Genomic DNA, 72,089 nt, shown 5'->3' with positions numbered 1-72,089 from the left:
AGCCGGATGAAAGCCGCGGCCCGGCTCCTGCAAGAACGGCAAGAATTATTGGAGATCCATATAGATTAGGGGAGTGGAATTTAATTTAAATAAATTGGAAATATTGAATAGGTACGGGGGCGCCGGGCTTTCCGCTTCGAAAGCTGAACTACACTTCACTTTGAACGGGTGCTTTTCACCCGTTTTATATGTTACCAATGTAAACCGAGAAAGAAGGTCAGAAAGTGTAACTCTGGGCAATCTGGGTCGGCGTGAATAATACCTTCCCCCGAATAATTTTTAAAATTATGGAGAAAAAGCCCGCGAGGAATCTATTATTTTCGTAATTAGACCTCGGATAATAGCCCCACCCCCGGGGCGAAATTGGAGATTTTCAATTCCAGCTGAGTGCGAGTAAACACAATTAACTTTTTCCGACCGAAATTCTTGGTTCCCCGATAAGGAGGAGATGTCGCGAATTATTAAGAGGGGCGGAGGAGCGAACGCGTCCGTCTGATCGATAGATATTCGCCGGGGAAACCAGCGGGAACTAACGCGAACGAAACGGTACGGTCATCGATGTCATTGTCGGACATTTGTGCGTCCTCAAACAAACCCGTGTGCCAACTATGTTATAATGTTCCGAAATTAATTACGACCTATTGATTTGTTGTAATTAGTGCGTTTGTATACTCGACATTTTTAATTAAAACTTCTTACAGCAAAATACTGTTTGAGAATGTAAATGTTGAAACAGCCGAAGCATGTCGATTAATTTAGCGGTACAACTTGAAAGGGATTTATTAATTCCAGGAGTCCTGATTTTTGTTCCGCGAATTAATAAAGCTTCGTATATATCGTGTAATGAGATTGAAGTTTATTTCTGAGACGAAATTACGGAAACTATTGTATTATATTCAGATGGTTAACGTTCCTAAAGGAGACGGTAAAATGTTCATTAGTTCTTACTGTGGCGTAAGATGGTTGTTATCTCTCCAGAAAACTCATTATCTAGTTACAGTTATTAGCAATAATTCTAATAAGAATAATTTAGCGATTCAGTCATTTCCCAGTGATTTTTCAAAGGCATACGAAATTGGCAGAAAATTTTCATCCGACAAGATATATTAGCTCAACGAAGTGACACGAAAAGACAGCCACCGTGATGACTTAAAAACAGAACAATTTTCCTCCCGGCTCAAGACGAGTCGAGTTCAATGCAACGCTTGCTCTCACTACCGAACAAAAAGCAAAAAAACAATGCTCGCTGCGTGCAAAAAAAAAATAGCCGAAAAGCCCGTGTGAAATCTAATCGAAATGATTGAGCAAAACCGGCGCGTGCAAACAAACGAACGCGTGTAACATTCAAATCGAAATGTTCCCGATGGAATGGATCCGCAAATTCGTAGCTATCGACGTGTGCTCCGACCGCGGGAGTCAATTTTTTTCAGGTATGTAGCATGAGTGTCGGTCGAGTTGACAGACTATGCCGACACTGTAACTAGCAACAGTCATCAGACCAAGGACCAAAATCTGACGCGATATACATCGCGGCGCGTACGTGTATCGCGGCGCGGTGATACGCAACGAAAAATAAAAAAACACGCGACACCGCGCCGGAGGCTTTCATCACAATAACACCGAGGCTTTGGACCAATCAGCGGAATTATACCGATAGCGGATGCGAGTCGAACGTGGAAGCGGAGCAAAAGGCAAACAGGATCGCGCCAATTCGAGGAGCCTCAAGAAAATTGGCCGCCTCTGCTGATCCATCTCTTTTTACTACCGCCATCGACCTCCGTCTCTCTCTCTCTCTCTCTCTCTGTCTCTCCGTCTCTCTCCTGATCTCGACGACGACGTGTCCCTCCGCGGCACTTGGTCGTGTCCGCTGTATCATGTTTTGAGAAGATAGTAGAAACGTCTCGATTATGGTCAGACGTGCGCCGCATACAATTCCCGCGTCTTTCAGCGGTTAAAGTGATCGGTATCGTTTCTTCCTTACCTTTATCATGATCCTGACACGTTTGACCCTGTCGGCGTCGATATAGGGAAGCGATATATATCTCTGAAAAGTGCCACGGGATTTTCCCGGAAGCTACGGGACTCGGTTGAATTTGTAATACAAGGCAATCGATAGCCGAGGGGGTCTCTTGACGAGTCAACCGGAGATCGCGTATCGAGTGACACTGCCGTTTCTACCTGATTTTCAAACGAACGCGTTTTTCGCTTAACAGAAGGGCTCTACGCCACCTCTTACGCACGCACACCCGTACGCCCGCGTACGTACGCGCACACATGTGCACGTACATAAAGCGAAACACAACCTAGCAGGTGGAACGCTCGCCTACGATTTCGCACATGTTCACGCACACGCGAACAGACGGCACACGTGTTTTCCCAATTTTTTTTCCCTGTCGCTTGCCCGGCAAAATACGTTCCATAAATCACGGCGCACTTATAAAAGGAGTATGCGATCGAGGCTAACGCTTCTTGAGAGCCATCTAACACGATATATGAAGAGTAATCGGTGTAATAACGAATTTTATTACGCTCGACGGTCAGTAAACTATTGCATGTTTTAGGAGCAGTTGGTCAAAGCTAGTTTCGATCATCGCTCTCGCGATTTTTAACTATTTTCAACGCTTTCTGTATGGATGTGTTTAGATAATATTGTAAATATTTTTCAGATACTAGGTGGACGAATTTGCATATTGTTTAACACGTTGACGCCGGCGTCGATATTCACGATTTTCTCTGTGAGTCGGCACCCGAAATTTATAAAAATTAAATAATCATGTTAAGTTTATAACATTGCATTTCTATGTTTTTACTATTGAATATCTGTTTATAATCTTCAGATAAAATAGCATAAAACCATTTTGTAGTATCTATTTTGTCAAACCGGCGTCAACGTGTTAATGTGCAAAAGTATCTGGTAATACCAGCTGTCATCGATCTTTATGAACATGATATGGGAAGAAATAATGAATATTTTAATATTTATAATATTTAGGAGTTTTATTATAAAATTAGTTAATTTTTGTTGAAAATTAAACCTTCAAAACTATTCTATTCGACACCATTATCTACGAATCGGTCCACAAATTCCTGCACGCGCTCGTGCTCCTTTTATTCTTCGGATTCGTAGCACTCGTTCTGGAACGGAGTTCCACTCATTGACGAGCTCTCTTGTTAATACTGAAAATAACAAGGTCCCACTTCACGTCTAAGTACATTATCTGTATGTACATATATCCATTATCGATCGCAGCTTACCACAATGTGCCAAATAATCTCTAGCAAGGCCTTCGGTTTCCGGAATCGTTCCTCTCCTCCCCCCCTCCGCGCGAGCTTTTCTTCAAAATCACGTCGGGCCGTTCTATATAAATCGCGAAAAGATTGAGGCTCTTATCTCCGGCATCGAATGACCGGTATCAAATGACTATCAAAATCTGGGATCGTGATCATCGAGAGAAGACTGGGTCACTCGAGGATTCGAGGCACGGTTACAATCGTTCCCCCCGGTTCCGCTAATCGAATCAAATTGAATTTCCATCCTCTCCCTTCGATCGTGTGAACCCCGATAGATAGACCTCCGCCGGCGCTCGGTCCCCCGGGGGGGTCAATAAAAATTAACAATTGATCTCGGAGAGTAGTGTTCGACCATCAAACGCGCGTAATTAATAACGATACGGCAAATATTTACGTGTTGGCGATTTATTCTTCGGGGACGTTGAATTATAAATTGCGTACAATTCCGCGCGGATCGATTTTACGCAACCCTATGCGGGGGTTAAAATATTTATGTTATTATTTTATTTTTTTTTATATAAATGTAGACATCGAGATTCTAAATTTTAGTGCTTGAGAGAAACTATTGTCTTTGTATTAGGTTGCTGCATATGAAATGTCGGATTTTTAAGCGAGTATATAAAACTGCATATCTTTTTTCAAAAGCTATTAATTTAATCAAAATGTGCGCCATTTGTTTCAATACACTTTTCCCAACGCGACTTTAATTCGTAAATGTCTGTCTTCGAGAAATTCTGATTTTTCGGATCAAAAAACTGTAGTATGGAATTTTTCAGACTGTCTCCATTTACATACTGTAACACAAAAACTACGCATACTTACCTACCACAAAAACTACGCATACGTCTTGCAAAACAATTGCGAAATTAAATGAAGTAAAATATAAAATTTTATAAAATATAGATCTTTCGCCAAGCGACTTTCGCTATTTTAAACATTTAGGACAGTTTTTACGGGCTAAATAGTATATAGTGTTCATGCAGGATAAATAGTATATAGTATTCATATGCATCAACCTAATAAAATGCACTTTATCGCATAAGATAGAAATACTATAAGCCAGAAGATTTATTTCAGATTTTCAGTGGAAGTGGCTTCGGACGGCGGCGCTCGACGGGCGAGCGTCGCTGTGGACAACGGGTATTGGAGCGCGCAGTATTTTGGGCGGATATATCCGCCAGCCGTCCGCTAAGGGTCTCCATCGTCCGAGAGGTAGAGGGGAAGTTACGAAAATGCGGTAAAATGCGAGCGCAGAGCTGGTCAACATGCTTCGCGCGGTTTGTAATGGAACAGCCACGCGTCGAGGGCGAACCTACTGGCAACGTAGGAGAGCTGACGTCAGAGAAGAAAAACTCAAGTGTTTACGTTTTTCAAGCTAGGGTTCGTTCTATTTCTCTTAATCCCGACATTATTTATGACAGGTCGCTGTCACATTCTTCAGCCGACCAACGTATAATGACAACACTGTCCTAAAACTGCTCAAAATCTGCCCGAGCTTTTACGGGCTAAATAGTATATAAATGAAGACACTATGAAATATTCCATATCAGAGTTTATTAAGTCGAAAGATCAGAATTTGTTTAAGACAGGCATTTCTGTATTGATATCTTGTTGAAAAGGGTGTAGTAAAGCAAACGGGGCATATTATGATTAAATCAACAGCTTTTGAAAAAAGATATACAGTTTTATATATTTACGTAAACATCCGACGTTTCATATGCACCAACCTAATATTTTTAGTCCGGCCGATGCATCGCCATAAAAATTGATCTTCAATTCTGGAATCGTGTTGAAGTGTTTACACAGTGACAGGCGTATAGTCGGGGCGTTTTATAATCATGGTCGAGTAGGAAGATGCGACTAACGACCCGATGTACTAACGCACGTACGGATGGCTTCGATCCGGCGAAACACAGTCGACGAAACAGACGAATGCTTTCCGGCGGTAAACAATGATGGAACTACAAAGGAGGTCAGAGATGCATTTGGCGAACGTCAGCTTTATTGTTCCGGCCGCGGCGAAGATCTGAAGCAGCAAAAGCTGATTGATCGCAATCAGAATTTCCGTGTTCGGCCCGGGGAGTAATCGTATACGGGGGAGCCGGGGATTGTAAGCCTGAATCCGCGGCCTCGGATGCAAATAAAAAATGCATAAACATGCGCCGGGATATGATATCGGGATGGGCGAAATTCCTGTGGAGGGGGGTGGGCGCGGGGACGGCGACCGCGGCGCGAGGGGGACGGGCGACGCGGGGGAGACGACGCCCGCGACGGATTTGAAATTCCGGGCGATATTGAAAATTAAAATTCTAGCGCAATATTTGTTACGCTCGACTTGATACGCTTTAATATTTACACGACGCTTACGAGCTACCGAGGACCCCGCGAGTCTTAACGGCGACGCCGCCGCAACTTTCCAAACCCGTTGCAACAGGCCGACGCGACTGCCACCGGTGCTCTGGCACACGATATTCGTAAGTCACCGTGCATTTACTCGGTCTTTGGGCGAACGCGTACTTTGCCGCTTGCAAATATTAGATTGCTGCGCGAGCGTTGTCCGCGGATTACTCACTGCATGCTAAGCAAGCGCGCCCCTCCCTGTCTTTAAGAAATTACATTGCAAATGCTTATGGAGCACTTGAACCGGAACAAACAAGAGCTACGCGGAACAAATTAGCAGGCCAGAAATGCTTTCTCAAGAATTTCAACATTTTTGTAAATATCGACTCCATGGGAAATGCTCGATGAAGTTTTTCGAAAAGGTATCGATCGATCGCGTGTCGACAATCTGAATACAGAATGCATTTATTGTGCAAACGATTTCTGTTCCTTCTTAGTATTAATCACATAAATATTTATTGCAACTTGACTAATTACATTTAATTATTTCTTAATTATAATAATATTATGGTGTATTAATTATAATAATTATTTTCATAATTAAATTTGTCGTTATTTCTAAGGATAGAATCATCTGGGGGTTGGAGTATGATGACTGAATAAAAATTGTTTCTACTAATTACATTTCATAGTAGTTATATAGATATTCGCTCCCTCGAAAAATAGTCTTATTGAATCATAAATATTAATATATAATTCTTAACTATTAATTTTAGCAAGTTTGAGATACAACAGTGTTTTTAAATTATTCGAATGGTTTTACTGTCGACATATTTACACGCATTTAAATAGGAAAAATTAATCAAAAACCGTTAAGCCAAGGGCATAATATAAGTACGTCCCTGGCCACGATGGAGGGATAAAAATTTTCACGAAACGGTTGCTATTTGTGATCTATCGAATGGCACGTCAGCCGTTTAAATCGGCTCAAGGACACTTCTAACCCTTAACCCTCTATACCCTTTTCACGTCTTTTCCGTTAATATTTTAGCCGCACGCGAATAAACTGCATATATTATACATTTACGTTTCTGCACCGAATTCTCACAAATGGAAATATTTCGATTTTCACTCGAGGTATTGATTCTGCGCAACTTCATTTCTGTAAACTCCCATTTATATCCTAATAAATAAGGCACATACCCTCCACGCTATGCTGAAAAGACACTTATCCGTATTAATTAAATTTTGATTTCAGATATTTCTGGTCCATCTAATCCAACGCAGTCAAAGTTCGCATACCATATTAAATATAACGTGAGCAATTTCAGAGAATGCGCCCTTTAAACTATATAATTCTGTAAATGAAACCTAATAATAGAGAATACTATTTTCAAGTTAAAATTATATTAAAACCTTGTTACAATATTTGTCAAAATTCTTAATTTCCTTCTAATTAAAACGCTTTTTCAACCAATCGTCGAATAAACCTGAAAATTCCCGTGGATTAATATACGAATTACAATGCACCGCCATTCTAACAAGAAAAATCTAAATAATAAAAATTCTGTGTTCAAGAATTTGAAATTCCGAGAGCAGGGTGAAAATGGGGGGGGGGGGGGGGGCGAATTAAAGGCAGTGGCATCTTGAAAAAGTAACATGAAAGCCCCGCGAGCGTATCCTAAATTTCCTGTTACCATGGCAACGGCATAAGCACACTCGAAACTAATTGAGAAGATACACAAAATCCTCGGGAACACAGGACCGCGCGCGATCGATGAAATCCGATTAAAATCCGCGCGCGTTGCGCGGAGGCGGAACACGCGTCACAAACAAAATCCTTCAGCTCGGGGCGCGGGGCGAACGAGTGTATCGGCCAGATATTAATTTTAATTCCTCGGCCGGGCTATTGCCTAAAAGATGAAGCGACGGCGGCGGCTCGCGGCTGAGGTACCACGCGCGGTGGCCATCCCCGCGCGGCACAGGGGCCAATTAAAATCGCTTCCTGCAAAGAACGTTTGATACAAACCCCCAACCCCCCCTCCCCTCCCCCCACCTCGTTTAAAGTTTCCGCGCGTTGCCCTTCAGCGGCGTTCAATTTGATCAAATTAGTGCTTACTTTGAGCGTAAAGACGTGTGTCAGCGCCGGTTTCTGTTTAACTTCTATTTAAGCTCAGCCGCGTTCGTCCATCTAGCCCATTACCGGTCCGCAGAGTATCCTTTTAATAATCCACCGTGTGTGCCCTACCACGTGTCTCTGCGTATTTGCGTGTGCGCGAGCGCGCGCTTGTGTGTGTGGGGGGCTTGGCTGAATGATACACCTCGACGTAGTTAAGGTAAATATCAGATTGGCCCGGAATACGGTCGCTAACTATTTCGCGAACGCTTATTTGCCGGAAACAAATGGTTTCCGGCTGAATAATTGGCGTGACCCACTTCAAAAGGTTTACTAATTATGGCGAAGATGTTATCTCATTTGCATAGGACCGAGTAAATATGACCGGCGAGTTGCTCTCCTTCGGCCGTGCAGAGGCTAATCTTCGGCAGGGGGAAATTTTCACGAGCACGCCGCAGTCGCCGTGTGATGGCACGCCGCTGCCACTTCTTCGAGGGCTGGGCCAAATTTCAATTCCGTGTAGGTTGCAGCTTTTCGCTGCTGCGGCAGATTTATACCGTTTACAAAGAGAAAGAGGGAAAGAAATGTTATATACATATTGGTTGCTCGACGATTTATTGAAAAGCGACGTATAAATAAAAATGAGAGATTCGATCAGCGATATTTGCTTGCTGTTCCATGCGAGCTGTGTCTGCTGTGATCGTTAAATTAATACTAAATGGTGATACTAGTGGTTGTAATATTATATTCGAAAATGCAATTTAATGTACTGTTAATTAAAAATTAACAGAACTAGTAATCTATTTACTGGAACTAACCAAATGCAAGTGACATTCAATTTTTTAACACTGTGGATATTGTACTATAAACAGTGGTCGTTTTGAATAATGTAGAAACATTTAAAATTAGACCGTGAATTTTATACAATTATAAATAAAAAATGAGATAAATTAAAATATTATAAAAATAAGTGCAATTTGAAGCAGTAAACCAAGTAGAAGAATTTAAACATCTATGTATTAAATAAATTCAAATAATTGTTATTTTGCGTAATGATCGCCTATCTACTTGTAATATACAACATCCTTTCAACGTTTCTATGGAAACGTAAGGTTTCTTTCGGAAATCTTGGAAAATCGAAATATTAATGCGATTACTTTCAAGAATATTTTGTTATTACCGTTGTAATCAATTTTCACGAAAATTATCTTAGAAATTGCATTTACACCGGCAATATTAGCAACCCTGTTTCGTGTTTTGCATTTTTAATGAAATTGCGGAGTTCAGCGAGCACGGGAACATAAGGGCGCCAATTTTTATGAAAATCGTGTGAAATTCTGAATTTCGGCCGGCTTTTCAAGGACTGGCGCGCCACCGTGGGTCGCGACGCGCGTTACACGTATCTACGTATTTTGTTTAATAACGTTTTCATAAGCTTTTCGAGGGTGATGCGCGGCCCGGACAGTGTCTGTCCCAATTTCCGTGCCTCGTCGCGTCCGTATAAATAGACCGCGCTTGAACCCCCGGAGTGCGTGGAACTGGCAAGATCAGTTTCGTTTAATTAATTATTCAATTATAACAGAATTGCGTTCCGCTGTGTTTCTGTGAAGAACAAGGAACGCGGTGAATTTCTCCGACACTCGTGCAGTTTTATCTTCGCTTCTCTACACTGTTAACGTCCCCGTATATGCATGCATCAACAGTTAGGTTCCACGAGACGCGCTTCAATTTCAGTTTACCTCCGCGTTCGCAACTTTGTCAGTTTGTTGCGCGGCATCAATGTTCAATCGCGTATTTCGAGATGCGGGATAATTAAACAGGCAGTATATTGGCAATAAAAGTTAACAAACGAGAGGAATTATAATTAATCCGGATAAGTAGATTTTCGAATTTCGAGTTATTCAAACAGCTGAATCTTCTTTTTAGTAACAAATTTTTCATCGGCAGAAAGCATTATTAATTTTCCTTACTTCTTTCTTCTATTGTATAAAGGTCTGTGTATTGTGAAAATATTAGTAAATTCTTCATCTTCTTTCCAACCTCCAAGTATGCTTTAATGATCAACCAAAACAGAATTCCGACTCTTGCACCAATACGAATTGTTGTTGATGTTAATTTGCAAATACTACACTACATACATTGCAACATGTATCATGATAGCTATTTGTCCATGCAGGCACCGCAACATATTTCGTCGTGTCTACAGTATACGGGACTACGGGGCAATGAATCTCCCTGATTCACGCATTATTGATTACTTCAGAATAGATCGTGTTTGCTTGCCGAAAAATCGTTAACGATCCGTAGCTATTTTTTCTACCTTATTCATGGTAAATAATTTGTCTCCTCACTCGCCTGCTCTTTATATTGATCAAACTGCTACGAATACAGTATAAATATCACAGAACAATTTTTCAAAAATATCTGAACTACTGTTAAAGTATTAACACGTTTGGTAAAGTTAAAATTGGAAAATTAAACGCATCCTGAAATTCAGACTAAAATCTGTTTAAATATATTACTACTAACACGAGAGCCAAATATTTCCTTTTTAATAGTGCAATTATGATATATTTTGTTAATAATATAAATACGATAAATTTTGTTAATAGTATAATTATCGCACATTTTTTAAAAGAACCACACTGAACCGATGTTTATAATAACAATTTCCACGAAGGTATGTGTACGGGACTCCACCTGTGTCAACGCAACTGTACGTACTGCTTACTACGATCAGTGTAAAAGAGAAGTTTGTCCGCCATATTGTTTCATTTTATAATGGAAATGCAAATATATCTTTCTTTATTTTTATCAAGTGTTTAGTAAAGAAATCGTCTGCCTCTTAATTATACCGATTCCTCACGATACTGTAAATTCGACGTTGGAATAATGAAGGTACAAGCATCATCATGTTAATTAGGCTCCGCCACGAAATCGTCGCGTTTCCGGTTTCCCTCGAGCTGACGAAGGGTCCTACATTTAATCGGCGTTTCTTTTCGGAGCTCGATTTGTTTCTATCGATCGAGGCAGGATTAAATGAAACGTCGATCGCAAATCACACCAAGATCGTGAACGAGAGCAGGAGCGAGAAAGGGTGAGACGAAGAGAGACGAAAGCTGTGAGAAAAGGTGAGACGAGGAGAGACGAAAGCTGTGAGAAAGGGTGAGATGTATATAGAGAGCTGTAGAGGCAGTCTGAGGGAAGTATAGAGAGCGGAGAAAGAGAGAGAGAGAGAGAGAGAGAGAGAGAAGGAGAGATGAGAGAAGTATAGAGAGGAAAGTAGAGAGAGGAGGAAAGAATTATACAGAGAAAAATAGGGAGAGAAGTAGACAAGGAAAGGGAAAGAGAGAGAGAAAGGGGGGAATGGAGAGCATGACGACGCATATTACGTTCGAGGTTTGACGAGTTGGGATAAGCAGAGCTTGGTGACTGGCGATCACCGATCACGGATCGTCGCTATTAAATTTCCATTGTCCGCGGAGGCTGTCGATACTTCTGCGTTACTATGGGCCGGCCGTATGTGTTCGCGCCTCGCTCCCGTCCCCCTACAATTTGTAAAGCATAAATTTACTTTGATCTGTGGCCGATTCCGGCGTTCCTCGGACGCGTCGAGCCCGTCTGCCAACCCCCGGCCGCCCTCCGGCCGCCCCCGAGGCTTCGGTCCTCTGAATCAACAGCCCGTCGCAACCCCGTTCCTATGGCCAATACCGTTATACGACCAATCACGAGGGACAGAGCAATTCGTTCGGCAAATTAGGTTAAATCTGAATCTTGGTGGTCTCGTTTCCCTGCGGGCTCTTCCCATCGATTATCCGGGGGGCCGCGCGGCAGAAAAGAAAGGGACAAAGGGCTGGGGCGGCTTGAATGGGAGCGGCGCGTGTCCGGCCGGAACGGAAAACGAAAGACGAATGGCGGATTATGAAAAATTATTTCGGATCGGTGAGCGACGAGCGATGGTTTTCTTACTAGCGGCCGTCTCTAGTTATCAACCCCTAACTGGTACACTTATTAAAACTTACGTAATCACCATTAGCGAACTCCGAGGCTAATAATGTCTATTCCTGGGCATAAAAGTGGCACGGGATGAAATGATAATTTGATCACCGAACTGGGAGGGGTGACTGTGTTCGCATTAAACGCACGTCGATTACAATCAACGATGATTTCGAGGGGAGTAATGGGACTCCGTCCAAATCAAAGTGTTTCCTGTTATTTCAGAATTTATTATAACATTATATAAAATAAATTATATAAGGTGAGAGGCTACACATCCTATATAATTTCAAAATTATGCGTTTCATGAAAAATTATTAAACATATAAATCATTGCACAGCAAATGATTCTTTTTTAATTTTCCTTTCCAGAGACTTTCTAGTTTCCACGATCAATCTCCTTTTTACAAATAGAACCACATAAATACCGATTAAGTACTATTGTTTCGAACATGGTTTCTAATAATAATTACGGCTCGCAGCGTAATCATTTTCTCGCCGGGCAGAACCGCGGGCTCCTCTTAATAGGCAGCAGATCTCGACCGGTTTGTTCGCCGTAATTTAAGCTCGAGCATGAGGCGATTTGTTAACACGCGCCGGAATGTTTGTCCAACGCGTTTACTGTAACCCGGGAATGTACACTGACGCTCGCCGTTTGCCCGGTCACGTTTCTTTCACCTTGTTTGAAGTTCGTCAAAACTTTTCCGAAAATCTTCCCGCCGCCGATTTGGGGAGGGCAGAGCGACAGTGGGAATCGTCGATTGACAATCACGATCCGCGGGCGGCACACTTCATCGTAGCGAGATAGAAAAATATTTTCTTATTAAAAATAAGATTCCGCCTCATTTTACTTTAAAATGTAATTTCTTCGTGATAAAGGGATTGGGGATGTTTATGTAAATTCGAAATTTCCGTGGGCGATTTATGAAAAAAGGAATTCTACCGGAACTCACAGAATGAAATATGTATGAAACTTGACAAATTATTGTGCTTTGCATATGGACACGCGCTATAAATTCATAAAATCCGCAATTTCGTGATAAAAGTACATGGGTGAGTGTGGAATAATAATTCTTACCGCTATTGAACAGGTCGAAAGTCGAGTAAAAACATTTGATCCGATTATTGTTGTTTTATATCGAGGTTTCGGAATTATATTCTAAGAGCCGTGAGATGATAAAATTGAGAATCTACCGGTTTGAGTAGCTTCAGACGTCTCGGATCGAAATGGACCGAGTACTATAACCCTGTGAAATATTATTATAGCGAGGCTGTCCACTAACACACTATACTCACAGCTGTGTATACGTTACAGCTATCAAAGGGGTAATAAGACGGCAATAATTACCGAAAACTTGAGTGCAGTTTCAGAAGGGCAGTATTGATACTAACAGCATGGAGAGTTTCCAGATAGATGCCTATCTACCTCCAGTAAGCTCTAGTGCACTATAGTTTTCGATAATGATTACTGCACAGCTAAATTACCCGACTCGCGCAATCAATATCTCGCACAAATGCCGTTTTCTAGCCCCGCCAGATTATCTACAACTAACATGCTCTCTTAAACTTAATTACAATACCATTTCAAAAACGTTGTCGTTTTTCTATAAACTAGTATAGAAACTGAATTAATTTCTCCAAAAAATGAGATTGGTTTGTAACAGATCATTATCAAAATATATTATAATTACTAAGATATCACTTCCTATTTGAAATGATATTTTATTACAATTTCGAAGGAGCTATTATTTAAAATTGAATTATTTTTCGCGCAAATATTACCCAATACTGGCTGCATTATATATTTGCGATTTTAATAGCTATAAGTCTAAATAAACACATAGTGATCTCAATTATAATAAATTCAATAAATAAAAAGATAAGAACCGGTCACGTGTCCGCATACTTTATCGCACCTATAACAAAAGCGATTCTACAGAGCATGTAACCCGCTTTATTTTGCATCATCCGGGATAGTTTTTGATTGCGGCCCGTGTACCCTTGGCAGGCCGAGGACCGCGTCCGTATCATCGTCAGCGTCGCTAATCAATCTTCTTGCATCGCAGGCTGCGCGGCTGGGAGCAGAATGGCACCGTGGAGAAACTGGAAACGCTGTCAACGTGGCCCCGACAAAAAGGACCATCGTCTTGGTACGTGGCTCGCCGAGAAGCAGACGCGGCCCGGTGACTCCGCCGGAGCCAAAAGAAAAGAAACGGGTGCACGTACGCGCGGCAGAAGAAGTGGCGTTGCCCATTTATCGGGACGATTTACCGTCCTCCCATCCCTCCGTGCTCGCCCTCCGCCACGACCTCCTCCTCCTCCTCCCCCACCCCCACCCCCCAGCCGCCCCCGACTATCCGTGAATTCGAACGGTTATATCACCGGAATTTCATTTCTGTCCGACCGCGGAACATTACCGTCCGTTCGTTCTGTCGCACGAGTTGTGAGAGATTTTCCTGCCCTCATAATTCCCTCTCCGCCGCTCCCCCCCCACCCTCCCCTTCATGGAGACCACCACGGATTCCGCGGAACGACGTACTCAATAGCCGCCAAAAGACCACTCGTATATTTGTCGAAAATACCGAACGCGCAGGACGTCCGTAGGTAATCCTTGCATCGTTTTCTTGTACATTCGATACGGTTGATTTCTATCGCGGCGCTGCGCGAACCCCGCGAGCCCCTGCAACCCTTTACCGGCGAAATGCGATCGTCGGAGATCTTTGACGTATGGTGTACGTAACCTTGGTACCGCATCTCAGGTTCATCGTATTACCTGTTTATTCAATTCACTTTTTTACCGATAGGTGCTCGTTTCAATTTTTAACCCTTTGCGATAGTTTGTGTTCACGTTAAAATAATTTGTATATGAATTATATAATTGCATATAACTGCATATAATTGTACGTAAATTATATTTATATTATATAGAAATGAAAATAATTTGTATACAAGAAACTCGATTACCGAGGCTTTTTTAGCACGTAAAATAACTTTTAGGCGAAAGTTATTTCAGCAATTACTAAAATTCTTTTTAACCAGCTCCGGTTAACCAACTAGGTAATTAAACATCGTAGCGCATTTTAATTGTTTTACGTCATAAACATCCCAGTAAAATTCATTTTGCGTGAATATATTGTGGTAAAAGATACGCGACGGTTTTATGTTTCTGGTTGCCTGACTTCTATGAACGGCCAGACATTTTCGCATGTTTTTCTGCATATTTTAAAGTATGACATGATCTTATTACTTTCGCATGACTGTTTTTGATGGCGTTGTTACTAGACTGCGGATTTTATGGGTTTCTGTCGAAAATGAGTAGGTCAAATTTAGAGAATATAAAAATATTGTTGTATTATTTTCAACCGACTAAAATTATTAATAATTGAAACGAATGTCAATTGTATCTTGTGATTGTTATAGACAATTAATTTGTGTACGAGCACTGTAATTATTACGGTCAAATATGGTTGCATTTACTTATGGTTTTGTTCAAGATTAAGTCAATCATTCTTCTCTTTTTTATAAATTTATCCAATTAAGTTAACACAGTATGAGTTAATAATATCGTAGAGCTATCAAAGATGGTAATGTCATGAATCAGTAGATTCATCCGCGTAATCCGAAAATAATGTGTAACTGCACTGCAGAATTGTAATAAGATTATTTAGAATTTCTCTACGACTCTAATTGAATATACCTTTATGTAAGTCTGTCATGAATAATGGTCGCATACCAGCGTTAATTAAAGGTTCCAGCGAATTAAACCTGCTGTAACTTTCAACGGTGATGTAACCATAGAAAATTAAATCCTCAAAATCTCAATGAACGAAGTATATTACAAAGGTCCGAGTAACCGAGTAACTCGCCGCATACATTAATAATACATTATTATTACAACAAAATCGCATTACCACGAAGAGAGCGGTCTCATACTGATGCCTGTCTCCTGCTGTTCGGTAATTGATGAAAATTCACTTCGCGCTACTTTTCAAGTGTCACATTACTATTAATCAAGGAGCGAACCATCCAACGCCTGCTATTCCTGCTACCTCCAAATTTAGATAATCCATCCATTAAGCAGATAATTAATTATATATTCGACAAGACTAATCAGGCGTCGCGTCGACTAAGGGAATATCGCGATTTCGGCTACGCGTTCTCCATGAAAATAGTAATGCCACGCGAAGAACGAACACCCCGTTGCCCTATCCCCGTTATCCATTATCGCGTTCGATTCGCGAATCGATCGGCTAAACCTAAAATTCCGTGAAAATGGCGCGGTACAATTCGGGGTGACGTAAATGCGGGCACGATGCATCGCGGCCGAAGAATCAGAAAGTGTACGAACCTGGGTACGTGGCTGAGAGTACGTGGCGATCCTGCCTCAGACGCCGGGATATCCGATGATTGGTTAAGGGCGGTATATGCCAGCAGGAATCGGAAATGGATCGGATGGCAGCGGGAACGATATCCCCGCGGAAGCTGCAACTAATCGAGCTGATAATGAAAAAATATCGAAAGGTATAATCGAAAGCGACGCGAGTCCTCTCGTCGATTACGAATGAATGGCTGGCGTAGAAACTTAGCGATGATATCTGTTGTCAAGCGCTTCTTAAATTTTAGTTCGTAACAGGCGCAACGTGTTTCATATGCTTCCCTCTGTAATCGTTTCGTAATCGGGTGCTTACGCGAGCAATTTACCCCGAATATCTACGAAATACAGAAGAGAATCCATTCGAACGTCGGGTTTGCAACCGGCAGAGTTCAGAGACACCGAAACCGCCGGGCGCGGGTAGGAACCCTCCTCGCTAATAGCAAAAGCTTCATTATGATAACAACCGTAAATAGTAACTTTTGGAACGGTCTCAAGCTCTCATTAGCGAACATGTTGTATTAACAACATATTCATCGAGCGCGGCCGCCCGTAATCTGTACACGGGATTGTTCTTAATTATTTAATCGATGCCGTATCACGGTAAGGCCGCCGCAGGCATTTCGCCGAAAAATTGTGCCGCACGCGTGCTGTTGTTCTACGGGCACGTTTGCTATAATTTTTGCGATATTTCGCCACGTGAATTACCGTTCGTGATATGCTCGCGATTACAGGCCGCTTAAAGCTTCAAACTTCGAAACATCGTGGAATATGTTTGAACGGCCACCGACAGGGCACAGTCGGCCATTCTCGCTCGAGAGAAACCAGCTACCGGCGAGGATTCGTCCCACGCGTAGTTAAAGATAACAGGTACTGCAAATATAATTATCCTGGAAGCCATTTTGGCGCTATTAAAACAACGTTGCGCAGTTCTTGAAAGAAGACCGCCGTAGCAGTTCTTAATTACTCTTTTCGCCGCGGATTAAATATTTTTCGCTTTGCCCCGTCGTCCTACTCCCCCGATTAATTCAAGCACTCTCGCTTCGGGACGAAATTGAAATTTCATTCCGACGTTATTTCCGAAATTAGATTTCTCTTCAAAAAGAGATTTTATTTTATTTTCGGCCGGATAGGAATCGGAAAGGTCGCGGAACAATTTAGTTCACACTCGATTTCTTATTATAGATTACTTTTTGCAGACCGAGAGGAATCTATTTTCGAAATGTAGACATTTGAACTTTGACACATCAGCGATTAACCTAATGGAGATTGGTTGTTCGAATAGCAAATTCACATAAATTGCGCATTGATGGTACAATAACGTGACTTAATTCTATTTGTATGTAATTATCGTACGGGAATTGTAGCGCACAATGTGCAGGATATTCCAGCTAAATCAAACGGTCCATTTATCTTCTTTGTTCTATTCATTCGCTGTATAACAGCGTGACTATCAAATGACCTTAATTTCCGAAACTTATGAATTACCTCGGAACTTACTTCGGACGAGATCTCAGGTTTCAGAAACACTTGTGGCATTACAGTTAGAAAAGATAATTAGGTGACCTATTTTAGGTGGGGTACTATGTATATTATGCAATCTGTCGCATCAGGTAACCGTGCGCTTATTTAAATTATTTTTACGTCCATCTTCAACTTTTTCGCGTAATCACGATGATCCACATCGCACGAAATGTTTCGTAGAAGTTCGACTTAATTTTTCTTGTTAATATAAATTTTTTGGTTGATTTATTCTGAACATTTCCTTTTACTAATTTATTATAAATCTGCTGATATTCTCTGCAACTTTTCATTGAATTTTGTTGAGATTGGAAGGCTCTGTGAATCTACAGCGTGTTCCAGAAGTCACTTGCTTAGGGACATGATAGGTTCTATAGATCATTTGAAGTAACTTTTTCCTTTACAAAAATTTTCTCCGAGGTATTGTTGACGAGTTATTCCCGCAAAACTCTAGCCAATGAGAGACGCGCTCCGCTTGCGCGAGCCGGCCGAGCTAACAAGCGTCAAGTACTCGTTAGGTCGGCCGCCTCGCACTAGCCGATCTCGTCGCTCATTGGTCAATGTTTTTCGTGAATAACTCATTCACGATACGTCGGAGAAAATTTTTATACAGATAAAAATTGCTTGAAATGATCTCAGGTATCCCTCACTTTCGAATTGTTAGATCTTTCAGCCAACCTGTATAATATCACTTTCCAATCATCTGATCAATTTGAGAGTTTTACAACGAAGTTACCATCTGTGTAAATTCACCTCGGGTATAAAAAGATACCGCACAGATAATGTAAAAAGAGATTATACAGTGAAACAATTCCACGCATCGTTGTTTTTTAATAGTCACACTAGACAAATTCGTGGGCTCCGCTCGTCGATGATCTCCATCGTATTAGTCAACCTATTAACGATTAACCGTAATCTAGCTGCTCCTCGTCGCATTACCGGCCAACCGGACCACAACACGGTCTGTCGATGCATTGTCAAATAGTATATCCTAGATGAAGCTCCCGGTCCCGTTTGCTTTCAGCAATCAAGATCGCCGCTACTTTTTGATCCCCCGCGCGCCCGGTATCGCTCGGAACCGTCGACGTATTGGCCGGGCTTATCGCAGTGACTAATTAATTGGCCAGGATGGACGTAGCGAAAACGGGGGGGGGGGGGACGGGCGAGGGGAGCAGGAACACCGATATGAGTAAAGCGTCCATGTTAATTAACGAGCGATGGTTAATCGACGTGCCTATGGGCGAGAGCCCGCGACTGTTTGCCTACGTTCTGTAAAATCGGCTTGGCCAAATATTTTTTTCGAAAATATGAATGCGTCAACGGGACACGCCGATAAGTATGTTGCTTTATTAGACCGCGATTACAGCGGGCGCGTCCTCCGGTGAATTAAAACGCTGATAATAGCCGTTGTTGTGCTGTGCAGTAGGTTTTTTTTTTTTAAATCGCATTGAACGGCATCCGCGATATAATGATATAAAAGCTTAAATACAGGCGAGTAGCAAATGTACGGAGTTCGAGATCATTTGTTTAGATTTTATCAGAATTTTTATCTCGACGTGTGTAGCTGAAATAAAAATCGTGGGGATGGACTTCGCAGTGAGTCTATTAACAATTATCAAATGACAGACTTTATATATTTTATTTTATAATTGTTGAAGCCACGAAAATTCTGATATATGATGGAGTTATTTTATTCAAATACATTTGTGGTTCTTTCTAAATATTATATTAAATTAAATAGTGTCGATAGTTCGACTTTTGACAAAATCTCGGTAAATTGTTCTAAAGATATTACCTTTCCCTAAGAAAGAACTTGTAGATCCATAGAATGCGTTTCAATTTGAGTGATACTGATTGATGTAATTTACCTTTGTCGACGCAGGTTTCCTACCCCAAAAATAATTGTCTTCGCTACAAAAACTAATTGCTGAAATTAAAGAAAACGAGAGCAAACTGCAAGAGTATAGCTTCGGAAACTTGACTTTTTATAACGTAACCTCGATAAATTGTTGGAGAGAATGCTCCCGTTCCGAAGAAATCCCAACATAGCCTCAGAAAACAATGAAAATTGCACGGGTATCGATTCGAAGGGTTAACTTTGAACAAAAAGTCGCTAAACTGTTGGGAACGCATGCTGCCTGTCCCACTCCAAAGAATCTCGGCGTGCCCGTAGAAAACAATACATATTGAACGGGGCACGGATTCGAAAAGGTGGACTTTTTGACAAAACGTCGGCAAATTCTTGGAGCCGTACCACCGCGCGGCGACCTGTCCCGGTCCAATTATCGCCGTCGCGTCGCTTCCACGAGAGGGTCAACGTCGAACGCACGTAACAGCAATAACATTGCAGTCTATGACGATCTGGATTACAGCGGTCATATAGCGGGCGGCGGGGCTCTAGCTCCGGGGCAAAGCCGATGCGCAACTGTAACAAGGCCGAGCATCGTTCCCGGTCAGGATCGTAAAGGATAACGCGAGTTCGAGGAACCGGTTTCAATTTCTAGTCCGCTTCCTTTTTGCGACGGGCGTCGACGAGAATTGCCGGGGACCGCCGCCGCTGGAAGTCGTTACCGCAGCTGATCTTCCGCCATTTTTGGAACGGTGCTCCCTCTTGTCGGAATGTCCTCTTTTTTTATTTCGAGGACGAACGAGTCCTGTTGACCGTTCAAACGCGGCCCGCTATCAAAGGGAATACTTTTTTATGGACGATCCCGGGCTCGCGGTATGTTGCCGAACAAATTTATATTTTTTTAACGCTCTATGGGCCACGATTCCGGCGATAAAAGGGCGCTTTTATGGAGCATTGGTAATTCCTTTACAAGCGTCGAACATTGTGGCGATGATCTGTTACTTGGTATAAAGAGAGTTCATTTGTCGGGGGTATTATTTTATTCTATGGCGTAATACGGTGATATATTGGGGCTGTTCGAAATTTATGAACCGTTGGGGAAATATATCTTTAGATTTTAACAATTTTGTAGATAATGTCAACGCGAGGATGAGAAATGTGTAGCTTTTTTAAAATTAATATCGTATGTAATTGATAAGCAATTTACGAAACCTCATAAAAATGTGTAAATAACGCTAGATGCGAGTATTTTTATCTAGTTGGTAAAATACTCCCTTTAAATCACAATTTGTCTTTTAAGTTCAAATATTCTTCCGTGTACCAAATTGAAAGCTGCAGACTTCTCGTTGTCCATGCACAATGTGTACACCAGATTGAAAGATAAACATATAATTCTTCAGCCGTCCCCTATCGAGGGTCGCAAAGCTGTCCAGCAAGAATTGCGAATTTAAAAAGCAATTAATACAACGCGGGTGAAAATGAACAATCCCGATGAACACGTTGCAACGCGTAGACAACGAAGTTTATCTGCAGCTCTGCGAAAATATGTATACCGTCGGAGTTTATTCGGTAGAATGCGCCACGGGCGCATAAAGCTCCGCCGTTTAATTGTAAACATTCTACGTAATTAATACACCGTGCACACCAAGTGAACTTGTATAAAGGGTTACAGAAGCAGCTTCCATAAAAATGATGAAAAAGTTCCACTTTTAGATCCCGCGCGACTTTTATTGCGGGGAGGGGGGGGGGGGGATACGTATGTACAGTGGGTTCCCGCTTAATAGACGCATTTTTTCCGTGCTTAATGGAAGCGGAGTTATCCCCCCCACCAATTCGCGGAAATGCTACGAACCTTTTTCTCTCTATTTCACTCGCGCCCGATGTTTCTCGCTCCCGTCTCCAATGCACTCAAGAAGAGAGCGAAACGAGGGAAGATAACAGCCGGCAATTTCCAGAACACCTACCTCCCCGGATAAAAGACGCGAGACGCGGACACCGCCCCTCCCGAGCCTGCGTCCATTAAACGGGAACTACTGTAAGCGAATGAATTAATTTATTTAATAGGCTCGTGAGGGAGCTTTATGATATTGCTAATCGTTGGAACGGGAATCTAATCCCGCGTGCTGCTGCCGAGCTGTCAGAAGAAGTCTTTACGCTTCCCCCTCTACCGTCCGGTATGGCTTAATTCTCCTCTAGATTCAGTCGTAGAGGGGGAAGAATTTTGCGATTTACTACAGGGTGTTCGAATCCGGAAATGGGGCGTTCCTGAGATGATTTGAAGCAACTTTTTCCTTTACAAAAATTTTCTCCGAGGCTTCGTTAACGAGTTATTAACGAAATGCAGTGGCCAATGAGAGGCGAGCTCAGCTGACACGAGGCGGTCGAATTAGGGAAGGGAACTTCGTTCACTCATTGGCTCGACTGCTACGTACCAGCTAAGTTCGCCTTTTATTGGTCACCGTTTTTTATTAATAACTCGTAAACAAAGCAGCGGATTGCATTTTTGTTAAAGAAAAAATTATTTCAAATGATCTGAGGAACCACTTATTTTTTTTATTACGAGTGAATACAGATATTGCAAATTAGCTGTGGGGAACAATGTCACTGACAATGCAAAGCACAATTTTTATTATAAATAGATAAGAAAAATTATTAAATTATTTTATTTAGTTCTTTTTATTTCAATTAGAAATCGACTATAATGATTTAGCGTGTACTTACACAGATCGGCTTCGAAACAGTGACTCGTACCAATTCCATAAATAATAATAAGTTTAATATATTTATTAAACACTCTAAATTTAATCTAACTCGTGATCTTGAACTCTATATAGCCAATACATATCCAATATACTGGATGTAATGTTTTTGAACATGCGTAGAAAACGTGTCGCGTGACATTTTCGTTTCGTTCGCCTCGCAAGATTCCTTTGTCCTAAATTGTTTTTCCTGTTACTCCGCGAAGTGCACTCCGCGCCCTTTGCTCTCCCCCTTTACAACGAGAAAGCTTTCGAACTGTAATTAGAAGTTAGAGTACGTTTCCATCCCTCAGCGTTGACACCGCGATAGCCTCCCCGCGCGAATATTCGGAAGCGGAATTTCGCGAGCTGGTTTCTCGAAAATTAGGAACATGTTGGCAAATGCTGGGAAAGGGTTTGCCCGCCGTATGCAAAATTTAGGGAAACCGCCCAAAAATCTCCATTATCCCCAATTGCAATTCCGACGGTATCCGGCGATCCGCATCTTCCGGCTGGGGCGCGGCCATCGGTTTACTTTGGAAATTACAATTAGCATTAAGATTACACCGATTCAAGGAGTCGCTGGGAACTTAGCAACCGAACGAATTACGGGGACCGGCGGAAAATAGGAGTTGGCCGAACTCTTGAAACGCGGGGGGCGCTATCGAATGAAACAGGACTTGTTGAAAACAGTCGCCCCGCCCGCGCCGTCGAACTTAATATTTATGCACTTTTCAACTTGCTGCGTGTAATATGATCTTGAACTTTGCGAGCAGTTTACCCGTGTCGGAAACGGTCGGGGGAAAAAGGCGAAACTCCTGGAACTCTTATATTTGAAATAGTAATTGACCATCCAACCGGCACCGGTCTTCGGAACAGTTTTTCCCTTGGACCCGGCGAGCACCGCGATCGAATAATTTCTCGCTTGTGAACGGGGTCCGTTCGAATATCCGTTTAGGATATTTGTGGACCGCGCGCCCTCCACTATATTCGTACGCGTGCGAATTTACTTCGTATTAATAATTTTCTATACGTTGCATGATGCACAACTATGAATTACATAGACCAGATAATTCTCCAATAATTTAGATCTAATTATTCGTAAGCTCGTGAATTAACGAGGAGGCATGTTTCATCGTTTACGGGGAACAATGGGAGCCTGTACGCGGCCGCCGTAAAAGCGCAGAAGAATTTCGATCGAAATCATTTGACCACCCGTTAACTTTTTTTTTAATACATTTTGCACGCATTCGGGTCGAAAGAAATGCGCGCCGTTTCGTTCATTAACACTTTTCTACGCGGGAAAAAACCTGTTACCATTACGGCTGCATTAAAAACACGTTAAAATAGAAACTAATGTAACGAGTTTCATAACAGAATAAATTTAATTAAGTAGCCCCGTGGTCCGAGGAGATTAAAGAAACAACAGCTGTAAATATAAACCTGCGAGGTCCTGTTCAATTAGGAAAAAGGTTTTACGGCATTGTCTATTTGCAACGAGGCTCGACGAAAATTACTGATTAAACATTGTTGACTTCCAATACGAGGTGTATATGAATTCTCTTTAATATACTCGTCATGAATAGTTGAAGAGCATTTATATACTGTCTACGTTGAAAGTCTGTAACGTTTAATCAACCATTTTCATCAATTATTGTCGCAAATATACCCGTCACGATTTTTTTCGATAACTAAATGAGTTTCCAATATAATTTTGCTACAATGCTGTACCACTATTTTCTTCCGTTTCGTAATCATAATCAAGAAAATTTTTCGTTCTTTTTTTAAATCGTAGATTCGTTGTTAATTCGTATCGATGTAATATTAATTATACAATGTAATATTTTAAACACTGTTAAGAATTTCTTAATTCCAGCACACGTTATTCACTAATTTATACACTGTTCTTACGGAAACTTTAGTTCTGTTTATTGCTCGTCAAATGTTAAACTCGTACAATAAACATTCGTTGAACACCGTAACTCGAAGGGGACGACTTTTCGGAGCAGGATGATTCGCCGGAATAGTAAGACATACATATGGTAGACAGATGTAGGTATAAGGTAGATACTTATTATTTACTGTCAGGTATGCTGTACATAATATTTCTTTTGCCTTACAAATATTATATAAAATTACAGTCGATCACGGAGAATAACCACGCACACCGTCTTCCGAACGCACTGATATATTCACGCAGTCAAGCGCACGGCACACACTCGCACGCCACCCATGCACACGGCACGCTCACGCGAAAGTAAACGTTATTACAGACTCGCGGATGAAATCGGTAAACCATTCTTTTTCTTCAGACACCCCCAGCTCGCCCGGGGGGGTTGGTGCTCGCCGGGGGTAGCGTGGGCTTCGGCCGGCCATCGCCTTTGATGACCACTCGCCCCCCGATACGCCTTTACTCAGCGGTGCAGGGAGGCCGCGCCCTGCGCCGCGCCAGCTCGGCGGCCGCCTAATAAAAGGCACCCATGTCTGTAGTATATGAACAGACCATACGATTACAAAATATAATATTGAAAGCAAAGGGCAACGTGCTTGCTGGATAAATAACGATGTCAGAGTCAGACGTTACGACGGATACAGAAGAGACAGGCGAACGTAAAGAGACGGAGGAGAATAATTGTTGATTTAAATAATCCATCTATAGTGGTTGCATCAGCTAAGAAGGTTCAGGTTCCAAAGGAGCCAGAGAAGAGGGAGAAGGTCGTGAGGTTCATTGCGGTTCCATATTGTAAAATTTTGGTTCACTTCTTTGGAGCGACAGCTGAGCCAACAGATTTAAAGCGTAGGAGGTCAAATCCATATTTTGTTTACTTTACTGCATTGCTGTATACCGCGTTTTTAGTCCAGTCAGGAGGAGTAGAGTATACAAGAGAGAAGATGAAATATACAAGATTGTGTATACTGAAGCCAATAATCAAGGGGTCCCGTTTGCTAAGTATTACCAAAAGAGCCTGCAAAATTGGTACGGCATAGCAAACCGTCTTTTGAATTTCTTATCAGGGTTTGCACTGAAAAGGAAAAAACTACGTCTTGGACACCATACCCCTATTGAGAAACAAATGGCATGGGGTGTCCACCACTCAAACTGTTGGATCATTAACAGAGTTGCTGTGTTATATGAAAGCAGGCAGGAGATATTCACAAAAATGGGACAAGAAATGAAACATCCAGTTGAACCAAACATCTGACAATATGAAACCTATAAGAAGGATTTGGATATACTGGCTCAGATTACCAATCAACATGGGACACTAGGGAGCCACTGTACCACTAAAAACACTAGTGGAGCTCTAGTCTCATTTGCTCCCATTAAACAGAAATTTTATTCAAAGATGTGACAAACGAATCAAAATTTTTTGATTGCTAACATCATCGTACAGCCAATTGACCTCGGTCCCATGCTTTTAATGGAAAATCTAAGAGAAAATTCGCTGACGCGTTCTTTGATCATTTAACATCTGACAAGTCGGTAAACCTTCTCCTAACTGAAGCACACGCATACACAGATAGACAGAGAGACAGTGTCAGCGATCCTCGACGCTGTCGAACGCACGCGCGACCGTGCCGTTTTCCACACGCCGTCCTCGATCTCTTCTTCTTTCACCCGGCTTCCCGCGGCACCGGCCGATCCGACCGATCGAAATTATCCTCGATCCGAATCGCCGATCGCTAACCGACAACTCTAATTCCACGTCGCTCCTCGGCATTTCACGATTGAATCGAACGGAAACGTTCGAACGCGGAACCACTATCAGCTGCGCGCGGGCGAGTCACGCGTTACGCGCGACAGGTATTCCGCTCGGACTTTATGAGACACGGTGCTGGACAGGTGAGTGCGGGAAATGTGAAGAACCGATCCTCGAACCGTTCCATCCGGGAATGATACCAATCGGGCGATGGGAATTATCTTTATCTGGACACTGATGCACCCCTTTCGCAAGCGACCCCTTTTTTTAAAACTACCCCAAACGATGCTGCGTTCATGGGCAATTATTTCCGTGTACCTCCCGCGTGAACAAGATCTATGCTTTTCGTGTACTTCATTCGAATTTATTTTCGTTGTAATTGTAAAATCGTTTGCGATTAATTTGCTATTATTTTTTTACGTATTAAGGATTTTATGATGTCCAAAAAATATATTGCCGTATTATTTTATTAAATTGTATTTTACTGCCATCCACTGACAAAATTAAAGTGTATCACTGAATAACGACCGTGTGAGAAGAATAGTTGAAAGAAATAATAAGGCTCGAGATGATTTCTAATCCCGCGATACAGATATTTTAAAATATATTTGCGAATATTGGTCAAAATATTGTGAACATCGAATCAGTGCGCGTAGTTTTGCGCAAACTACTATTAAAAGCAACGATCTTGACACCGCGCGAAAATCAAATGAATCGCATTCAACGAATCTCGGCTCGACGAACTCCCCCGACTTATTTTGTTCAGCTCGAACCGGGGAGAACAATCGGGCGAACGCTAAACAAGGATTAAATTATTCCAGGCAAAGGCGCGCCGTCGCCTCTCATTTTTATGCTTTTCCGTAGCGCAGCGTCTCGTCTGCTCGGTTGTCAATGTAGCCCGGCGAACACCCGTAGGCGTTTCCCTGCACGTCGTTCTCGCATCGCGCTCCGTGTCCCGAAAGGGTTAACTTATTTTCTCATTCCGCGCGTCGCTGTTTAACCCCGTCACTTTCAAGAGAGGAGAGGACGAGAGAGAGCCCCGTGGTACGTATTCACGAGGCGTGCACAGCTCGCGGACCGTTCCATCATCCTGCAATTCCGCGCGGGAAAATTAAAGCAAAACGGGGCGGGGAGAAAAGGAAAAAAAATAGATATGAAAGAACAGGGGGGAGGAGGAGGAAGGGAGGGACGAAGAAGAAGGGAGAGAGAGAGAGATAGGACTGTAGAGAAAGGGGCAGAGGATTGAAGGGAGGAAAAGGGAGAAAAAGGAAGCGCGTGCGTTGCGTTATTTAGTCAGGACGCTGTCTGGGCGTTACTTAGAGCGAGCGGGAAAAGAAAGAGGATATAACCCGAGCAACTACTCACGGCGCGCCTCGAATTCTTGTCCGCGTTTATTGCAGCCGTATCGCCGCTTTGCGACGACGAGAAAAACGTCAACTCGAGGAACAAGGTTTCATGTATTACGCGGGCACCTTGTCCCGATCTGTCTCGACGTGGCCTCGATAAATGCTCGTTTCTCGAACGGATCAACAATCGGGATCGAAGATCCGCTGACTCGGAGAATCGAGATTTTCGGCGGAGATTCGTGAGCGTGATTCAACGACAGCGAAACCGATGAAAAGTAAACATTTTAGAAAGTATCGGCCGCCGAGGTGTGCAAAGAATCCGAAATTTAATAGGTCCATCTACAAAAATCAAAGCGGTTGGAAAATTCCCCGCATTTCGATCTGCGGAAGGTGGAAACGTGTCTAATCGCAAGTTCCATATGGCCGACGAGAATGCGCGGACTTCGGGTGGAAGAAAGAAGCCCGTCTTACTGTCTTCGCCGGAGAAAAAGTCACCGTGATAAATACTGTTTTCCGGGGCGAATCGATCGGGCCGCGATGGACCATCCGGATAAAGGAGCTAACGAACGAGGGTTTTCGCGGAGGAGGATTCAAGTTTGTAGTTAAGGGGCCAGAAAGTCTCCGGGTAACTCGGCGACGGGAAGACCGAAAGAAACGAAAGAGGGAAAGCTTTTCGATCCCGCTGGTCACAATTATGTGCACGCGCGGCCGTAGCAACGTCTGCTCTTAATACGCGGCCGAAGATTTCCATCGGATCCCACCGAAACAGTCGCCGCGCGCGCGGGCCCTGTCCAAGTTCCACGTGCCCGGAACGACCATTACGGGTCGGAAGTTTTCAGCTCCGAGTTAAACTGCCTGTTTCGAGCTCGGGAACTGGGGAGAAACGTCGCGTCGAATTATTACGACCCGGAGATCCGACCGCGACGCGTTCACGGATACGTCGCAACGGGAGGTGCTTGCGCGCCGATCCTTTAATATTTCCTTGTCCCCCCGTGGCCGTCGGCCGCCGGAGGAGCAGCCATCAGTCGTTGCGACGACAATTTACACTTCCACCTCTCGCCTTGCGGAAGCGGGGATCGTGAACGAAGTTACGTTTACTGGACAAATATGCTCTGCGATTTTCGAACGCTTGAATTACGCAGCGCGGCGCAGTCTATTAATAGGATTCTCACTGACCGTGCTGCAGCAAGAATTTGAAAATTGTTCGTACTAGGTAATTCTTTAAACAAATTTTTGGTTTGGACGCGCGGGTCGGGGCGACGGGAACTGGACCAGGTTCGAGGTGGCGACAGCAGTATTAAAGATATAGAATAGAGATTATAAGGAGAACAGATTGACTATAAAAATGTTCAACGATTAGAACTCGTGGATAATTGTAATTATCTGTTAAAGAAATTAATATTTTCTGATCAACTTTGTGCAAGAATAATACAGCTAATCGATTGGAAGTATAATAAACATCGTCAACCCTTTGCACACGAGCGGCGACTCTGAGACATTGAAAACTGCTACGCCATAATTTCGTAGTTTGCATTACCAAATCTGCTTGCATCTAATAAATCGCGAAGAAACTGCAACGTTGATTCCATTATCGTACCCTACGGTTTAGAAGCCGTAAAACAAACGAGAACGAAATTTTGCCCGAGAAGAAGTTCATTCGTACAACCGATGCTTGAAAATACTGTAAACGAACGCGGGATTTCCGCGGAATAAGGCATAATTACACAGCTGCTGTTCATGGGTTCCGGTGTGCGTCGGACCGATTTATACGAAACTGGAATCGGGGGAAACGATGGAGCCCCGAATCGCGGGGAAAAAGGAAAATAGGACGGGGGTCGATTTTCAGCAAAGAGAAAGGAAAATCTGTAGGTTTTACGGCGGCGCGGCCTCTATACAGTCGCGTTCGAGGAGTACGGGCGGGTAGAACGAAAACGAGCGAGTGTCCAGTAAAATCCATGAAATTATTAGGAATTCAGGGTGGAGTGCGGGCAGGGCGGATCGAACGGTGGATCGGGGAGGAGAAAGGGGAGCCGGGGAGAAAGGAGATCGAGCGATCGTGGAATCGTTGAGAAAGCCGTCCCGCAGGAATAGCCGGGAAGTCGAAGAGAACGAGGTCGAGCTGGCTCGAGAAGAAACTTGGAAGTCGAAGCCACGCCGACAGGAAACTACCTCGTTCTTTCCGTCCTTTCGCGTGCCTCCTAAGTATACTATAGACGCACGTACACGTATATCTATGTGGATGGCGCTTTTTGTTCGGCTTTTCACGCAGTTTCCTAAAGGTGCGCGCGATCCAACGCGATACACGTCGATCGAACGGCCGACGAAGGAACGGCTCTCGTTCGGAATTCTCTGTGCGCTCATACGTCTATGTAGTCACACGTGTGTACATACGCAGGATGGTTCAAAATTTGTCGCAGAGTCGTGTGTCGGAGAATATACGGGAGGAGGGAGCGGAAGAAGTACAATGAAAAATCGAATACTAGTCCGTTGCTACCAGTCTTCGTTCTTTCGACAGATCGGAAAATTTTTGATCACCGGCGTACGTCGCACGAGTCTCTACAGGCAGAGACGCGCTGCTAAAAATGCTAATCGGAACTGGACACAGTTGAAACCGGCGAAAATTAAAAGAATCACACGTTCCGTTGATTGACATCACTTTTGTACACAAGTTGCCGTGAACAGTCTGGATCAATGCGTCGTTGAAACGATCCCGAGATCGTTCCGCGGCCGTTGCGAAATATTTGACGAGTCGCTCGTCTCCGCGCGCGCGCTAAGTACTTCGCAAACCGGAACGAACGACAAAACAAAAGAAAATCCTTGGGTGTTTCATAAAAGATAGAGAAACAGAAAAAAAAAAAATAAAAATAAACTAAAAATCGAAACACTGGATCCGACGTTCGCTAAGCACCTTTGTCTATCCTAATGACTAACAATACAGAAATTCCGTGGCAACATCTCGAACACCCTGTACAATAGAATTTCGATAAAAGTTTATTAACCGAGGTTAAAGTCAATTACCATGAAAATCACGTCCAGTACGGTCGTTCGCCCGAGCTTCTCGAACTACTAACTAGTTTCTGGCCCAACTGTACCACACATTTTGAGACACCCTGTACATATGTACACCTCATACGTATCTTATACTCTCGTTCCTCGCACGACGAATCGCCGTGCCTCATTCCCTATAACTCTCTTCTACGATATCACACGTACACGCTCACTTTTTGTTCGAAGAAAAATAACAGGTATATGTAACGGGCAGGTGTGTATTAGCATATACATACATAGACGCGGCCGTGTACATATGTATAGGCGAACACAACGAACCGGGGGTCCACGCTCGCCGCATCGAAGTCGTGTATTAGGCGAGGCCACGAACGCGTCTTACGTTCCTCGACGAGCTCTCGTCGTCTTCCGACGACGACGTCCTATCTCGTGCAGCCGCGTTTATAGCGTGAGAGAGAGAGAGAGAGAGAGAGAGACCGGATGCCAGCACGAGGGTACTGAGAACCCCCGATTCCCGCGATCGTGCTTAGATTTTACGCCACAAGATACAAATCGGAAGAGCGCTCGATGTCGCGACGTTTCGGCGATGGCCGCGCAATCGGACGACGATTCTCTCCGTTTCTCCCTCGATCGATCGCGAGGCGCCTCGACTTCCGGTTGTATCGAGGATCCGCGTCGATCTTCCTCGACGTTTCACCGAGCCGACTACTATCGTACGATTTTCGCTCGAAACGGAAGCAACCACACGTATCCGGCGGGCCAATGATTCTCGGTTGAAAAATCAATGAAACACAACACAGTGTCGTCTCGTTGCGAGACTACTAGGTAGAATGTGAACGTTATCGCTCCTTAATCTGTAGGAGACGCAAGGAAACCTTCATATAGGCTCTCGCGAAGACTTGACCAGGTAGCGTATAACCGGCGAATGGAATCGCTGACAGAAATCGTTATTCCCTCGTTACAAGATTGCTCGGTGCAATGCGGACGATACGTCGCTCCTCGATCTGTAGGAGTCGCGATGAATAGGAGACGAAACCATGGTATCCTTGCTATAGGCTCTCGGATAGGGTTGACCCGGTGGCTCGCGACCAGAGAACACTGTGCTGATGTCTTTGAACCGACGGAAATCATTGGAGCAATGTTCTCGATAAGGTGTTCCCTCGTTACAAGGCTGCTCGGTGCAAAGTGGACGTTACCGATTCTTAATCTGTAGAGCTAAGGGGAGCTATTTAGGTGCTAAGACGGTTCGCGTCCTTGTTATAGCCTTCTCGAGAGAGTCGACCAGGTGGCTTGTAACCAGGGAACACGGCGACGATGGACCGCGAGGAACGATCACCGACAAGATCGGCACGGATGAACTAGGTAGGCTTCCTCGGGGACAGCGTGAACCGCTGCCGGACACTATAACAGTAATAAGCGTATTTGAAGAATTCGGCCAAAGCGGAACGTCGCGTCTCACTTCCCCGCGATCGTTCCTGGATCCCTCCTCCTCGTTGATCGAGTCGGTGCGAGCGAGATCGACGCGGGCGATCGAACGATCGTTTCGCGAAACATCGCGAGCCGGTATCTTCGAAGACAAAAATATAGAATGGAGTGTGTGAGAGTCGATCGTCGAGCTACTTGATTAGGACAATCTGGGCGGGGATGAAGGGTAGCGGGGCGATATTGTCATGAAGAGTTCTCTCATCGTTTTTTTCCTGTTTTGCTTGCTGCGCGCACAAGCGCGCGCGCGCGCTCGCGCGATACTAGCTTGTTTTAGCGTACCTTAATCGCCTATTTACAAAGAGTGCGTGCGCCCCGACGCCTCGGGGTCCCGGAGTGAGAGAAGTCACAAACGATGCGATGACGAGTACAGACAATTACACGCGCCGGGTTTGATTTCATTCTGCTCGCTCGCCTAACCGCCGTTCAGCTGCTACGCTTGCGCTCGAAATCAACGGCTGAAACTGAGGGCGGCTCCTAACGTCGACAGCGTTTGATCTTTGGGTAAAGCGGCTGACCCCGCGAATCGTTTCGAACGCGACGACAATAGACGCGGAAACACGAAACGCGGCGGACTTTTTAATATTCTCTCGGTTCTCACGCGAGAATTTGTTCTAACCCCGTTGATATCGGCGGCTTCAGAAGGATCGTGTCGAGGCTGCAAATCTTGCCGTCGTTTCCCTGTTTTCGACCACCTTCCTCTCGCCACTTACACACGACCGAGACAGAATTATTTTACCATTATCCTTAATTAGTATCGTTAGTGGTATTTTTTCTTGTTACTCTGTTTTTCTTTTTTGTGCGCTCGATACCCGCGCGAAGCACCTTGCACGATAGAAGCGTAATGCGTTTACGTGAAACGATAATTTACAGATTAACGATTAGCATACTTATCCGTAAGACGATGGGGGTGGGAACTACCCCCGAATAGCCACCGCCGCGATCCCCCGGGGGGAAACAATTGTTCGCGGAGATCGCGGGCCGGTATTTTCCCTCTAATAAGTAGAGACTTCCTTCTTGCGGACACTTTTATACAGGTTCACACTTTTATACAATGAATTTCGGTAAAAACAATTTTAAAATAGAGACCTTTTTCTTCGTGTTTATTCAGTTGAAAATAAAATAGAAATTGCATGGTATTTCACTAAAAAAAGTTCGTAATTCATCGCGTTTCCCACGCGCGCGTGAGAACCGCGGCCCTACCAGGAGGTTTGCTCCTCGCGGAGATAAAGACGAAACGCGCGTGGCCACGAGCGACGCGAAAATTACGTAACAACCGATTCTCTTGATAAAAGCGACAAACGGACTAGTCGAAATGAAAATCAACCTTTTCTTCCCCATATTTTTTTCTCCGGTTTCCCCTTTTAGTTAACTCTTTGCCCTTTAGGAAGACGCATCGACGACACAACAAATAGAACGCGAAAACTTTTTCAAGACACCTCCGACACTGAAATCAACAGTAACACTTTCAGTATGAAGAACGTTTAACGATTAGTTAATGGAAATTGACGCGCGCGTTACCAATTAAAAGTACGAGGCTTCCCAAAAATCCAATCAATTCTGGACTAACGACGCATCGTTGTACATATCGTTTTGTAAAAGCTTTGCGAAATCATTCGAATTCGTCGGCTTGAACGATTTTAAGTTCGAGAACGTTGATCGTTGTATTAGTTGTTGCGAGAGACGCGCGGTAAATGATTGTCGCGAACAATAGTTGTCGTAACCGAATAATGGATTCGATCGAAAATTGAAAGGGAATTAATATTTCATTTAGCGAGCTTGAAATATTATTTTACTTACAATTTCGCGGTCGAGCATCGCGAGTAGTGTAAAATTGTTTCAGAATAAATTGCAAGTCGATTAGCAAATACAAGGATATGATACAGTCGCAAACTTTCAAATCGTTCACAATTTTCAGCCGAGAAATACGAAGGATTTTCGCATAGATTACAAAAAATACGAGAAAATCATGTTCAATTAAATGCGCAACAGTCGAATCTGCGGTGATTACGTGTTAATCAATTCAACTGGTGGACCGATAATGCAACTAATAATATCTAACCGTAAAACTTCGCACAGCCTAGATTATTCCCCGTACTAATTCCATCTTAGAGCCTAATAAATTCCCGAATTAGGTCTCCAAACTTTTAAATGGTAACGTAAACGCGAGCGCATTACCGCAACGAAACTTTCAACAATTCGAGAGCGTGTAATGAACGGAGAACAAGTTCGACATCGTTCGTTCGCGCGATCCGCACGCGATGTCGCGGTTCCGTGCATCACGGTGAACAGAACGAGAGCAACATTTCAACGTTAAAAAACATTACGGCCTGCGGGACGGTGTAGCACAACTAGCTAAACTATCCTAATCTCTCTGTAAAAATCGATCAACCGTAAAACGAAGAATCTCAGCCCGCCTCGAATGCGAATCCGACCGAAGACGAGTTTTAAAAAAAGGGTTGTGGGGTGGGGGACGACGACACACACGAGACAAGGTTGGAAAGGAAAAACGGGACATTTAAAACAGTCATCGTTGATCGATCATTCTAAAACGAACGCAACGCGAAGCACAGGGTGTCCCAGTTTTTTCGCGAACCACGGCGGCGATTCCCGTCAAAATTTGTTTGCGCCGCTGAAACGTGTACCACGGCCGAATTGACGTTGAAGGTACCTGCAAAGTACGACGCGCCGGGCACGCGGGGGAAAAAAAAGTCATCGAAACGGTTTCGAGATGTGTCATGAAATATGTATCAAATTGGAATTGAAAGATTCCGGCGAAAAACGGCGCTTGGGCCGAACCTAAAGAGGGCTCCAAGCATTTTTCAGCAGAACATTCTCCCAGATTGAAACACGCGCAAAATTAAATTTGTAAGTTCCTCGGAGCGGCAAGCTTCGCCCGGCTTGCACGCCGTAATGCAAAATAAATTGAACTCGTAGATCTCGCTAAGATATGATGTATGGAGTGTCTGAGGCAATCGGAAAGATTTTGCAAACCGAAGAAGCGAACTTCCTGTCAGAAATCATTTATTTACACAAATTTCGTCTCGCCGTTCCGACGCGCTCTCGTTCGCCTGCGCAGAAACCGGTGAGCAACGATAAGTCGATTGTTCCGAAGATCCTCGATATCGATCGCGGTGATGCCGCCGCGGCGGATCGCTGGAAAACGGGACACCCGGTGTGCACTGACTCCGCGAGTCGATAGAAAGAAGAATAGAACGGTTTGGAAGAACGTGCCGCGCGCCTTTTTCCGAATTTTTCCCGGCTTAAACCTAAGTTAGTTGGGTAAAAGTCACGCGCGACCCAGTCACGTAACTCAACGCGAATGGAATTCGATTCGATCGTTTCGAATTGTTCGATTACGCGCTGGTAAAAGAAATTTGTACAGCTTGGAACATAACGGCGGAAAGATTCTTCTCCTTCTCGCTGGTCGGGGTGGTATTCTACTACGGTCACGGGGACACCGTTCGGTGGCAGACACCCTGAAAACGAAAAACCGAGCGACCACGCGCGGCGGGACGAAACAAGAAAACTCGAAAGCGAATGGAAGACGAGCTGGAGAGAGAGAGAGAGAGATTTCGGTCGAAAAGCTCGCTACGCGAGACTTAATTAAGCGCTTTCCCCGGCGCAAAGGTCATTAACGACGAATGAAAGTACATTGAAAATTATCTAGCCGAAAGAGACGACCACCGACGGCAATTAAGAAATTCAAGAAAGAAGCGCGCGGGCCCAAAAAAGGGGGCGCGGCGGGATAATAAAGCGGTAGAGAATCAAAGAAAACGCCGCGCGCGAGCGGTCGCCTCCCCCCCCCCTTTTTTCTTGTTTCGAATTACGCGCCGGTGAGTTATGAAATTGCCGCGGAATGGGGAATAATTTACGGTCCGGTTAAAATTAATGCAACACGCGGCACGAATAAAACGGCGCAACGATTTCGCCGCCGCGGCGGGCTTTATCGATGGGTTGTATCGTATCGAACGTGGCCGTTGGCTCGAGATAAAATTATATTTTAAAATCATGGGGTTCTAACTGGCCGGTGGAAAACGGAAAGAAAAAGAAGAAGCGAGTCCGCGGATGTCCGCGAAACTCCCGGCCGGTTTTCATTCCGATAGGGTTCGCCCGAGTTCTTTTATTCGACCGCCGATTCTTTCGGGACCGTTTAATCGCCGGGGTTGTCGACCAGCAATATGGTGGACCGCCCCGAAAAACGAAGAGGAGAAGAACCAGTCGCGTCGGTAGTTTAAAAACTGTTTTTTTCGGGGACACGAGCGTAACAGAAAGTGAAAACTAAAAACAGGAGCGTGGAAAGAAAAAGGACAACACCGGACGACAGTGGAACTAAAATGAAATCGTAATAAATCTCAAGTAAAAAAAGAAAAAAACCGTCTGCTCAGTCCTGTGCGCGCAAAATCTCTGTATATACATAAGTACTCGTATATATCTATATACATATACATATATATTTATATAAATATACATGTATATTTATACACATATACACATATATATTTATATATGCATCTATACGTATATCTATCTAAATATAAATGCTCGTCGAAATGCACGTTTCTTCGTACGTGCTCGTTCCGCGGACACGTCCGCGCGCTATAAAGGAGAGTCTGCGTGAACATATATAGCGTATAGCCTAAGTAAACAATACAAAAAAAAGGAAATAAGATCGAGAGAACAGATTTGAGTGAGGACGAACGAAAATTGGCAGTCCCTGTGTGTGTGTGTATGCGTATGTATAATATGCGTGTTTTCGTGTATCTCGTTAATATGTATCTATGCATGTTTGTATGTATTTATGTATCTTATGTATGTTTATGTACGTATATATATATAATATCGCGTAATATTATATATGTATATATAAATATATTACCGCGACGAACAGACGCGTGTAAAGCCCTACGCGAAGAAATATATTTGACAAGTAGAAATATAATCTTGGTAACGTCTCTCGCAGAGTTAACAATAATAACAGATCCTTACGAGATGATCATTAATATATAATATGTACAAGCTACGGTTTTGGTTTTCTCTTTTTCCTCGGTTCCCCCGTCCCTCCCTACCTACATACCGTCTTCTCTACTCGTCGATCGTCTCTGCACTACGGCGACCAAACGATTTCATGGATCGCCACGATCGTCGAGAGACACTTGACGGAATTACGCGAGGTCGATCGTCCCGTGTCCCGACGGACCACGTGTCCTTCGGTCATGTTAACGAAAGGATGCCGAACGCCCACGCGTACAAGATCCGTGATTGTCGAACGAAGCAACGGGCGCTCCCGTTTATCGATAAGGAAAAAGAGCCACCCTATCGCGCGCGTGGGTGCGTTTCATGTGTGTGTGTGTTTGTACGTATCCATGTACTTTATATGCATGTATGTATCTACGCGTCTTGCGGTTGTATGCATGTATATGTATGTGCTCATGTATGTATTTATGCATGTATGTATGCACGCGCGCGCGTTTCCGTGTATGTCCTTAATGTGTGTGATTCACGCAACAGTCTATAAAATCTGTAAAACAGCGGCGACACGAACAAGGATGAGAACGTCGCTCTTAAACGGATCGTAAAGGAGAAAATAAAGAGGACAGAAAAGAAAAAAAAAAACATACGAGAAGAACAAGAGCCTGAATGCGACTAAAACGCTCGTAACAATAACGGATAATCGTCGTTCCCTTTCTTTTCCTAACGCGCGATCCTCCCGCGCCGTTTGGTTCACGCGGCGGGAGTAAACGAGACGCGCGTTTAAATGCACGACTGACCGACAAAATGGAGGCGGACGGTCGTAACGCCGGCGGCGCGAACGCGACCGTCGACGATCGAACGTGTCTAATAACACACCTACATGCAGCCTGATTGGACAGTCTTCGATCGAAGAGGAATGCGTTTCCCAGAGAGAGAGAGAGAGAGAAAAATAGATCAGAAAACGAACATTTAGCACAACTTCCTTTCTTCTGTTTCTTTTTTTTTCATCTTCTTTCCTCTTTCCTGCATTTCCCTTACTCTCTTATCCACGTTAACCGCGAGAAACGGTTATTCTCACACGCGCAACTCTTTTTTATCTAATCGTTTTTTAGAAACCTCTGAAAGCTTTGCGACAGAGTGAAAAAAAATATATATATGTATATATATATATATAGGTGTGTGTTTGTGTGTATATATACATACATGTACGTTCGACCGAATTGATCAGCTTAATTTCGCGTGGAACAAATTGCTAGACCTACCTAACGTCGTGTATCTAGTTGGTTTTCTTTGTTTTGTTTGTTTCCTTGTTTGTGTGATATTTTTTTTTTACTGCTTTTCTTTAACTACTTATTTTTAAATTACTAGCAGCTCGCCGATGAGACCAGAAGTAAGACTCGTCGATTCGCTGCCGTCAGTCCGACGCTTCACAGCGCGTGTCATGTTGCTACGCATATCGATCATCCGTCATGGTAACGCTGCCTCGTCGATGATCATACCATTACCATGTCCTCGTCGGAACTCTGCCTCTGGATCGGTTTTTTCCTTTCTAGACCGTCTGCGAACAGCCATCAGGCTAAAAGGGTTACTGTTTTGCCTTTTAATGTCTGTCTAATGCGTGGCCTCTCGTTACGCGAAACGCCTGCTATCCGAACGGAGCTTGTTAAGCCCCCCCCGGGCACACGCTTTCGCGATCGCGAGCATTAAGACCCGCTCGTTAAAAGACAATACGAGCACGACGGTATTGATTTTCGAGCGAATAAATACCGACGCGACGGAAAACACAAACCAGCTGACACGGGAATGGACACGAAAACATTACGTTGCACATCTAATGACGAATATTAAAGGATAGAAGATTGGTGAAAGGTTGCAGAGAGAAGGTATCGGAATGTGGTAATGGGTAAAGAAATCTAAATTACAGCGGCACACGTACTAATGATACACGGAGAAAACGTAAAAGAACGAGTAAAATAAAAGGATGTAGAAAATAGAATGGAAAAGATAGAAAACACAGGTTACCGTAAAGCACACCAAAGATCATGCAAGAAAGAAAATAGTTTCCTTAAACTTCGTTTAACAAACTGATATAAAGTGTCTAAAGAGATACAGATTATGTTAACACACGTTTCAATCAAATATGAAGAAAATTGAAAACGCACAGCAAAATAAACATCGTGAAAAGCTGACTGACACTTCTACATTTTGTTTAGTTCGAAACGCTCGGGGTTGTCTCGCGAAAAAGTACCGCGCTCCTGTATATCTTACGTAATATGGACAACTGACAGGCGGTTCAATATGTAACTCCAGAAAATTGAATTCCTTTACCTGCATTACGCAAGATATTCCATCATAAATCCACGCGAAATGAGTTCCCCTTGTAGGGCAACTTAAATGGAACCGAAGGATAGAAATATTCTTTAAAGAAGCAGGATCCGTCGACGCTTCGGGTAGTACCGAGATCTGATCGGAATAGTCGAACAAAGGATTCCGCTTTGAATTTCGACACAGAAATCCGATCGGCTGATTCCCCACCACCGTTCCCCCCCGCGGATTGTACAGGATGTTCCGCTTTGAGCAATTCGTGCGGATATCTTCAAAAAATTATTGGTCATATCGCAAGGAAATTGGAAAAATCCCGTTGGCGTGCGTTGAGCGCGGCGTGTACAGCTTCCCGCGGATGAATCGTCATTGAACGATTCGAAGCTATTAATTCTTTTCACGAAAATATTGGGCCGAGACCCGTTACCATTTCTCGAAACATGGTATTTTCGAACCGGATTCAAAGGATGGCGTTCCCGAAAGATCGGAAAAGTTGCCTTACTTTCTGCAAACGACGCCGGCCCGTACGTTATACTATTTTTAAACATTTTCTGTAGTTCGTAGCTCGCTCGTAGTTCTGCTCGATATTCGAGATGATTATTAGAAATGATGTAGAATAAATTATTGTAGACGTCGATACACGGCAAACAACTACGCATGCGGTCACAATGATCGAGTAGAACATTTTAAAAATACCCAAATTACCCACTTCCTTGCGGAAACTTAGCAATATAATATAAATGATGAGCTATTAGAACGTGTTAATTTCAATCGAATTAATACCATAGTAGAAAAAGAACAGTATCGTGGAAAATGATTGATTAGATGTTTAAATTCTTTCAGTCGAAACGAAAGGAAAGGAGATCAGAATTAAAATGAAATAATCCACAATCCTTCCAATTGATAAAGCAGACGGAAGAACATGCGTGCCTCTGAACTGCGGATTTTTATGCAAATTGTAATTTCAATCAATTGTTTTACAGAAACAAGAGTCAGATAATCGGATATTAATATTCTACGATTTTTAATTTGTTTTTACACATCCATAAAATTCCGCGGTTTTATTATTTCCTGTAGCTGTGATTTTAAGGAGAAACACGCTTTCACTTTCGAGAAATTATCATTTAGAAACATTATCGATTCGGAACACTAATTTTTAATACTGACAATATTCCTTTCTTTTTCTTTATAGTTTAAATTTATCGTGTATTTATATATCCCCTTCGTTTTGTATAATTCATATTCTATAGTCGTATAATTAATCTGGATACGTAATTATAAATTGATCATTAAAATAGATTGAAAGTAAGAAAAGGATTTCGATGAACGTGTTCATCAAAAACTGAAGAAAAGGCAAAGAATCGATTATGTACAATCAATTATTGATTGTATCAATAGTGTTAATAAAATAAAAATATAGGATGCTATTCCGACGATTCAATTAATGTGTAATAGTAAATTTTTCGAAATTATGAAACACGATCTTTTCCCTTATAACCACAGATATAGAGTTTCCTGGAAATAAATTGCGGTTTCGACGTATGATATACAAATATAAATACATATATTTACATAAAATAAATTGATGTAGATAAAATAACTTCCATTACATTGTACAGTTTTTCCCAACATGCTTCGAGACCTCTTATTTGGTCAAATTAAAATCAGTACTTTCAGAATTCATAAATTTCAAATTTTCAGAAATAATTTCCTTCTCGATGAAATAATTTATACAAATGTGACGAATTTACTTTTTTTCCAGTTTATTAATTATCGCATAGCTTGAATAGTATAATATATTTTATAATGGATGTTATATTATATTTCATGAATAAAGGTTAAAAATGTCTGCCGGGGAAACGTGTTAATTATAACAGATCAGAAAACCGCAATTTACTTCTAGAGAATCTACGATTCTTTATCGTATTATACGTAAAGCTGAGTAGTAACGATCGAAATTGTATTTACCTGGAGACGACGGACGTAGATCATCGAGGGAGCCATCATCCAGATCCGTCGCAGAGGGATGTAGGTCGTCGTCCGAAGAGTCTCTGGTTAGGCTGAGAAGATTCGAGGTCAATAGAGCTTTCTCCTCTTGGATCTCCTGTATGTGATCGACGAGCAGTGCCTCCTCTTCGTCACCTCGATCCCGGTCCGCTGTGCCACCCCTCGCGGCCGCATTCAAGGCCGCCGTGTTCAACTCTTCCGGGCTGAAGATCTTGGAGGATCGTAGGCTGGACAGACGGTGGGTGGCCGTGTGGCAGGCGGATTCGAGCGTGTTTATGTCGGCCAGGGTGGTTCTGACGACCCTGAGCTTCTCTTGTACGATTGTCTCAACGCAGCAGGTCTGTCTGCCAACATCCTGCAACGAGTCCTGTGCAGGCAAGGTCCTGTTCGTTCTTAGGATGCACGGCGCGAACACTATCGCGAGGGCCGACGAGGACATTCGATTGTCGACCTCGTGGAGCGCTATCCTCGCCAGATGGACGATCAGTCTCTCCATCAGATCGAAGTTCGGTTTCGGCAGCTTCTTCAGGATCGCGAACAGCGTACTGATACGATCTTGCTGTTTCGTCAGGTTAGCGGCATGCAGGAAATCGTCGTAGTACTCGAAGGTTAAAAGGGGCTCCGGCATGTCCCGAAAGAAGCTTTTCAGCACAGCTGCGAGCACGTGCACCTGGTAATTCTCGAAGTCCACCTTCTCCAGATCGCCCTCGTCCATCTTCTGCTTCAATTCCTTCACCTTCGAGCTGACACCACTCTTGCGGTATATGCCCTCCGTGTAGAGGCCGTGCATCTCTATGGTGGTGATCAATCGATCAACCACCAGCGGCACCTTGCCGTCCCCGCAGTCCAATTTGTACAGATGCACGCCGAACACCTTCCGCGGCGAGTTCATGTCGTGCAGCGAGGCTTCCTTTCCGCACTCCGACAACGCTTTCGTGTAGCACTTCTTGTGACACGTCAGCTTGCAATCTAAACGCAAAAGAGCACACATGACCATGCATGACAAATGATTGATGGCGAACGAGGTGCCACGCCGCCGACCTCTGCACCATATAGCTAGATCCGTATGGTCGTTATCATACAATATTTACTTCTGAATGCAACGCTTTTTTTTTTGCACGTTTCTAACTCTAATGATACACTGGGTATGATACGAATCTTGAGTCAAAGGCGATAGAATCGCATCGCCTTTCCCAGACCTTTTCACAAACTGACAATTATTTTGTGACTACATCGCGCTTAAACATCTTAGATTCAAATCGTATTTTGTTATTAATTCTCAAAATTTTAAAATGTACTTTTTTGTCGGTTTTTATTAAAAATAAATATTTTCTAAGGGAAATGAGCTGAAAATGTCTTATTTCTTTCAAAGATGTCAAATTTTTCAACTGTCACAAGCAACACAGTGTTTTTCTACAAAAGTAAATCTGCAATACGGTAGGAATACTTACTCTGACACACAAGTCCACGCTCAATAGGCCACAAAAAGAAGGACGTGCAGACTTCGCAGGCCATAGGTATGTTTATGATGGTTAGTTGGAATATGTGACTGCCGTGCCGCGTCGGTTCCTCTTGCTTTCGCTTCTTCTCCTTCTTCCGTTTGTTTTTACTCTGTTTCTCCGGTGCTTCGGTTTTGACTAGCGTCATAAATTCGTTCATGAATCCGCGGAACGCGTTCACGCCCATAATCACGGGAAAATCTTCGCTGGTGTTCTCCTGCTTGCAGACCGTCTCCATGACGTGCAAGAAGTTCGCGATCAGGTCGGTATATTTTATGTTGCCTTCGACACCTTGTTGAACGGCGACGCTGTAAGTGATCACCAAATCATCTTTGAATTTGCGCAGCGCCTGCTTGAATACGCGGTCAACTTCGCTGGGCTTCCTTCCCTCCTCTTGGCCTTCCATTTTGTAGATCTTCTTCGTGATGAACTCCTGCATGAACGCCAATTCCTTCGCGTCGGATATAATCTTGTCAGTGCTGTCCGAGAAAGCTGAAGTGCCGGTCAAGCTGAACTTGGGCGCGGTGACGGGCTGCTTGGTCGTGTCGTAGGGTGTCCGTTGTTGTTTTCTGTTTTTCCGCCTGCCGGGCGTATTCGTCAAGATACACGGCATCTTAAGTACTCCGCCGTTCTGAATACATTTCACGTGGTACAGTTGTTTACAGTCTATGCACTTGTAGCCCTGCGTGACGAACGCGTCCATCTTCTTGTGGCAGCAAACGCAGACGTCGTCCTTCGCGAACCTCTCCACCTTCCTGAACCGATGGCCCGCCAAGGTGAATAAACCATTCCCCTTCCATTCCAACAGATCCATCCCGGGCGCTAGTTTCAGATCGTTGGATCTCGTGTCCATGCCGGGTTTATCTTCGCTAAGACCTGATATTTTCGTAGCTGGATCAGAGTTCCTCCTCCTCAGCTCCAGACTTGTTACAGCATTCGATCTCATACGTTGACCGGGCTGCTGCGTGCTCGATGCTGACTCGGTTTTATCCACAGACCAGTCCGTTACCGATCTCGAAGGTGTCTCACGTGGAGTGTCCTTGCGCGTCCACACGTTCGCGGACTTGTTCAAGTCGCTCTCCTTAATCGTGCCTAGGAAGAGGCTCTTTGCTTCTACACTGTTCGCATCGGATACGCTCTCGCCCACGGACCAACAGAACTCACGAGGGGGTCGATTCCTTCTGGTGCTTCGGACGGGCACGTCGGGTTCGCATTTCTCTTTCGGTCTTGATATTTTTTCTTTAGGCGACGTTCCCTTCAGTAGAGAACTCTTCAAAGAATTCTCATCGGTAGCTACGTCCAGTTTCATGGCCGTATCTCCTTCCGAATGTTGTCTCGTCAAATAGCCATATTCTTTCATCTTTTTACTTTGACCATGTACCACGGCACGACGTATTTCATTGGACGTGCTTAATCGTCGCTGGTCTTTACTACTCGATGAGGACTCCATATGAACAAAACGCTCGTTCGGGTCTACTTTCACGTTGTAGTTCGCCGCCTCATTCGGTTTCTCGTGTTGTCCCTGATCGTGGATGTTGTCTGACAGGTTCTTCAACTGGGAGCATGGTAAAGTTATTTTCGGGTGGCTTGACTGCAAATATTCGTTATAGTTTGAGTACTCTGGTCTACGACGCCAAATATCCGAGTTAGGACTATGCGATAGGTTAATGTTAGACTGATGGAACTTAATGTCCCGCGAACTCGGAAATGAGGGAGTAGCGTTGAAAACTGGTGGCGCACTTTGCACTGTACTGGGAACTTCTGTGTCAGTTTCACCGTCACTGTACCCTGTCGACGAACTATCCGCCCGTTTCCCGACAGACGACTGTTCGCTGGGACAGTATACTAAGTTCGTGTTCACTGTCACCCTGGGAGAATGATCACTGCATTTTGTTCTAGTGCCTGATATAGGCTTGCAACAGTTCTCTTGTGATTCGGAGCTGTTCACGCTAACTTGGGATTCGTAGCTCCTCAAACTTGTCAAACTCTCCAAGCTGCTTTTACGTTCGTTAAATTCTTCGGAAGAATAAGGTTCAGTGTTCTTTAGCATTCCGCTGGTTTCGTATAGCATTCTTGTGTTTCGTGTTACCGCCTTCTGCTTTGAGTATGTCATCTTTGCGTCCATGCCGATGTCCCGCGTCACAGCATCCGCTCTGTAAATGATTAATTTGCAGTATAAATATATTTTCGGATGTTATTCCATTTACAACATAGTCCCATGAAACATATTAAGGCATTGTTAAATACGTACTTTGCTGGTACGAAACGATTTGGTAATTCCTGCTTACGAACTGTACTTATATCTAGCAAAGCATGATCCTCTACTAACGACCTACATAAAACAAAAATATTAATATTATAATATTTGCCCCCATTTGGACTAACAACATGTTAATTAATTACTTACTCTTCGCTACCCTTGAACTTCGAATTGTACACCTTACTGTTGTCATAAGCAATCTCTCGTTCGTGAACTTCCTTGTACTCCCCAATTTTATCACCGATTATGTTCTTCCGTTTCTTCAGCTCAGCAAAAGCTTTCCTGGCATTATTTCCCCTGACATGAGCTTGAAAGTTAATTATAGAAGTTTTGAATTTTTTGAACCATGTATGCTGTTTGTATGTTCTCCATGCAGATTGGATGTGTATAGCAGCTTCAATTTTGGCGCGCAGAGATTGAGCAAGCCTTTGAGCAATGATCATTCTCCAAAACGATTGTATTTGTACGACAGCGTTCTTTAATCTAAGGAACTTTCTCCTCTCCAGACACGCGCGGAACCACTTTTGGATAGTTGTAATGCTTGTGATGATTTGTTGATGAAGCTCTCTATCCAATGTGATCTTTTCCGATTCTCTCAGGAAGACTTTAGTCGTTCCGAGCTGATAATTGTCTTTGTTGAGATTTAACGTCAACAGAAAGTCCCTAACGTCGGATTGTGAGCTCAGTAGACCTTTAGGTAGCAACATTCTGTACAGTTGAATAAATTCTTCGTAGGTTAGTCGAACATTGAACCCAGCTTGTCTGATCCTGACTGTCTCTAGCATCCCTGTGTATCTCAATTGTCGTTGTACAGTCTCCTCGTCGAATTCGTTCGGTACTTTGTTTGCGTTGCTCTTAATACATCTAATGAAGAAAGGATTCGCCTGGTTTAAGGTATCCATAAGACTATGCAAACTTTGTTGGAACTGTGCCGAAACCGTCATGGGCTGTTTCCTCGCTTTTCCTGGTCCAGAACCATAACTCTGTGTCCTACCGGCGAGGGTTTTTACAGTTTGAAGATTCTTTAAACCCTTCTTTCCGCGTTCTCTTGGTCGAAATGATTTGTTTTTCCTGTAAAGGCGCCAAAATTTAATGTGTCAGTAACGAATAATAAGTTTAATGTTCCTTTTCCCATTTTTAAATATTTTTCTTCAGAATGTAAGTTGTAAAGAAGATATATTTAAATCTATATCTTTAGTTACTTACATGTTCTGTTAGGTTTTCTATCATATTATCAATTTATATAAAAGAAAAACAGGAAAAGGAGAGTGTACAATTATTTCAATGACATTTATGGCATTGCAAATATATTTAACAAATGTAGTATGAAGTGTAGTAAGTAACAAACATTTAACAAAATGTTATTATGGCTGATGGAACTTATAGTAGCAAATTTAAAAGCGGTAGTAAGTATGACTGTGTATATAACTATTCAGCAGATTTTTTTGAAAGTCGTGATGCTATAAGAGAAATGGAAGTCTCCTCTTAACTAGATGTAAAATGATTGCAAACTATTAGTATGTATAACAAGCGATTTGCATATTCAAGTAACTACCAACGTTAGTATTCATCTCCTTGTTAGTCTACGAATATGTAACTCGTTAGGGTTCTACCCTTTAAGTTCTATAATTAAAATTGTATATCGTGCAATTAATTAGAGTTAGATTCTAGTGTTAAGAGAGCACAGGATTCTAAAACGAGAAGCTCGTTCACAAACGATTCTCTGAAGTGAATTAATTTGCTGCACTTAGCAGCGTGTAATACAAATTAACCCATTATTCTCTATTACATCGTTTCAGTATCATTTTAATAGTACATTTAAAATTATGATGCACATATATTTTTCTCGGATCAAGTAAAAGAGTATACAAAAATTTGATAACAGAAAGTGTAATAATTTTATGAAAAATTATGTTGGAAATAAAAATGGGCTAATTTATATTCATTGAGTTTGAAGAGTGAATGAACTACTCTGAACTTAACATGCATTAAGACGTAGTTAACATTATAGCAGACGATTAAAACATGAACGTCTAAGATAGTACAAGTAAGGGATAACGATCGTGAATATTATAGCACATTCAGAGGAAATGACTTTTACGATGTCTCCTGTAAAAAGTGAGAGAGCTTCCTAAAGTAGTGGACATATCCGTGAAAAAGCTGTGATATTATATTGCATGGGAAGACCATTAATAATCCTATTAAGATGCTGATACCTATGAGAAAGAAATCCTTTACCCAGAAATTACTATAGAGCACACACTACCTTTGTAATTCGTAGAGAGCAGTGAAATTTTTGGTATAGCTTAAATAACAAAACGTTATTGAGTATTAAGTAGCTGCGGTATTACATACATGACTATTTGATTAGCGCGTTCCATGACGTTTGCTTCGTCTTTTGGAAGCACCCTCTCTAGTGGAGTATGAGTATCTCGTCTGAGTTTATTATTACTATGCGGCTGGTCTTCCCTGCCCCTTATCAAGTAACCCTTCATCACATTGGTCACATTGGACGGGTGTTGCGTTTGATTAATGTTTCGGAATTGTGGCCACGACAATCGGTTGTTGTTAACATTGTCGTTGTTTTCGAGTTGTATAGAAGATAATGTAGTAGTAGGTATTGTTGATGGTATGCAGACACTGCGCTGCTTCTGATAGCTTGGCGGACGATTATGTTTGTGCGAACTGAAAAAGTCTCTCATGCTTAGTTCCATTTATCCTTTCAATCCGATCTCGGTTTTTTTTTTAATACGTAGCTACATTCTAATTTGACATAATGTGAATAAACATCAGTGAATTTAACAATTAGGTGGTGGTGACTTTTCCAAAACTTGATTTCGTGAATGACTCTAATGGAATAATGCGATTTTTTGTGACTGAGTATGAGTTGGACAAATAAAAAAGTTACTTTGAACTGTTGATCATGCTCAAGAATAACAGCAAATATATCGTTAAATGACAGAATGTAATTGAATAGCGAAAGTCATGAAAGATTGCACTCTAATCACACTTAATACAAAAGGTGCATACATATAATTCTAAAAAATATTTTTAACACACAATACTGGAAAAAAGATTATATGGATTTACAAGTTCTTGGTGATGTAATATCTTTTTGTAGAGTTCATTGAAATCACGATTGTTAAGTATTTCCGATAAAAATTTGGTATTAAGTACGAACATTGTAAACCCATAAAACACATTATTCTAAGAAGAATGTAATGTTTGCCAAAACGACACATACAGTGGATCTGGAAGACCACTTACGCGATTCGGTTAATAGTTAGATTGACTGTCGACAACGTCACAAGATGGCTACAGGGACAAAAGACATGTGGCCAATGTAAATATAATTAACGTTTGCTTGAAATTTAAACACATAGGAACTTCTTCAGCTTGATGCAAATATATTGTTAACGCACAACGTATATTTATACTTCTTAGGATGAAATAGAATATGCAGATCAAACATAGTCAAAAAAACAAGCGCAACAACATTGGCATCTGTTTGTATCACGATCATTGTTATTTATCTAACAAAATGTTGCTATGTTATGAGTATACAAGCACTTTAAACTTCTTTTTTTTGAGTCACCCTTTTATAAGAGCAAAAAAAACGGGTAAGTAGACAAAACATTAATGTATACCTTATTAAGTTCTCATTCGGCGTCCTATACCTGTTTTGTACAGATGCTTTCGTACCATCGGCTATAAAAGAAAATGATCGTGACTAATATTAATATAAATGATACATATACATTAAAGAGACCCGTTAAAATAATGAAAAATGAGTGAATTCAATAACAAAGGGAGAATGTAAGACAACATAAAAATGTTTTTGGTCTTAATTTATGGAACGAAGTGTCGCAATTAAAGGAAATACTACATTATACTGTACCTCGGCCATGTCTGTGAGCACGACCAGCTTCTTGAAAAGCAAAATGAGCCCGAAAGAATGCTCGTAGTATCGCCCATCTAAACACCGCTACTGGATCTGCGCCCACTAATTCTCGGACAAAAGCGAGGGAAGAATTTTTCAACACACCAACCACACCATCAGGTCGCATTAAATCCAAGTTCTTTTCTCTCATGTTAGCAGCTTGATACTTAACAGCTCCTGCATAATGTCGCACGACGAAGGCTGCTTCTCGTCGCTGCGGTGCTTCGTAAAATGGATTGTCTTTATGTACTGTGTTAAATTTTTGTAGTAACGTTTCATTCGTTGCGCCCGGAAAACTGTTATAGATATTGTGCATATAGAATCAGGGAAGGATTTTAAACAATTTTAACTTAAAGTAAAGTTACAATTCAACACTCACTTGCACTGATCATCTAAGAGACAAAGAAGACCGTTTGGTTTCCCTTCTATTAAACTTAAACAGCCTGAATTGTCACTATATCCTATATCTGTCCACCTAATTCCTTGTTTTCTATACTCTCGTTGTTCATATTGAAAAACATGTTGGTTGAAATAGTGTTGCAATTGTTCGTTCGCATAATTTATACACAACTGTTCAAAGCTATTACACGTCTTAAAATCTTCGAAACCAAAGATATCTAGCACACCTATGCTATTGCCTTGATGATCTCGGAGTGTATCTTTCTTTGAAAGCAGCGCGTGATTGACCTGATATAAAATATTTTCTGTGTATATCACTGCTTCAAATTGTATCAATTTTCCACTTAAGAGTTAACATCCATTCATTAAAAGTACACTTTAAAAATAGTGGAAATAAATTCTTACCTGTAAAACGATCCAATCAAATAGGGCTCCATATAGACACTTTGCCATGGCATCTCTTGCTGCAACTGCTTCTGGAAGCCTATAATTAATAACTAATGTTTCTCCAGAAGCCCTTGCACGTTTCGCTGTAAGCGCAGCCAAAAGAGTCTCTTGTTTCACTCTAAGCAGTTCGGATATTAATGCTACTACTTCAGGATTCTTAACTCCTACAGCTTCGTCGTGGTGGTGATAAGATTTTCTAGGTTGAAACTCCACATTGCCTGTAATAGCGAAATACGTTTCATTTCGTTGGAGAAAATGTTTGAATAATTGATTAATTACCGAGTAGAAGAACAGCTGACAGAACGGCGAACAATCGTCTCTGTTTTTCTGGCGTAAATCCAACCATTTCCATAGATTGTTTCAGTCTTGAGAATTCATGTCTTTCATCAATATTTTCCAATCCATAACAGCCACTTTTATTCAAGTAATTATAACGATCAGAATTTTCTAAATGCAGAAGTTGCTTCTCTTGTTCGCTCGCTCCAGCCAAAAGATAATAAAACACATGGTAATTCCTTTCGTTTCGTCCCTGGGAGACTATCCTTGACTTTTCCAGGAGATATTTTTGCACCACAGCCCTAAATATTTCTCGTCAGTTTTCGTATTTAATCAAGTAAGTAATATATTTATAAATTCCTTACCCGTGCACCATTCCATTTTCCTTGTAATTCACTTGGATAAATTTTCCAAACCGACTACTATTGTTGTTATGCGCTGTTTTTGCATTACCAAACGCTTCTAACACAGGGCCCGCACTAAGTATTGTCTGTTCAACACCGCTACCGTGCGAACCTTTTTGACTGAGTGCCGTTAGATGATGCAGTAGAAAATTTGTTGATTCCGTTTTACCTGATCCACTCTCGCCACTAATAACTATACACTGGTTTCGTTTTTCTTTAAGCATACAGTGATAAGCAGCATCGGCTATGGCAAATATATGTGGAGGTATGTCTGGACCCAATCTTCTATTCTGATAGAGTTTTACATATTTTGGATTGTAGATAGGATAAAATTTAAATGGATTTAATGCGATCAGAATGCTTCCGACATAGGTATATATATTTCCAGCCAGAAACCTAGCCCGAAGGTTGTCCAGCAATGTTTGTTCATTAAGATCCGGAAGTTGACACAGATCTGGATATTCTTTGTCTCTTGGTTGATATAGGAATCTATTGAAATAGTCCTTCAAGAGTTGTGGATCCATTGGAAACCTACTATCCGACCATAAATCTGGTTGCTTTTTTCGCAAGTAAAACCTGAATCAAAAAACACCATTACCATGTATTAAATAATTTACATGGTTCCTATTTTATCAATTCATTAATGTCCTTTCTCGCTTACCTATAGTATACCTGTTGCGCTGGATTTTTTGGCCATAATAACATGAGTGCCACAGGGCACTCAAATGGCCCGAGCCTCCTTTCCTTACATACTTGCCCGACAGAATTTCCTACCACTTCTGCTAATTCATATCCATTGGAAATATTAGCATCGACTAAACCAAGTCTATCAATGATACACGCCACTATCTCTGCTGATGACGTTTGTTTTGTAGCTTTAATTGAGAGTGCTTCATATTCTGGGCTCCATTCACCCACAAATACATGCACCACTGCTGAGCAACAGCTGTCCATCTTTTTAACCCTGTAATATTCACAAAATTAATAAAAACCAAGACATCTAGAAGTTTTGCTATATAAACTTTACGTAGATCCATTTTAATGAACTTATTTTACCTTGTTTTTAATAGGGTTAACAAAATTGTCCTCTGTCATCCATACAGAACTTCAAATGTATTGTTTCTTCCTTTCTTTGTTTCTCAATTATATACACCCACTGATGCAGACGTTTAAAATAATTTTTACACATTTTGTTTAAAAATGTTCACTGATACAGTCTTACAGATTACTGGACTTATTTACAGGTATTGTTTACATTAACTTATTTTATTTTTTAATTTTGTCAAATGCACTCAAAATTATTTAATACTCATAAACTAAAAGACCATATTTATATACATACATATCACGTCAAGTCTTACACATGAATTGGTTCAGCAAAATAAAAATTTGTGAATATTAATTTTTCTCCATTGTAATATATAGTTTACAGAAATAGTAAGATATATCCAAATCTGTTTTAAAGCTTCTTATTAACTTCATCATTTAATTAATAGGACAAAATACCACAGAGTATTGTAATCATTAGATCATATACATTTTTTTTTTCTTTTCAGTATAATAAAATAGAGTAAGTAAAATTCTTTTGCTCTGTTTAAATTTCTACGTTCAGTCAATTTTATATAGATCTTTGTTGATATTGTTCCTAAGCCCTTGGAGTATTTTGAATTTATAGAACGATGCGCTTTAATTCAAGTATCACATATTCAACACTGAATGTCCAGCAAAACTTTCCTGACAGCCATTATATTTTGCCATGGCATTCACTGTATAGATGAAAAGAATGTAGGTGTGCTATTGTTGGCAGGCAGTAACTCAGTTTCTCTGCTGAGACAATAAGATTTTCAATGCTTTGTAAACATTCTCGTGCCTCTTGAGTATTGTTGTACATTTATTGCAAAAAATTACAGCTGTGTTTGCATTTGTACGTATTATAAAAGTTTTGTGCGTTAAGGAAGTATCTTATCTGAAAAGAAATATGTGTGGTACATGAATGTTTGAAGTGAATTAATTGTTACAATCTATAACTAATATCATTGATCTATCCCCCCATTGTGTCAAACTGTTCAATGGACATTAATATTTAATACTATCTTTTCCAAGCAAAAATTATTCACTCTGATTTTTTGATAAATTTAATGTATCATTTATGTTTTCAAGCAACATGAGTAATCGTGCAAACACATCATCTGTCACATACAGTGTCACACAGATATAACATGATAACAATAAACACTAGTTACTAACTTTGATTTTAACGCGAAAAGAAAATCTAGATTTGCACGTGTCTTTGTTCCTTTAAAACTTCTTTATGCCTCTTGCTGATTTTTTTTCTCCGCCAATATGTAGTGGGCGAATTTAAAAATATCACTCGACGTCTCCTTGCCTCTACCGGTAATTTTTCAATTTAACGAATTGTCGAACTTATCGCGACGTAATTGCAAAGAATTATACGGGATGGTGCCGCGAGTAAACTCCGAACGGTAATCGTAACGCACTGATCATTTGCTGGATACACAAAGAATTAAGAAAAACGACATACGTTCCCGAGATACCGATTTGCCTGGGACCTGACGGCTGACATTCGCAGGAAAACCGTCTTCTGACGCCGATTGGCGGGTCATGGACCATACCACCAATCAGCGGCGATCTGCGAGTGTGAACGTCAACAGAGTAAACCGGGCTTAAAGTCATCAGGAATTTCTCGTCCAGGCATGACACTTTACTGGTCGTTACGTATCATCGTCGAAGAATGTAATGAAAACATGTAATACTATTCGAGGAATACGGTCACACAATTACCTCCTTCGCTGATAACAAGATGCTCGGTGTGACACATTCTTATAGATCACCAAAGCTCTCGCGTACTTGCACATGCTTCCGCGGGCTTGAAAATTTTCACTGCGAACGCACTGCCGTCTGTTCACGATCCCTCGCTTTTCTTTCCCCTGGATCGTTTGTCCGAAAAGTATTTCGCCGTTTCCGGGCACCGTTCTGGTAGCTTGCTATCAAAAACAACGATACGTACAACTGTTGGTCTCGCGCACTCGACACACACTATCCCTCTGTTTTCTCGCACCTAGAGAACACACGTACAATACGGGCGGATTGACACTTCAGTAAACAAGAGACACTGTCACTGATGCTCCCGCGCCAGCTTTGTCGTCATCGCTCCACCCCGATATTACACCAATATTTGCGATTAATCGTGTTCCCGATTTGATAATACCAATGACACGGATGATGGGCCCTTGCCCAGTTTATCGTCCTTCTTCTCCTCTCGGGAACTTGCGTCCCGATACGTCCACCATTTCGATTTTTCCAATCACGTGGTACGAATGGTCAGCTCCCATTGGTCAGTGCCGTGTGGCCACGTGACTGAACGCTACAGTACCAACTTCCATTGAGAGGAAGATTCCAGTTGGAGCTATCTGTTGATCATTCCAAGAAACATTTTGTACACACTGCAAGTGTTAACGAAGTATGTAATTTGACTCCTTTATTGACTAAATCGTAGTAGGAATGCAGTATACAATATATTTTAGAACACGCAAACAGATTTAGGACACAGATAAGGTACAGCATAAATAAATTATTCAATGGATTTTGGTCCTTTGTGGTCCAATCACGTGGTCCATCGTGACTTTTATACCGACGTAGGAATTTGAATTATATCGCAGACTTAGGATGCATGCAGACATTGCATCTTTATAAGCTGTCTCGTCTTTGTTTTGAGAGGCTCTAGAGCCCCCTTATAATTTCGCGTCGCATACTGCGTTACCGATAATTCACGAAAAATAGACACGTTAGCAAGAAGCGAATATACTGTATACTTCATTTCTACTACGTGTGCTAAATATTGTTTGAAGGCAATAAGCGTGTATACTTAGCGTACATTTAAATGATGGAAATAATATTTATAAAATATGTACTAATATTAATAATAAAAATACATTGCATGAGTAGTGTATTCTATACCTCGTTTGTGCTTAAGATACGTACGATCACACACCTCGCTGGGCTGGTACTGTAACAGATATAGATAATAAAATGTTCTATTTTATCGACAGCTGCGATATTGATCAAGTTACTTAATTATGTTAATGAAATTTTCGCCACCTTGCACACGTTCAACTATTTAGCGTTACTTAGCAACAAATATCAATTGATTATAAACTTTCTAAGAGCGCCTTCTAAAGCGAAATTCTGAAGTTACTAGTACAGATTTCTGTCATCAGGTGATACCACTGTTCAGTTTGACTTCCATTTTTATAAAGTATCGAGCACATCGATGTGATATTCAACCTAATAAATTAAAACGTAGATTTTTTAGAGCTAATTAGCGCAGCGGAAAATTCGTTAAACAACCCTTGTCTCCTTTCTTATCTCCAAATTGAACTTGGAATATCCAACATATTATAATTCTGAACATTTCTTTATTAGCGAGTATATTGTCAGTCAAATGACGCAAAGTTATAATAATTATCATTTATAATTAGCGTTTTAAATATTCTATTAGGCGGAGTCATAAATAATTTCCATTCCTAATAAATAACAAGTCACTCCGACTAATCACGGATATATAATTAAATAAGTACTAATCGTTTACTTTATTAACAAACAAAGTGAATGAAACTTCCACCTATTGGTGGCATTACTGTTTATGACCTTTGAACCCGGTTCCTTACGGAAAACATTCTCGAATTTCTACTGTGCGTGATTCGTCTGAATATATTGCCAGCCTCAAGTCGAGGATACAGACGACTGGCATCAAGTTAATCGAGTAGTGTGTCGAGTTGTTCGTCTACCCCTCTCGTGATAACCCCTTCAGGTGAACCGATCCGAGCCCCACTGTGCACTCGAGACAATGCAACGTTACGGTGCTAGATTGTAACATAATTCACCCCCGTATCCGTAACAGATACAAAGCCCTCGCTGCGCCACCATTGAGGTTTTGTTTCGGTTGGTAATTTATTTGTGTTATTACTACTGGTCGTAAACCCGCGGGCCGATCTTTATGATCTTCTTGCAGCATTGTTGCGTACAACGCGTGCCGCATCAAACGGAAAACTTCGTTGCTCTTATCTTTGTGATATGTATTACCATTTTGCTTTACAACATTGTTATTATTATTATCATTATTATCATTATTATTATTATTATCGTGGTTACCGTAGAATGGAAGTAAAAAATCGAGAACTTTTTAAATATAGATAAAAGAAGCATCTGTTTTTGTTCCTGAATAATTCAGATTTTTCTATTTTATGCATTATGTTCAAACTGCAACTTTCATTGCCGGGAATCACCCTTTATCTGCAATTTGGATGTCTCTAATCTATAAAACCTGCATACTTTGTATATGCGGAACGTTTTTGAAAGATTTTTGAAGATGAAAATTATCTTGTTATACTCGCATGACTGTTTATTGGTCGATCTTGCTATTACCCATTTAATTCGACATTTTATCGCTATTGCGGTGTGCGGTCAAGCGGATTTCGGGGCATCCCAGTAATGGTACAATAGTTTTGGATTACGAACTTTACGCTGCAAGCTGTTGCAGGCGGAGGAAGCTATCGTTGATACATCGTATCAATGGAGGCATTGTATCTGACTTGTGTAGACGCACACCATTTCTCGTGCAATATATCTCGATGCGCGCGAAACAGGCTGACCTATAGGCTGTACTTGATCCTGTATTTACTGAATAGTATTCCGTTTCAACGTCTTTGCTATTGTTGTCGTCCGAATATCCATTAATATCCGATAACCTTATTGACAGGGTCCATTCTAGTTGCCGACTGTGCCGTGCGGAATCCAGTCTACGAATGCGAGTGATACAAACGAGATTTAAACTTTCAGAGAACTGTTGAAGCGTGTATGGTCCTGTTACCTTATTGTTAGTCAGTCATCGGTGACTATCACGATGACAGTCTAGTAGGGATCCTAGAGTAAAGCAGTCGATCTGCTGAAATCAGGAAAATGGAATCAAGTGAAGACGAATTAAAAGAAATATTTTTCGAATTTGTATATTAACTATTATTGACTATTAACATTGAGAATTGTTTATCCGATCTCCTTGCTAGACTTACAGTCGAATAATATAGTTCAGTGAGCATAGTATAGTGAAACTTATGATGCTCACAGCTATATTTAACCCTGTATATTTTAGCCTACTTTATTCTCAAAACGAAGATACTTCTTTCAACCTATAGTATTTCCAATTGGCATAATTGCTTTTATTTGATTTATATAATATTTAACGTGTAGTCTTATAAAAGACTTCTATTATGTGACAAATTGAATAATGTGAATATTCTTTTGAAGATAACAATTTTTAATAACAATTTTTCAAAGGGTTGATTTAACTTGCGTTTACTCTAACCAGATATTGCAAATTTTCCATCAAATACGCCTATTAATCAAACAACTTTATAGGAATTACGTTAAAAAAAGGGCCGGAATCCTGGTATCATTGTTTTAGGATGGAGTATTACAGTGTTAGAACAAATGCAGAATGTTTTGAGAACCACTGGTGTAAAAGGTCGCGGGTAGGGTGCAAGAAGATACGGGGGGGGGGAGGGGGGGGGGTAAGGGTAGGGGGCGAAAGACAGGAGGAAACAGTAGCGGAACGCGAACAGAGAAAAACTGCGACAGAGTCGGAGGGTGAGACAGGGTGTTGTACACGCAAGTGTGAAGGAGAGGACGGACGTTATTAACACTATGCATCATATACCCGGTCCCAGACGGGAATGCAGCGAAGCTTTTTATTGCCCTAAAGATAAATCACGACGAAATACTGGAACTTGACGATTCTCCGCCACGCGTTTTATTCTGATTAAACTTCGGTACATCCCAGAGGCGGAGAATTCGCTGCTTTAAGGCGAGCTTCCCGTGTAAAAGCCTACGAAACTGGCATTTCGAACAATTTTGTCGAGATTTAAATAAATGTGACAGAATTCTGAGGTTTCAATATCCTATAAATAACTTTCGAAGAATAAAAATTACATAATCTCTTAACGTCTATGCTCTTTGGTTTTAAATCGGAATGAAGGTATTTGTTAACTATACAGTATTTTCGGGGCTGTCAATTTTAAGTTTATTTTTTACTATTTTGTTAACATCGTTCGAAAACAAAGTTTGTTTATACGATCATTTTCTAGGTTTCGCGTGTTAATTTGATACATTACGAGCTAATTTGATACGAGTGGTCGTATTTTTATCTTCTCTCGTCGTATTAATTTTGTTTTCGTATTAACACATTTAACCTCATTTATTTCGTAATTTAATTCCGGAGTTTCAGGTTAAAACACGCTACTTGATTTCGCCCGACGCCCTACACTCGTGACGGTGTAAAATTGCTTGAAAATCGATGTAAAATGTTGTTTTATATTGTCTGTTAATCTACGCGCGCAACGCCTGAAAATAAAATGAAATAACTCGTACTGTTTTGAATTCAACATAAAGTTGGTTTACGATGTAGCGTTGAAAGTTTACGATCCGAAAACCATGACGTCTCTGAAACGTTATTTTAAGGCGAGGCGTTAATTGTTTAACTTTCTATTATATCGAGTTTGTATCGCTTTGTTAGCTCGATATCGTGGAACAAATAGAATTTTTAGAACGAAGACCAGACGGAAATGAATGAATGATATTGATAAGAACAATCGATCCTTCGAATGAAGCTGATCTTCGAATCGTCAAAGACATTTGCTTATCTCGCATTGAACAATTTTTCCTATGCATTGGATCCGCGAAAGAGGATTGGAAAAATATCTTTTATGAATTCCCCGTGGCTCGTCCGACGCATTCTGCAGGTTCGAACTTCCTTTATCGTATTAATATCTCCTTCGGATCCGGCTGCATTCAGCTGTAATCTTCTTCTAGCCCGTTCAATCGAATCGCCGTGTTGCATTTACCTTTAATGATTTTAACCGGTCAATGGAATCGTATCTCCTGTGTGCGCGCGCGCGCCGAGTTTTTATGCAAAACCATCCAGTTCACGGAGTCCGTAGGTCTTCCCTCTCGATCGTAAACATAAATCGATCCCCGCGGAATCGATTGCCCCCCGGCTGGTGCACAATACATTACTCCTGGTTCAACGGCGTAACGTGTTAGCACCCCGCTAGTCTCCATTTGTACGTCTACCAAATTTCATTTCCAATTCCAATGGACGCCAATCTCCAAATTGATCGAGCTAAGGTGGCCAGGAATCAGTGTCCCGCTTGAATGGAGTCTGTCACGTTTTAGAATTGAAACGGCGGACCGAATCGCGGAAAGAGGAACCGAAACGATGCATTTTCTACTTTATACGGGGCAACTTGTTATTGGCTGTTAGGACCTGAAATTGTTTTCTGAATTCGGCGATATCTCAATACATTACCGACAGGAAACCAGAATTCACGTTTTATTCTACGCAGTGTTACATGTATTTGTTAGTGTTTCCTTGACAGTTCAATACATGTAACTGCTGCAAATTGCAATGAAATATATTAATTGCAAAAATAGTTATCACATTTTTAGTAAACACATATTGAAGGAAAAGGAGTTAAAAGTTTTAATAAAAATGTCCCGTCGTTAACACTTAACATTTTCTTCAATTTATATTTATTGTGACAGTAGTATCAATTTGGAGAAATTAATTCAGATGTACCATTTGAATAAAATTATTATTTAAACTGCGGATTTTATATATTTATGAGAAGTATGACCAGGTGTTATTTAAAACAGAAGAGAGATTAAAAGAATTGGGGAATATTGACAAAATAGTTTCAATTTAACTATTACAACAAACATAACTATATCATATATCATATAGAAGTTCAAAATTCAATCTCTGATGTCCAGTTTTCTATAGACTCCTAATCTTAGCATTACATAGTGTTAATTAACAGATCAATGTTCTCGTCCAAGTGGAAACATACGGTAAACGCAGATGAAATCTATATAAATTGTACAACAAATTCAAAGTACCAATGTCATCGAATTAACAAATATCGTCGACTTTAACGCGTGCGCAATCTTAACTAACGAAACCACGTTTAATCTTCGCGTGGGATGAACGGGATGACCGCGCTCTTTAATTCGCCGACGGTGGAGTCAACCTGGAAGAGCTAACAAACTGTCACGGGATCGATGGAATTGATAACGAGCACGGTATGGTTGGAAAAACGGGGACGCGGCGAACACCCATGGAAGTTTGCACTGGATGCGGCTGCGCGCCGGTTGACAGGAATTGTCCGAGATATCGCATTCCGTTTGACAGCAAGCTGGAGCAGATAAGGACAGTTCGATCTTCCGCCAGCTTCACGGGCGGGTCGAATGTAAATTTGGGTAAGTCAGTTTGGAAGTTGGTATACCGGGTGTACACGGGACATAGCGACCAACAAGACCGCAGCAACGCAGCGCGGAACAAAACAGCTTATAGTAGTCCTGATATCTAGCTACCGGCTCCGTTGCGTCATCCACCCCGGAAGTTGGCTAATTTCGCTTTAGACCCGTCTCCCGTGTACACGTACAGAGTTCTCTCTCTCTCTCTCTCTCTCACTTCCTCTCCTCGGCCACTCCGCTGCCTCCCTTCGTCCACGCTAAAAGTTGTTTAGCCCTCTGAACGACCGAGCGCGGCCCTTACCCCCGATGTAGATTAGCAAATATGGTGGCTCCACGATTATACGCGCTTATCGCTTGTTGTTTCCGGGCAAATTGAAAACCGTAGTACTTCCGGTTTGTTATCCCAGATTCACTTGTTCCGTCCGCGGCGGCGGAAACTCCTCCGCGGACGAATTCATCGCGGAGCGCGCCGAACTTCGATCCGACGATTTCCTGAGCTGATTATTCAGATTTCGTTCAGCGTTTCTATATTTTCAATTTATTCTAGACTTTATGATGAGATTTCTTTTAATAGAGTATACCATTTAGTTGAAACCTGTTATTTTTATTTCATCTCTATTTTATTTCGGATTTCTTTCGACGACTCCACGTTTCTATTATCTTTAAACAGCTGCCCGTCGCGCGCGTTCGTTAGCGGCGCTCGTTTCTCGAAGTCCATCCTATTCAACTTTTCACATTTTCATAGTAAATGTTTCCAGCCTCCCCAGTCTCTCTTTAGGTAGCAGAAATATACTCCCCTGTTCACTTATTCAGTGTATCGCGTTCTCGTCTGCAATCCAACATCTTATCTTGGCCATCAATTTTTGATCACCTCGTTGGTATTCTTCACTCGAAACGGTCAGATTATTTCGTTTCCGCATCGTCTCTATATAATATTCAACTGTTCCGTTGTTTACGATGCCTTTTAGCAAACAACGAATCACCAACACGAAGAAATTCTTCATTCGAGGTCCAATTTCATATGTTTATTAGAGATCAGAATTCCTCGGAGTAATTTAAAGACACAGGTGTCAAATAGAGCCTCTTGAAATTCATTTCGTACATTGACTATACAATCTTACGCGTTTTTTGAAATATATAAAATCTACAAATTATTGATAACATTCGTTAAATTTTCTACATACTTCAATATCTGCATTACCGATGGTACATGCTCACAAGTTCATTTAATGCGCTGAACAAATAGTTTGTAACAAATTTAGAATTGTAGAATTTATTTCCACGACAAGAACGGATTATATTAAATTCGTTCTATTGTTTTACATACGACGATTAATAATTACATACTAATATACTACATCTAATATACGAAGTTTTGGTAAACTATCAAATAGTCGGTGCGAAGAATTGAGTAAAAACAGTTTGGCACGCAACATGTTAATTTTCCCCTTTAGACGTAGACACACGTCTCTTTTACAGGAGCAGATCCAAATCCGGAAGGGAGTTTTCAATAAATTCCACGGGCGGCGCGCGGGACAGAAACACTCCGGGAGCAGCAGTACATTTTAATTTAACCCGTACTTTAGATAGTGAGCACGTCCCACAGTGGAACAAGTTATTCCGACCTTGGTACTTAGGACTTCCTTATCGCACGTCGGTTGCATTAGCGATAGTAGCGGCGTAAATTCGCGACGAGATAACGCCCGGATATTTCACACGACGCGGGACTGTTTCTTTTTTCGTTCGTTTTCAGCACAGAAGGCTGTATTTGGTTCGGGTAGAACGTGTAAGGAACAATACTTTCGTTAATTCGTTCATTGCGTTGCACAGAGTCGGAATTATGAAGATCATGATTTGCGACGAGTAGACTATGCGTTTACGAGTAAAATAGGAGGGAGGAATGAAAAAAGGAAAATTATTGGGGGGACAGCTATATTATTGTGACTTGGTATAATTATTAATATAACCGACAATTTTTTATTGGATTTATATTTCATATAATTAATGCGGTTTTTTTTAGCAAGAGCTATCTAATCATGATGTCTTTAGCTTTTTAAAGGAAATCTTGTGTTAATGAACTTATACATGTATTAATCGTAAATTAACAAAAATAACAGTTTTTAAATGTGGCTGAAAATAATCATGATACGCATAAATTGATAAAATACAGATTTAAATATTTAAAAATTTATACTCCCACAAAAATTGTAGAAATTACTGTAAATCCTCTTCAATTGTTCTTCAACCTGTAAATAGAAATAGACAATATAGTAAGAGGAGACACGATTACTCGAGCTTCGCGCCTCGTTTTTATAGTTAATAACAATCGGCGACTGCAAGAGAAAGCTACAAAGCTTCTCCTCCCAAATTGTCCATTTTTGATTGGGACAAGCCGAGAGACAATTGGCGAAAATTTACTGTATTTAATCGAATCGTGTCACTAATGTTCTTCTTTCATTCCAGTTATCAATAAACAACCATAAAGAATTAGAAACCAGTCGTGTAATCGATTACAGATATTTCGCAGTTGTATCGAAGGGCGCGCCGTATTTTCGCGGCATAATGAGGTCGCAGTTGCCGAAGCAGAACAATTTGATCAGCAATCCTCGTATTGTCTATTACCGTGGCTTGTGCGCTCATAAAGGCTTCCCAATGAATCTCTATAGGAAACGAATCTTGCGCTGATTAATACCAGTCTGTGCGAGCCCCCATTGTCATCGTCGAGATAATAACGTGGCTGAGGGTTGGGCTGTGTCGATATCCAAGTTGACTCCGCGCTGTGATAGTCCGCCGAGTTCACTAATTTCGCCTTAGGTGTTGCGGTATTTACAGGGGCGTGCACGGTCCAAACTACTTCGCCTCTCTCTCTCTCTCTCTCTCTCTCTCTCTCTCTCTCTCTCAGTCGGCCATTGCCATGGTCCTCATTGCGCCAACGGGATACTGCATTGCCCCGACAAACAGGTCTAACGTCCATTGTGATGGACTTCTCCTAATGCATTACTGCGTCTCTATCTTAGTCCAACTGGCACATAACTGTTAATATCCTTTTGCAATGAAAATCATCTTCCGCGTCACCCGACGTTACAATCTACACCTGTGACACCTGTACAGATCACCGCTGTCATCTTACATTTTTCTCGATCTCTTTTCACCACGAAAAAGTATTTCTTAAACAGGTTCTAATAATTTTTCTCGCGACGTTACGCGCATCGTTATCCGTTCTCCTTCACCGAATTTATTAAAGCTTGTTTATGAAAAACTCCCCTTGAACAAAGTTCCGCTCCGAACACGAAAGTGGTGTTTTCTCTTTAAACATTGTTGAGTTCCACCGGGATTTCCACCTGGTAACCGGCAAAGTTGAATTAACCCGTTATTTTTGTTCGCCGCTGCTGTTCGGTAACTACTCATTTTCCTCCCGGTTCGACCAATAACTCTTTCGCTTTACTGTGTCAAAACGCTCGATAAAACTTGTACCGGTTCGATTACATTGAAATTGTTTCGCGTACTTGCGAGCGTTTCCAATTACAGCAATTGCTTGATTAACAGGTACGGGTAGATTGACGATCAAGAAAAACGCGTCGAAGTGAAATTTAGGATATTTTCGGTAATATTTTAGTGTTTGACAATTTAATCTCCCTCGTTGAAGGATAGGAATTATTATAAATAAATACCTTGTTCGTTGATAAAAAAACGCGCCGGTTTCGTGGAATCGACTAATCGGCGCAGCGATCAAGGTCAGTTAGCTGCTGCAAACGAGGACGGGGTGCGTGAGAAGTAGTCGTCTCAATAATTCAGAAACCGCGGTGTTTCATTTAAATATGAAACACAGTTTCTGCAGGATTTCCGTTGAAACTGGCCCGAGGAGACGTGTTAAAGCGATGAACTCGGCCGTAGGGCGAAAATCTGAGATTTAACATCACCGTCGACCCTTAACGCGGATTATCCATACGGTGTATCTGTCACAGGGTCCCGTGTCCCGCGATGATAAATGACGCTGATAGCAGCCGAAGCGTGCCCCACTTTGGTATTTATAATAGCTCGATGCCTCTGGCTTCCAGTCGCGACGAATCCCGGCCGAATGTGCGCGCACGACGCCGCGAGAGAACGCGCGGACAACACGCGCTGGTGTAACGCACGGTTCGGTAGGCTTTTTCCGGCGGACGATCGCCTGGGGAAACATGTTGTCAAATATTCCGGGAACACCCCTCGAGGCCTGTTCCTTTTCGGCCTCGACTTTGGGATTCGTCTCTCGACCGCTCGTTTCCTTTCGTCCCCGAAGAACCTTCACGTCGGTTGCGCCGACAGGCTTCTCGGTCCTAGCGAGACTCTCCTCCCGCCGAATATTCCGAACACCTACGAAATTCCACCTCTCTACCCCATAACCTTTCGCGAACCGCGCTCGGAAATCATTCCTTTCCATGTCCGTTGCGCAACGGACGCGCGTGCACACGGTATACGGACGTTGGGTGAAGGTGCCAAGCGCGCGGGACTCGGTTTATTTCTAAATCATAACGTTCGATTGAAAACGCTTTTATTAACACGTTCGGCGCCGAGCCGGTTTCGCCTTACCTTCCGTTCAATCCGCGTTTGAACGTTCTGTTAAACCTGCGGATATCGAGTTTTAATATTACTCGTGATTTAATATATTCGTGATTTAATATACTCGTGATTTAATATATTCGTGATTTAATATACTCGTGTTTTAATATTACTCGTGTTTTAATATTACTCGTGTTTTAATATTACTCGTCATTTAATATTACTCGAGTTTTAATATTACTCGTGATTTAATATTACTCGTCTCTTAACAATTTTTTTGAGACTTTGATGACGAGTAACGTATGCCCCTTTATGGTCGCCGAATTATTTAAAATTTATTTATGTTCCATTTTACGTCGCCATTCACCGGTGACCGACACAGTCCGAGCGGAAGATAGTGTGTCAGTCACCGGTAACTGATACGGCGCTTAACATGTTAAAATTAAATGCACGTTCCAAAGCTAAAATATGGATTGTTTTACAATCTACTGGAAAATACAGGAAAAATTTCCGCCTTTTTCGTAATAAGGGGAAAGCTGAACGTACGAAAATTCGCAGATTTGATAAATGGGTTTTTAATGCGAGACCCAGTTTGGTTTTCTGGAAATTTGGCTTTTCTGAAGAGATTTCTCGCAGTTTTTGGGTTTGAAGGTTATCAACGTCGAATTCATAAATCCATATTTTGTCACTTATTGTTAAACCACAGATTTCATACATTTATATTAAAAATAAATCAACGATATATAAAATAGCGAAACGATTGAAAGAAACTATGTCGATGTATTAATTGCATCTTACGAAAAATATTTAAGAAAGAAATCTCGAACATCCTGCAAATGATGAAGACAAGTTCAAATATTGAAAAGAATTTATAAAGAATAGTCAGTGATAAAAATGATTAATCGTGTTTAGCGAAAGAATGTCTGCGAACTTTGTTTCCTGTGAAAGAAATCTTGTCGCGGAAAGAATGGATTAAAAACCGAACGGGATAGTCGTCCCGGGGAGATCGGTTAGCCTTGCCGACTTCATTAAAAGCAGTTCGGTGTATTATTCCCGAGGGAATTTCAATCGAGTACCGAAGCGAACGGCAGCACACGAGTCGGGACTTGAACGGCGGGCAGCGTCTTTGCGGTTCGCGATCGATATGTCATCGCGTGCCGTTACGATTGACAGACAAGACCGCAGCATCAACCCCTGGCAATCGGCGAGCGCAAAGCCGGCTGCTGAAACGCTTGAAACTCTTGGCTTCCCGGACTAATTCGTTTTGCCGTGCAAATTACGCTCCAATTGCGATCAGACCTGCGTATCGCTTCAAACTTTTCATCCTGTGTTTGCCTTTGCCCGATCTCGTTTCGCTACCATTGACACAGCGTTCGACGGGACCACGTACGCAAAGCGTTTCACATTTTGTTAATTTGCTCTCGCGGAACTCCGTTATTATTCGAGTCGACCTTTTTTTTTCTCCCTACCGCGGAACCGATCGGCGCTAATAACACGGGAAGGTAAAAGAATCCTTGATTAATCGCGCGATACCGCTTCGTATAATTTTATAAAAATACACGTAGCGCTCTGACGCGTGTCTGCTGCGATCGCGCAGCCGTGAGAGGGAAAAATCTTTCGAGAGGTTCGGTCGAGATGACTGTTAAATGACCGCATCCGGAATCGTAATTATTGCGGCTTTGACTCCGCGAACAGCCTAATTAAAATCCTTAGAGACACTGGCGCGGAGCTTTTAAGCCGCAGTGAAAGGGGTGAAATATTCTCGTTTTAATTTACAGACGAAATTGCGCGATATAAATGGTCGTCGGAGAAATATTAAGATGCCTTAATAATGGCGCGGAGACGATCGCGAAGCACGAGGTGAAACCCAGTAATGGTAATTTAAGTAGTTTCAAGAGCGAAGACATTTTTAACACTTCTCTTTCGAGTTCCATTCTGGACTATATTGTGTTCCATCCGCGCTTATCTTTGTTCCCGCAAGATGATCTTTCCGCAATGTCGATGATTCATCGGTGCCAAAGTTTCATCGATCTTACTTACACTTTTTACTACGGCCCGCCGCCACTCACTTCTCCGTTTTATGCTCGTCATACATCAGCCGCGGATTACCGACGCAAAAGTGCAATACGCGAATTGGATGCATCGGTACCGGAGAGTTAAGCGGCGCCCAGTTTTATTTGAATTTTCGCTTATGCCCGCGATTACATGTTTCCGTGCTGCGGGGCGGCGGTGCAGCTCGGGTACTAATCTGTGTGTTTAATATTTTAGGTTATTCGAAAATACACAAACGATGATGACCAGCGTAAACATTTGTTAAATTTCGCTCGGGCTTAGAGGCATCTTTAGCGATTCCCTTAAAGAACACAGCGCGCTCAACGGGATCACCTCGGCACCGTGCACCGCGATCAAGGTAGAGTAATTATGATTTAAACATATTTATTTCGTCTAATTTTATTGTCCTAGCGCTTCATTTTACCATCATAAAATCTCAAAACATTATTATGGCATTTCAATATATCAATTACTATTAATATTAGATTGGTGCATATGAAATGTCGGATTTTTAAGCGAGTATATAAAACTGCATATCTTCTTTCAAAAGCTATTAATTTAACACAAAATGTGCCCCATTTGTTTCAATACACTTTTCCCAACGCGAATTTAATTCATAAATGTCTGTCTTCAAGAAATTCCGATTTTTCGGATCAATAAACTGTAGTATGGAATTTGCACCATACCAACCTAATAAAATGCACTTTATCGCATAAGACAGAAATACTATAAGCCAGAAGATTTATTTCAGATTTCCAGTGGAAGTGGCTTCGGACGGCGGCGCTCGACGGGCGAGGGTCGCTGTGAACGACGGGTATTGGAGCGTGCAGTATTTTGGGCGGATATATCCGCCAGCGGTACGCAACGGTAAACACGCTTGGGCGGATATATCCGCCAGCCGTCCGCTAAGGGTCTCTAACGTCCGAGAGGTAGAGGGGAAGTTACGAAAATGCGGTAAAATGCGAGCGCAGAGCTGGTCAACATGCTTCGCGCGGTTTGTAATGGAACAGCCACGCGCCGAGGACGAACCTATTGGCAACGTAGGAGAGCTGACGTCAGAGAAGAAAAACTCAAGTGTTTACGTTTTTCATGCTGGTGTTCGATCTATTTCTCTTAATCCCGACATTATTTATGACAGGTCGCTGTCACATTCTTCAGCCGAATAACGTGTAATGACAACACTGTCCTAAAACTGCTCAAAATCTGCCCGAGCTTTTACGGGCTAAATAGTATATAAGTGAAGACACTCTGAAATATTCCATATCAGAGTTTATTAATTCGAGAGATCAGAATTGTTTTAAGACAGGCATTTCTGTATTGATATCTTGTTGAAAAGGGTGTAGTAAAGCAAACGGACATATTTTAATTAAATCAACAGCTTTTGAAAACAGTTATACAGTTTTATATATTTACGTAAACATCCGACATTTTATATTATAATTACTACATTGAAATGTCATATTTGTAATATACCGCTATACACCTAGCACAATAAAAACACATCTTCGCAACTAATTGAAGCGCATGTATAACGTCATCGGCGCCGCCACGTTATTCGACCCACGATACCGAACCGCGAACTTTTAATTAATTTCTGAAACAACTCTTGATTAACTTCTAAATATACGTTTGATAACATTCGGAAATGAAAATAGCACGCACGGCCGCGTCCACGGCGATTGCGAAAATGAAGCCGAAAACGGAATTATTGATCGGCCACGAAAATTTTACGGTAATTTTTTTCACCATCCGACACGATCGCGTTATCTGCAGCCGAAAATTTCTATCGTGCGTACGAGGAATCGATGACACCGTTCGCGGGGTGGCGAAGGAGAAGTAACGGGACACACGCCCGTGCGCCTAAGAGCACGGTAGGGGTGGCGGATGGGAACGGGGCGAATGGTAAATATTTCAGGCGGGCGGCATACTCGACGAAACGAGAGAGCTTAGGCGGGTATAGGTCAGAGTTCAGCTTAGCCAGCCTCTGCTAAAACTAACCGCGTAAAATATACAATGCAAGGAAATCCACCCCCGTGCGCTTTCTGTTCTCTTCCTTCGCCGCGTCCTGCTGTTCGCTTTCGCGGGAGGCTTGTGTACGGGTAAACACGCGTGCTGCGCGATGAAACGCTTTTAACTTTCCCCTTTTTACCGCACGATCGTGCATGTTTGTCTTTCATATCTTGCCGGTGTCACTGTGGAGATATTAAATTATAATTGTGTATCCGGTGGTCGAGTCGGAATTTATTAGCTGCGCGCTGTGCATTTTACCACATTTCAAGCGCAATGTTAGATACTATACACTACAATTAGAAAATGAGTGTTTCCTAATATTAGGTTTACTAAAAAAATATATTCACATTTTTATGGTTAAAATTCGACTCATGTGTTATAGGTTAATATAGGTTGGCATCTGAAATTCTGTTCGTGAGATCAGAAAACGATTTATTCAATGGTGTTGTATGATCATATCCTTTAAGGTACAGTATCTTGAATAAATCTGTGATTAATTATATTTGCATAAAATACACTTTTCATACAAAATGAAAATTCTACATGTCAGAAAAGTTACTTTATAATCACAGTTAAAGTGGCTCCGAGTGCAAAGGTTTAATAACCCTTAATAAAGTTCATAGTAATAACCCTCAATAACGTAAATGAAGTTCGCGTATCCGTTCGTAAAAATATTTTTTAATAGCAGCAATTTCGTCGAAGTGCGCGCGGTGATTTAATCGCAGCGGAGTTTCCACGAAACATTTATCAAACACTACTTTCAACGCATTGTGTACTTATTTCACGTGACTTTGCAATGCATATTCATCATCCTCTTAGCCGTATAATTCCCCCGCGAAACCTGCTTTATCCTTGTCGGTATCGCTTAAAGCCCGTGGAATGGATACAATTTGTACACGTATTACAATAATTAATAAGGTAAAGGGCGAGGGTCTCTTAACACCGCGAAAGTGGCGCGACTAAACTAAAGAACTTGTTAACCGTGGCGTCAAAGAGAATCGACTTTAAGGGACTGTTTTAAAGTTGGCAACCATTATGGGGAATAGCGGGGGCGGGGGGCGCTCAGGTATTCTTCGAAAGTTCAGATTAAAAGTGGGATCCGCGAGGTGTATAGGAGTAGAAGAAATATATTCAAATACTTTTATACCTAGGTAAATCAACTTTTTCACTCGATTACGGACGAATTTGATTCGCCGCTTTTGTTCCATTCACGTCTTTTTTCGAGTCCTTTATTATGTGATACCATATGCATCGTGTGACAAAAGACATAAACAATCATTTTATCGACTAAAAATTAAAGAGGTTAAGATCCACATTTAAGCGCCTTTTTGTTAAATATATTAAGATGTAACTATTTGTTTTTATTAAATGCTGTGTAACTCTATGCAGAATTATTAGCAACGCACCTAAGTTACTAATGTATTTAAGATATATAACCAAATTAAGAAACGTGTTCAAAAATAAGTAGAACAAATTACGGTAATATTAAAACATATAAATAAGCAATATGGATAACAAAGAACAAATTACAAATTAAACATAAATACAATGGTGCTTAAGAAATTTAAAAGTCATCAGCTACTTATACTGTTTCTTGGACATTTGAAGTCGTGTAAATAACTTTGAGTCAACTACAATTATTTTACACGCGATTAAAATGTAGGAATAATTAAATACAATTTGAGAAAATCTCAGTTAGAAATATTTAAAATATTTAAAAAGGTTCTTTTACAGTATATGATTTAGATAACGAATTAAACATATCAATTTTACAGCAATGAAATGAAGACACCCCGTGCACCTTTCCCTAATTATTATATTATCTTTTCACTTGTTAGTCGAGCGAAGGAATTTCTCAGCGCGATCATTAGCCTGCCGGCAACTCGAACTCGGTTGGATGCAGAGACCGACGCGTTTCCATTGTGCCACCGTTGGCGATGTTATTTTTTACTGTCCTCTCGTTTTTATCGCGAGCTCTTAATTTATCGGGGGCATTGACGTGGGAGCCGGAGGAGTGTAAAATCACTCAACGTGACGCGATGCTATTACCAGAGGAGCCCGCGCCGGCTCGGGCACGAACTGCCGAGATGCGGCGTTCAACACACAGCGTTATCCACGGAATACAGGGCTGCGAGCAAGCAACCGTTCTCTCTGTTGTCGTTGATTCCTTGAGAGACGCCGTAGGAGACAAAGGTCTCGGTGTTGGTCGAACCCCGGGCGAGGACCAGACAAATGAATAATTATGTCGTCCGACACTAATTTTGCGTCACGATAATCAGTTCACGGTGCTGAGAGATTTTCGTGTGTACGCTTGGAACCCGAATCGAAATGAACATTGTCCTTAATGACATGGAACCATTTTACAAAAATGGATGTTGCAAAGCTTCTTTTGTTTAGCAGAAATGGGTTGGTAATTATAATTGTCACAATTTTCTTGTTTCATAAGATACGCCACAATTTTTTCGCATGTCTTCTGAGTGAGTCGTTTAAATTTTAATACTTCATCTGTATCAAAATATAAATGTTAGAAATTGAGATCTAAAGGTGATGATTTTTTCTGGAAATAAACAGTGAAAATAAAAATTAAAAATAAAGTAAATAGGCAAGTGAAACATTGAGTTTGCAAATTATGTATAACCAAATCAATGAATAATTCCAAGCAGAAAAATCGTTGTTTGATTAACTGTATATGTATGAATGATATAAAAACTAGAGCTTAAACAACCATAATATATTTTTTGCCAGACAGTTTAATTAACTGTTCACGAGATAATCTATCCATTCACTCAAATAAAAATATATTTCCCGTCGCGCAGAGTAAATTCTACTCGAAACGCCGCGAAATAAAATACAGTGTAACTTCGTTTATCCGAACACGTCTAAGGCGCCCCGAATCGTGCCAGCTGTTCTTTTGAACTAAGTGCGTCTATTATCGTTCTCCGTATTCTTTCCTCCTGCGCGAAGGTCCTTAGAATTTCCACGGACAAAAAACGCGAAGGACTCGTTTGCACGGAAGAAAATTCATAACGTGCGCTGTGTGTAATTAAACTCTCTTATGTTCCTCCCGTCTGAAACTTGGCTTAAAAAAGGCGAGCGGCTGGCGAGTTCCATTTCATCTCCGTGCCGGCCCCTATTTTTCTTTTGTAATGTAACAGGCCGGCGTTACGTTTTCCTTACCGTTTTTTTTTTAATTTCCTTTGCTTTATTCTCGTTCCACTAGCATTTGAAACTTCCACAATCCGCCGGGCCCGCTGCTGCGCCGCGCTGATGCGAATTCGCCCAAAAACATGGACAAACGTTGCGTCGCTGCTACTTGTACGTCATTCAATTACATGTAGAACAAACGGAGATTTTCAGTTTCGTGGCAACTTTTTGTCTTTGTTGAGAGAACATTATTTATTGTATAATTTGATAAAGATTTGGTCTCTTATTGTAATCCAACTGTGAACCTTTATGCTTGGTTGTATTTAAAAATAAAAGTAAGTACTCTGCGAATTTTACGGATTTATGGGAACTCGTTAAGCTTGTTAAGGAGATAATTAAATGTCTATTAGGTTTCTACATTTTGCAGTCGAGGCAATTTTTATTTTGTACAAAGATCCACAGTCTAGTAATACGATTAATATATTTTAAAAACATGGACACGCTATTTTTAGTTTATTAAATTACTAATAAAAGAAAGGCGCTTCTCTCTGCAGCTACAATTTCTCGCAATTAATGCAAAAAATTCATAATTTCTTTGTAACAAAATTTTCGTTCTATTAACCGAATATCCACTCGTCTAGCTCGAATAACCCAAGTGTCACTGCATACCAGCATATTATTTCACGCAAATTAATATTTTGTGAACGTGCTCGTGGAATGTAACGGTCGAA

At 41.7% G+C, this 72,089-nt stretch overlaps 1 protein-coding gene across 3 annotated transcripts; it reads right to left on the bottom strand.

Annotated features, from left to right (window-relative positions):
* Positions 1-24,255: 24,255 nt before the first annotated feature.
* LOC144478508 (unconventional myosin-IXb) lies at positions 24,256-53,656 on the bottom strand. Of its 3 annotated transcripts, none has more exons than XM_078196469.1 (15): positions 53,089-53,656; positions 51,343-52,252; positions 50,948-51,250; positions 50,248-50,862; positions 49,886-50,184; positions 49,565-49,824; positions 49,140-49,447; positions 48,719-49,056; positions 48,468-48,528; positions 48,088-48,135; positions 44,968-45,891; positions 44,812-44,892; positions 42,513-44,713; positions 41,023-42,030; positions 24,256-38,290 (listed from the first exon to the last, which is right to left on the bottom strand). In XM_078196469.1, exons 3-15 carry the CDS (start codon positions 51,238-51,240, stop codon positions 38,226-38,228), a joined length of 6,501 nt encoding a protein of 2,166 aa, XP_078052595.1. In that variant the 5' UTR covers positions 51,241-51,250; positions 51,343-52,252; positions 53,089-53,656; the 3' UTR covers positions 24,256-38,225. The 3 variants fall into 3 exon arrangements, with proteins under 3 accessions (XP_078052595.1, XP_078052594.1, XP_078052596.1); XM_078196468.1 differs by lacking the exon at positions 48,088-48,135 and adding an exon at positions 47,176-47,505; XM_078196470.1 differs by lacking the exon at positions 48,088-48,135.
* Between the last annotated feature and the right edge of the window lie 18,433 nt (positions 53,657-72,089).

The sequence above is a fragment of the Augochlora pura genome, chromosome 2, assembly GCF_028453695.1.
Source record: "Augochlora pura isolate Apur16 chromosome 2, APUR_v2.2.1, whole genome shotgun sequence".
In the NCBI taxonomy this organism is placed as follows: Eukaryota; Metazoa; Arthropoda; class Insecta; order Hymenoptera; family Halictidae; genus Augochlora; species Augochlora pura.
Note: the sequence above shows the minus strand (reverse complement) of the source record. Positions and strands in the feature narration are given on the sequence as shown.

What these genes read in the sequence shown, in the direction of transcription:
- LOC144478508 (XM_078196468.1), bottom strand. Translation starts at nt 51,240, where the DNA reads ATGGACAGCTGTTGCTCAGCAGTGGTGCATGTATTTGTGGGTGAATGG. An exon ending in GCGCAACAGGTATACTATAG is followed by an intron (nt 50,863 to 50,947) that starts GTAAGCGAGAAA and finishes TTTTTGATTCAG; the next exon opens with GTTTTACTTGCGAAAAAAGC. An exon ending in TGCTCACAGACATGGCCGAG is followed by an intron (nt 48,529 to 48,718) that starts GTACAGTATAAT and finishes TTTCTTTTATAG; the next exon opens with CCGATGGTACGAAAGCATCT.